At 36.2% G+C, this 72,089-nt stretch overlaps 1 long non-coding RNA gene across 1 annotated transcript; it reads left to right on the top strand.

The window, feature by feature from the left end:
• The first annotated feature begins 17,318 nt into the window (after nucleotides 1-17,318).
• On the top strand, nucleotides 17,319-49,970 carry LOC131420137 (uncharacterized). Its single transcript, XR_009223483.1, has 4 exons — nucleotides 17,319-17,522; nucleotides 19,237-19,453; nucleotides 44,990-45,255; nucleotides 49,895-49,970. It is a non-coding gene; the product is annotated as an uncharacterized LOC131420137 (long non-coding RNA).
• The last annotated feature ends 22,119 nt before the right edge of the window (nucleotides 49,971-72,089 follow it).

Here is a 72,089-nt window from a genome sequence, read left to right as displayed (position 1 = left end):
TATGGTGCACTGAAGCAGAGAGAACCACTGTGTGAGCTGGCTAGGAAAAGTAAATGTGAAAAATCTATTAAGGGCTCAGGACAATCTTTGGAATAATAAAAATGAAAGGAATTAAGCAAAAGGTATATTTGCTATAAAAGCTGAATATAGAGTTTTTGTGGCTCTAACCACATTGTCTTATGAAGTAGGCTAATACAGCTATGTCTTTTCTATGATAGCAAAGTTCTTAATTTAAAATATTGAGATTACCAGAGTTGGACCAAGTATTCCATTCATGCAGCAAATTCCTCCATTGATTAGGAATCAATTCGCAATGCTCTCTCCACTACAGTTTAAGTATGTAAATGTCTGTTTTGAAAAGTCTGATGGAATATGGTAGGAGATGAGAACATCTCAGCCCTTCTCCCATAGTTTATGAAAGAAGAAAAGAAGAAAAGGTCTTCTACACCTTACTTCTGTACTTACTTTATCTTCCATACTATACTTACCTTACAGAAGAAGAAAAACTTGGATTTTACAAAAGCACAAGTCAAGAGACCCAACATTTGGTCTGATTTTATGGGCAACAGGAAGCAAATCCTGGAGGGCTTTGATCAATGATTTTTAAGTTTCTTCTTATAAAGGACCAAATTTCTCATTCAGCAGGCATAATGCAGTACGAAAATGCAAATATTTGGGGCCGACCCCCGGGGCGTAGTGGTTAAGTGTGTTCGCTCCGCTGCTGGCTGCCGGGGTTCGGATCCTGGGCGCGCACCGAGGCACCACTTGTCAGGCCATGCTGTGGCGGCACCCCATATAAAGTGGAGGAAGATAGGCACAGATGTTAGCCCAGGGCCAGTCTTCCTCAGCAAAAAGAGGAGGATTGGCATGGATGTTACCTCAAGGCTGATCTTCCTCACAAAAAAAAAACCAAAAAACAACAACAAAAAATATTCCTCAGAAGAAAACACAAGGACTTGTGTACTGACATTTAATGCATAACCACATAGAGGTTATCTTTAAACTATTTGGGTAGATTCCAACATGATACCTAAAATCTTTCTACAGTTTACCCATTGTGTCCTCATATAGACATTGCCTTAAGTCACTAATGTCAGATTTATTGTGGAAGGCAGGTTTTAGTAAGAATTTGGGGGAAGGAAAAAACCAAAAGGACACAAGAAATCTGATGAAAAGCAAGAAAAACATGCAAAAGGGAAGCTAGGATTTTGTTTCCTGTTTCCCTATTTTGCTCTATTGGCCCCAATTTAAGGAGTTTTAGACTATATTTCAAAAGAAAGGAGCAACACTAACTCTTTTAGTCTGCTAGCATGTCATTCAGTAAATTGAGACCAAAACCACCAAATGGAATGCTATTTCATTATCTTATTAAGGCAAAAGTGTCCATGAAAATATGTGAGTTAAATTGGTGTAAGCTATAGTTTGAACATCATAGTTATATGTTCAAGACATGACTAGAAAAATCCCCCCAACACCATACAGTTATTATATGAAAGAAAGTTTTATATACATAGAATCAAACTTGTTGTAATCACTCATTATAACTTCACATTGCCCTCAAACCATGCTTTGAACTTCTCTTAATTTCTGAAATACCCACTGCCACTTCTAGCCTTCTCCCTTATCCTTCGTGTTTGACGGACATTTACTCTGAGTCTTTTCTTCAGGTATTTTTAGGTGCTATTGGGGAAATCACTGCTTCGTGCATTTCAGTTCCTGTGGGACAGTATTTAATGAGGATAAAATCATGTATGTATTGTATTTCGTAAGTCTTACTAGAATGGCTATTAGTTTTGGGGTCCTTCAATAAGTCTCATGGTGTTCTATCTATGGGAAAAAGTATAATTCAGCTTTAAGATGTGATCATAGCCCCATAAAGCAAATTTACTTTATTTTATTGTTCTTCATTGGATGACTTATCAGCTCAGACACGCCAATTCACCTTCTTGAATATGAACAATAAATGCGTATGTGCGTTTGACTACTCAGAAAAACAGACGATAATTCTCCAAATTATCTTTATAATACCTTGGGGTTTTATATTTCTATTTGAGTATACTTGAAAAGATTGGAAATCATCATGTTTGAATAACTGTTTATTAATTATGTTATCAGTTAATTAAGATATTATCAGATATTTTGAGTTAAACTATTATTTTCTCTGTTAAATGCACACAAAGAACATTCTATTTTCACTCTTGTTAGGATGATAATGTAATCATTGTATTCATTGCATGATAGTCTAGAGTACATACAGGCATGTTTCTGATTAATCAATTGTCAATATTTTCAAATTCCCCTGAAAGCATTTTGACACGATATGATTATGACTGTTATTTGGACATTATTATGCAAAAAAATTCTTTCCTTATTTTTTCTCTGCTCAAGTAATGGCTTTCTTATTCTACAGTGGTCCTAATAATGATCAGAAATTTATTGAACATCCATAATTATTAACTGCTCCAAACATAAAAACCCTAATTAGCCCTAAACACCAGAAGTAAGTTGTTTTAAATGATAAAGCTAACATTAATATTGATCACCATGCTAATTAGTCCTAGTTGTAAAAGTAGACAGTTTGATCAACAGCAATTAGTTTTGGCTTTTTACCCACTGTGATCATCCAGATTCATTTTAGCATAGGGCTAAAATCAATCTGTTTCCTATGATTATCATTTATTTCTTTCATCACCCAAATGAATCTTGGCCTATGCATTTATAGCTAGCTGTCCCAGCACTACTGACTGAATCTTATAGTAAACTACTGTTGGTTTAGGAATTGAGCCGTGTAAGAGCAAAGGTCTCATAACGATGTCACTGAATTAGTTCCAGAGCTTTAGGAGTTCCCCTAGGTCTAAGCCCCCTTCAGCAAATCAGTTGTAACAGTACACAACAACTGTGATCATTAAAATCTTAGTGTAATTCTGGCTCCATCCCAACTAAACCGTAGTCTAATAGTCTAAATCCAGTATACTATGTTCATAAACTGAAAGAGGTTAAAACTCTCCTCTGTCTTTCCTCAGTAGACAGTGAACAAAAATTTATATACAGTGATCATAATATTACTGTTTTGTATTGAAATTTTCATACATGTATATATTATATGCATGCAAAATATATATATATGCAATATGTATTATATTATGTACATGTATATGTTATGCATTTACATCAGTGGAATAAATCAGTTGTCAGTTTTCACCTGCTTGGACTCTGATTAATTCTGCCTGGAAAGTCTTTGCCCACTCTGGAACCCTATCTGGATGAACCTGGAAAATATCCACTTATCCGTTAAGAATCAGCTCACCCAACACGTTTTCTGGGTCATGATCTTGAAGTAACAACTTGGGGCCAGGAAGTGCTCTAGGTAGTACAAGGTGTACAAAGATTGGTAAAACTCTAGTTCTGCTCTCAAGAAGATCACATCACAGGAGTCTGTGTGAGCTTTGGCAAGTCACTTATATTTTCCATGCCTCAGTAGCCTCAATTTAAAGTACGAATAACATAATACCCATTTCAGAGGACTGTTTTGGAGACTAGTTAAGAATATATGTAAATCATTTAAAAGAAAGCCTAATACACAATAAGTGCTCAATAAACGTTAGATATTTACAATAATATAAAATTAATGCATAAATATCTTTAAGGGAAAATATTAAATATACAAAAAGTATAAAAGAATTGCGATGAGGATTTAAGCATGAGAAAAGACTATAGTAATCATAATCAGTAATTAAAGTTTTTATCTCTGTATATGATTGTCTGAGCTACCCATAATTAGCATTAGTTAATATTAAAAGACTAAATTTCCCTCTTGAATAAATGTCTCAAAGTGACTTCTTCAGATCCTTTATCAAAGCATACCGGGGTGAGCCAACTCTGTTTGGCAAGCAACATTTGCTCTTCTTGTTTCTTTAACATGTAAAATAACTTACCACGTTCATCATTGCAATAAAGAACTATGTCTGTTCCAGCAGCATTCTCATTCCTCATGGCAGCTGATTACAATGTATTCCTAGTTTATTATTCATAAATTTTTCTACATGTTACTGGTCAATTATGCATTGACTGTTGCAAGTAACAAATAATTTATCATCAAACTATGTGTATAGATGCAAAGTCAGACATCTTCTTGAAGCTGCTTGGGTTGAATGACTCACCAGGGTTCAAAGTTGACACCCATTTATTCTTAAGGGTTGCTCTGTGAAGAAAAATTCACGCAGTATTTTGCAAATCTACTCTAAGGCATGTTCAATTTTTGAAAGTTAAATTATTTCTTTTCCCATATTTTCTATTATTATTCAGACAGCATTTGAGGATGAGAACTTTTAAATAATGATAAAGCCAACACTAGATCAAACTTGTGAATTCTTTACTGCAGCCCAGAGCAATACATGCTTCAGTCCCTGAGAGTTTTCTCTTCTGTTCCTGATCCTGAGCTATGCATCCATTTAAATCTTTCTCAGACTTTACTGAATTAAGGTATTTAAATGGAACTGATGAAAGTGCTAAATGAGAAAAGGACTACAAAGCTAAGAAGCACAATCAAATGAGTTTGCAAAATAAAGACAGGTGGCAACTGTTAGAAAGTCTTTTGCACTCCCTTGAACTACAATGTTCACTCAAATTTTGTTTTACAACTGGCTCACTTGCAGATGCACATATGATTTAGGAGGTAAATGTAATATACTACAGTTGCTGTGTATACTTGCACTGTGGATTCATATTGTTTCTAGGCCTTTTCAATAATAAAAGCCAGGGCACTTGTACACGTGAGTGCACGCATACACACACACACATAGTTGAGATTAAACTGATACAGATTTGGGACAATAAATTTTACTTCTACGTTAGATCTGTATCTATTTTTTTCCCACACTGAGAATTCTCATTTTCTAGGTTAAAAGTATAGTAGAATTAAAATTTCCCGTGATTATTCATTTGCTTTCTTCCATGTTATGGGTTGAATTGTGTCTCCCAAAAGATGTTGAAGTCCTAACTTCCAGTATCTGTGAATGTGACTTTATTTGGAAATAAGTCTTTGCAGATGATCAAGCTAAGACGAGGTTATTAGGATGGGCCATAATCCAAAATGACTGTGTCCTTTAAAAATGGTGAAATTTAGACACAGAGATAGACACACACAGAGGGAAGATAATGTGAAGCCACAGGGAGAACCCCATCTATAAACCAAGGAGTGCCTGAGGCTACCAGAAGCTAAGACAGAGGCATGGAACAGAATCTCCTTCACAGCCGTCAGAAGAAATCTACCATGCTGACACCTTGATCTCAGACTGCTAGTCTCCAGAAACGTGAGATAAGAAATTTCTGTTGTTTAAGCCACGCAGGTTGTGGTACTTTGTTATGGCAGCTCTGGCAAACTAATACATCCTACAATTGAAAAAAACAGATTTGAAATTTGAATATTATGATTACTGTTACCCTCATGATTTCTGAAATAGTTACATTTTCTTATACACTCTGCCTGTTCTACCTCCATTTCTTAATAGTAAATGATTTCTACATTATAAAAACACATGACCATTACATGCTATACTCTTTCCCCATTAATTTTCATTCAGTCTTAGTTTTATAAGTAACTATGTATTTGATATTCATTACCTGATGAAAGTCTATCATTTTGTTTGTCTGAAGCTTATTATCTAGTAGAATCCTTAGAAAGAGATGATTGAGAAAATATTCCCTGATTTATCTCACTTTGATAATTCTTTGATCCTCTTGTACTTAAAAATAAGTTTTGCTGGATATAAAATCCTTTACTTAAATTTTCTTTCCTTGAATATCTTAAATGTGTTAGTTTCATTTCTTTTGGCATAAAGTGTTGCTATTGACAAGTCTGAATGTTATCTAATTTTTTCCTTATAAGTTACTTTCTATTTTTGCCTAGATGTCCAAAGGGTTTTGTTTCTATGACTTTAAACTCCATGTATTTTACTGGTTATTTACTACAGTATCTCTTGGTGTTGATCACTTGGGGCCAATATTCTCAGGTGTATGATTTGTTTTATCCAATAGGTATGTACATATGTGTGTGTGTATTTATATATATTTTAGGAAAATATTCATAAATAATTGTTAGTTTTTGTTACGGTTTCTTGCTTTAGAGTTCTTCTGATATGCCTATTATGCATACGTTGGATCTTCTTAGCCTGTCTTCGATATTTTCCATTTTCTCGAATCCTTGCCTATTTGTCAAAAATAAAAAGTCAGTTGACCCTATATGTGTGAGTCTATTTCATTTCTAGCTGCTCTTGTATCCTTGAGCCAATACAAACTGTCCAGATTGTTTTACCTTTACAGTAAGTTTTGAAATCAGTTATGGTAAGTTGGCAACTTTGTTCCCCTTACAGAAGTGTTTTGGCTATCCAGGTATCTTATTTTTCCACACAAATTTCAGAAGAAGCTCATCAGTAGCTACAAAATGTCTGCTAGGATATTTATTGATATTGTTGAATCTATAGAACAAGTTGGAGTTGAATGACAGTTTAACAATTTTAAATATTTCAACCTATGAACATGATAACTCTTTCCATTTATTGAGGCCTTCTTTAATTTCTCTCGGCAAAATTTTGTAGTTTTAAGGTCTTCTAAATAATTTTTTAAATTTATTCCTAATTACTTTAGTTTTTATTCTATTAGAACTGATACTTTAAAATTTTAATTTCCAACTATTCATTGTTAGCATAAAGAAATACAGTTGGATTTTTTATATTGACCTGTACCCTGTGATCTTGGTAAATTAATTTTTTAAGTCATATAGCATTTTTGTAGATTTCATAAGATTCACACGTGCTCATATCACTTGAAAATTTTTAAAAATTACTGCTTTTTTCAAAACTCTTTCTTAATAAAATAATAAAAATAATATATAAACAAAATACATAAATATATAATATAATATATAATAAATATATAAATAAAAATAATCTTTTGTTTTTGACTTTTTTCATAGGCTAGGATGTTCAGTACAATGTTCAATAGTAACAGTAATATAATATATGCTTGCATTTCTTATGATCTCAGGAGGAAAGCATTTATTTCCATCTTTAAGGATGATATTAGCTGTAGGTTTTCTACAGATGCTCTTTATCATGTTGAGGAAGTTCTCTAATATTCCTAGTTTGAAGACAGCATTTCTTGTGAATGGATAATAAATTTGCTAAATATTTTTTCTGAATGTATTGAGATATTGATATTGAAATATGTGTTGATCATATGGTTTTTCTCCTTTTTTCAGTTAATATGATAACTTGCATTGATTTATTCTTTAGAGTAAAGCCAACCTTTGATAATGGAGATAAACCCCACTTGATCATGGTGTGCTATTCCTTTTACATATTACTGCATTCATTTCGATGTATTTTTTATTTTTTTTGAGGAAGATCAGCCCTGAGCTAACATTCCTTCCAATCCTCCTCTTTTTGCTCAGGAAGACCAGCCCTCAGCTAACATCTATTGCCAATTCTCCTCCTTTTTTTCCCCCTTTTTCTCCCCAAAGCCCAAGTAGATAGTTGTATGTCATAGTTGCGCATCCTTCTAGTTGCTGTATGTGAGACACTACCTCAGCATGGCCGGACAAGCGGTGTGTGGGTGCGTACCGGATCCGAACTTGGGCCGCCAGTAGTGGAGCGCGCACTTAACCGCTAAGCCACTGGGCCAGCCCCTCAATAATATCTTATTAAGGATTCTTACTACTATTCTCACTATGAGAGATAATAGTCTGTGGTTTTCTGTTGATATTTTTACCTGATTTTAGTATCAGAATAATGATGTCTTCATAAAATAACTTTGAAATTGTTTCTTCCTTTTCTATTTTCTGAAAGAGTTCATGGGGAATTAGCATTATTTCTTATACGTTTGGTAGAAATAATTAGTAAAGCTAGAGGACCTGTACTTAACTTTATGGAAAGGCTTTTAACTGTATATACAATTTCTCCACTAGATAAAGAGCTATTCAAGTTTTCTATTATCTGGACTAAGTGTTGGGAGTTTATATCTTTTAAGGAATTTGTTTATTTCATCTAAATTGTGGAATTTATGACATAGTGTTAATTTCAATAATTCCTCATTGCCTTTTCAATCTACAGGATGGTAATGATGTGCCTGCTTTTATTCCTGATACTTATAATATGTGTCTGCCCTCTGCTTTTCCTCTGTCTGCCTAGAGGTCCATCAAGTTTATCAATCTGTTGCAAAAACCACCGTTTAGTTTTATTGAATCTTTATACTTTCTGTGGTTTTACTTCATTGATTTATGCAATTATCTTTGTTATTTCTTTCATTATGATTAATTTGGTTTCAATTTTATTTTCATTTTCTATTTCTTAAAATAGATGCTTAGGTCACTATTTGATTTGAGACTTTTTTCGTTTCTATTGTAAACATGTAATACTAGAAAATTCCTTGAAAGATCTATTTTAGCAGTATTCCACACATTTTGATATGTTTTTCATTCATTTAAAAATATTTTTAATCCTTATTATTTTTCTGTTACTTACAAGTGTGTAGTTTAATTTCCAGATTGTGTTAATTTTCCAGATATTTTACTAGTTTTTATTTCTATTTTAATTCCTTAGTAGCCAGAGAACATACTCTACATGATTTCAAACTTTTAAAATTTATTGAGAATTATTTTAATGGCCTCTCCCATGGTCTAACTTGATAAATGTTCCACGTGTACTTGAAGAGAATATTATTTCTTTGTTTTTGAGTGGACTACTCTGTAAAGGTCTTTGAGGTCAAGTTTGTTGTGATTTTTCAGATTTTTAAAATACTTATTTCATGTCTACTTTTCTATCAATTACTAAGAAATATCAAAATCTCCAACAGTCTAATTTTGGATCTATTTTTCCATTTGTTTTATTTATTTATTTTTTGGCATCATATATTTTAAAGCTCTCTAGATGCACACACATTTGGGATATTATGTCTTCTTGATGAATTGACCCCTTTATCGTTATACCACATCCCTCTTTATCCCTGGTAATATTCCTTGTCCTGATATCTACTTTGTCTGACATTAACACTGCCACTGCAGCTTTCTTTTGATTGATGTTTGCATAATATATAGTTTGTTTTTCTATGCCTTAACTTATAGTCAATATCTATCTTGATATTATAAAGTTGGTTCTTGTAGAGAGCATATAATCGAACCTTAATGTTCACTCTTGGTGTTGTAAATTCTATAGGTTTAGAAAACTGCATGATGACATGTGTTCACCATTATATATCATACAGAGTATCTTCACTCCCCTAAAGATCCTCTGTGTTCTGCCTATTCATCTTTTTCCCTCGATCCCAGCTCCTGCCAAGCACTGATCTTTTTGCACTCTCCATAGTTTTGCCTTTTCCAGAATGTCATATAATTGGAATTATACAGTATATAGTCGTTTCTGATTGGCTTCTTTCACATAGTTATATGCATTTCAGGTTCCTCCATGCTATTTCATGGCTTGATAGCTCACTTCTTTTTATCACTGAATACTATTCTGTTGTCTGGATGTACCACAGTTTATTTATTCATTCACCTCCTGAAGGACATCTTGGTTGCTTCCAATGCTGGCAATTATGAATAAAGCTCCTATAAACATCTGTGTGCAGGTTTTTTTGTGGACATAAGTTTTCAACTCCTTTGTGTAAATTCTGAAGAGCATGATTGCTAGATCATATGCTAAGAGTATGTTTAGTTTTGTAAGAAACCACCAAATGGTCTTCCAAAGTGGCTGTACCATTTTGCATGCCCATCAGCAATGAATGACAGAGCTTGTTGCTCCACATCCTCATCAGCATTTGCTGTTGTCAGTGTTCTGGATTTTAACCATTCTAATAGACGTGTAGCGGAATCTCATCATTGTTTTAATTTGCATTTACCTGATGACATATGATGTAGAATGTCTTTTCATATGCTTATTTATCACCTGTATATTTTCTTTGGTGAGGTGTCTTTTAAGGTCTTTGGCCCATTTTTTAACTGGATTGTTTTCTTAGTGTTGATTTTTAAGAGTATTTTGTATATTTTGGATAACAGTCCTTTATCAGTTTTATATTTTGCAAATATTCTCCCAGTCTGTGGCTTGTCTTCTCATACTCTCGACATTGATTTTGCATAGCAGAAGTGTTTAACTTTAACAAAATCCAGCTTATTAGTTATTTCTTTCGTGGCTCATACCTTTGGTGTTCTATCTAAAAAGTCATTGCCATACCCAAGGTCATCTTGGTTTTCTCCTATTTATCTTCTAGGAATTTTATAGTTTTGCATTTTACATTTGGTCTGTAATCCATTTTAAGTTAATTTTTGTGAGAGGTGCAAATCTATGTCTAGGTTCATTTTTTTTACTTATCATGTCCAGTTGTTTCAGCACCATTTGTGGAAAAGACTACCTTTGCTCCATTGCATCGCCTTTGCTCCTTTGTCAAATATCAGCTGACTATCTTGATGTGGGTCTATTTCCAGGCTCTCTGTTCTGTTCCATTGATCTATTTGTTGTTTTGCCAATACCATACCATCTTGATTATTGTAGCTTTATAGTACGTCTGGAAGTCAGGTAGAGTCAGTCCTCCAACTTTGTTCTTCTCCTTCGATATTGTGTTAGCTGCTCAGGGTCTCTTTCCTCTCCACATAAACTTTATTATTATTTTTTTTTGTGAGGAAGATCAGCCCTGAGCTAACGTCCATGCTAACCCTCTTCTTTTTTTTTTTTTTTTGCTTAGGAAGACCAGCTCTGAGCTAACATCTATTGCCAATCCTCCTTGTTTTTTTTCTCCCCAAAGCCCCAGTAGATAGTTGTATGTCATAGTTGCACATCCTTCTAGTTGCTGTATGTGGGATGCGGCCTCAGCATAGCCGGACAAGCAGTGCATCAGTGCGCTCCCGGGATTCGAGCCCCGGGCCGCCGTAGCAGAGCATGCTCACTTAACCGCTAAGCCATGGGGCCGGCCCTCCACATAAACTTTAGAATCAGTTTGTCAGTATCCACAAAATAACTTGCTGGGATTTTGGTTGGGAAGCATTGCATCTATAATCAAGTTGGAAAGAACTGCCATCTTTACACTATTGAGTGTCCCTATCCCTCAACCTGTTGTATCTCTCCATTTTTAGTGCTTCTTTGATTTCATTCCTTTCTCTCTTCTTTTATTGTATGGTGGACACGGATGATACATTTTAGGGAATCTTATCTTCCTCTAAATGGAATGAGTTTTTTTTGGCAGGTACATAAATTATTGGCTGATTACCATGAACTTGTGGAGGTTTGTTTTAGCACTTTGTAGGATGGATTAACTTGTTTTGTCCTTAATCTTCAGGCAAATCCTTAGTCCTTTAATAGAGTATTTACATGTAAAACATGACCCTTTTTGAGTACCAGTGGAAACCCTAAAACATTTTCCAAGCCATTCCAAGTTGGTGATATTCCATTTCCGGACATACTTCTCTCTGATGAACAGCAACTGAAATCTCTGTCCAGATTCTGCTCTGGACCTTGGATTTTCTTCCTATACACAATTCAAGAGTCTTTCAAATATTTGAGGGGCGTTCTATGCAGAGTTAGGCTCCCCTCATCCTGTGGCTCCATCATTTCTGGGATTTCACCCCTCAATTTCCAGCTCCTCTTGTGGCCCTGACCTCTGAACTTTGACCTCTCAAGTCAATAAGACTATAGCTTTCTGTTTGAGTTCAAGGAACCCTTGGTTTTGTGGTCTGTTGAATATTTTCAGGAGAAAAGACAAATTAACATCACCTTCACCCTGTGTAATCTACTTCTTGGAAAGCTTGAATTACCTATACTTTCTCCATGCTTTTGTTTGCTCCCCAGTGCCTTTAACAACTTGTTGATGTTTTAATGTTTTTCCTGGAGCTTTTAATTGTTATTTGTTAGTAGATTAGCCCAATACTAGTTATGCTGAATTTAGAACCAGTAACCCAAGACATGGAGTTTTAATTATCTTGGCTAAGTAAAAGCCAAAGTCTGAGCTTCCTGATGTTTGCATTCCTCGCAGCATCTTATATTGCCCTATTGTGCTAAAGGCATCCATGAATGTTGGTTGATTGACAGTTAATTAAATCTGAGCCACTACACAATATCAGAGAAAGTGACACTACAAAGCTGATTGATATCACTATAAATTCATGATCACCAGCTTCAAGTAGGTCCAGAACATTGCCTGACAATTCCACTATATTTTTGTTTTCAACTTATTCTCTCAGTTTATGACTATTTGAAACTTTCTCATACTCCTTAGATTTTGGCAGCCTTTCTCCATCAAGCCTGCTGTTCTCATCACTATTAGCATATGACCTCACTTCTTACTGTAAAGTGAATAATAAAGCCATCAGAAAGAAATTCTTTCCACTTTTTGCTATCAAGTCTACAACCTACCTATATCTGCATCTAATGTATAAAGTGATTGGAATAGTGACTGGCACATAATAAGCACTAAACAATATTGAGTCATCATCACCATCATTATTATTATAATTATCAGTGTGTTTATTATAGTATATATTAGTGTTTTCTATCTTGATATAAAAGAATTTCTCCCCAATCTCTTTACTTGTCCCCCTAACCATATTCTTTCTTGAGTTCTCAGAAATCTTATGTTATCATAAGAACCCCTGTCCTCTTTCTCCTTTTCAATTGGATTGTTAATAAAATTCCATACTTAAGATCGATTGATGGGTCAGTCAATCATCTCTTTAAACAAGATTTATTTTATCAAAAAACACTTTATTCTCTCCATACAGCTCTTCAAATTCTACCCTTTTTCTCTCTTCTCTGCTTGTTAATGAAATTTCCTGAATGAATTATCTATTCTGGAAATCTCTATTTTTCTCAAAGCCTACTCCTTCCATAATCCAATCTACTAAACTGGGTAGATCAAAACAGCTCTCTTTAGGCTGACACATGACCTAAATTAACCATACTCAATAGTTATTTTATAGTCCTCATCTTATTTGATCTCACAGCAAAATTTGACATGTTTGGCCACTCTACCTTCTGAAAACCTAATTTTTCCTAGGCTTCTAAGGCGTCAGACTCTATTCTTTCATGTTTATCTATGAATGCTTCTTATTTATTTTCCTTTCATACTCATTCTCTTCTGGACTATCAGCAAATGTTAAATTCCTCAAGGTTCTCTTCTCTTCTCTCTTTAAACCTGCTGCTTGGGCAGCCTCATCCACAATATATTCTTCAGTCATCATCGACTTCATAATGACTCCCCTACACATACTCCTTTCACAAATGTCTATATCTATATATCTCCAACTCAGGCCTTAGCTATAGTTCCTCCTGATATGGTTACCCAACTACATACTCAACATTTCCATGTAGATGTCTCAAGGGAAACTCAAACTCATCATGTCCAAAGCTGATTTTTTATTTCCCTCAAAATATTTTCCCATCACTCTGACTTCTTTCTCATCCTGATATCCAAAATTAATCTATCATTATCTTCTGTCAAATGTATATCCTAAGTACTTCTCAAGTCTGTATAGAAGTTCTCTCCATTACCACCACTGCCATCATCATAGTTAGTGCTTCTTCATCTCTCACAACAACTATTGCAATAGTCCACTTAACTGAATCTCACATTTCTTACCTCCAACCATCATATATGCTGCAACCAGAGTGAGATGATAAAAATGCACATGCGGTTAAGACACTCACTTTCTAAAAAACATTCAATACTTTCCCACAACTCTTAAGACTATAATAAAAATGCTTAACATGGCTTGCAAGATCCCAGATAGTTTGGTCTCTGCACACCTTTCTTGTCTTCTCAGAGATCCCTCAATTATACTGACTTTCTCTCTCAGTTTCTCACATATACACTTCTCATTACTTTCACTGTCCAAATTGTCTTCTCCCTATTTCAATCTATTATAAAACATTTAAATATATGAAGGCTAGTTTGATTGTAGGGAGCTAAACTTGGAGGACCACTATTCAGTGGCTCAATTTTTATAAACAGAAGTGTTCTTGCAGCATGCATTAAGTTTAATTCACTCAGTTTATCCTTCAATTTTCAACTTGAGAGTCACTTTCTAAGGGAGGCCATAATTAATCACCCTCACAGTAGGATTGGTTCTTTTATTATGCATTCTCCTAAAACAACGCTTCTTTCTTTTCAGCTTGTAATTTTATATGTAATTGTGATTATTTGATTAATATCTGTCTATCTAAGTAGACTAAAGGCTCCATTAGAATATGAACCACATTTGGTTTTGTTCAAAATTTTATCCCTAGCACCTAGCGTAGTCCCTGTTACAAATATGCTCAATAAATATTTTTCAAATGAATGATTCAGTGAATAAAAGAATAAAACTTAATTGAGACATAATCCTGGAATAGGATTAAGGTAGGAATAAGAAAGGGATTTAGTGAGAGAAAAAAAGCTGAGATTGAATAACATACTCTCTTCAATATTGAAATCTGCCCCAGTTGAATGAGAGTTAGAAATTAGGTCTATAATTGGCAATTGCTCTGTAGGTTGAAATTTCTTATCTTTGTCTATTTTTTTTTCTTTTGCTGAGGAAGATTGGCCCTGAGCTAACATCTGTGGCCAGTCTGCCTCTATTTTGTGTGTGATTGACTGCCACATCATGGCTGACAAGTGGTGTAGGTCTGTGCCCGGGAACCAAACCTGGGCCGCCAAAGCGAAGCATGCCGAACTTGACCACTAGGCCACTGGGCTGGCCCCTCCTTGTCTATTTTTTGAACTATAAAAAGTCTATTTCATATGATTCAATCTAATAAAATTTACCTGCTCATTTATTTTATTTTATTTTTGGTGAGGAAGTTTCACCCTGAGCTAACATCTGCACCAGTCTTCCTCTATTTTGTATGTGGATAGCTGCCACAGCATGACTGATGGGTGGTGTTGGACCATGCCCAGGACCCGAACCTGTTAACCTGGCCTGCCGAAGCGGAGCGTGCTGAACTTAACCACTAGGCCACGGGGACGGCCTGCCTGCTCATTTATTTATTAATTACTATTCTCCAGGCATTATACTAAGTACCTGGGGCAAGAGTAAACAAATCATGAGCCCTGGCTTCAAGTTGCTGAGTCTTAGAAGATGATAGACATGGACAGACAGCTGAAGTGTGATGATGGCCATATCGATACAAGAGGAACAGAAAAGAAAGTATTTATAAGAAGACAGTGATGACTTCAGAGTCACATTGACTGGGATTCTTGCACTCCATGTGTCTAAAAGGGACATGAGGGAACAAGAGTGGCACTCATTATTTGCTCAATTTGAGCTGGCAGGAAAAACCGTGACCTCCTGGCAGCTCTAGAAGTAGTAGCTAAATGATTAGTTTGAAACTCTAATTTAGCGTTTAATACCAAAGAAGGATATTAGTCTATGTTTAGAGATATGTATATTTCTGTATACATCTAAAATGCTATCAAATCCGGTGAGTCTGGGACTGTGGAAGATGTGAATGAATGAGAGGAATCCTTGGTAGCTCACTTGGCTGATCAGGGCCTTATTTCCTTACCTTCCTTTTTCTTGGGTTTGGTTAGATATGAGATAATTGTTCAAGTCTTATCGAGCTAGAAAATGGTATGATTCTAAGGCAACTGTAACTCATCAACTGTCTATCTGTCCCTACAAACTATACAATTTCAGACCTGGACATGGTGTTATAAGCCATCCAGTAGCCAATCTAGTTATGCTACATATGAAGAACTGGAAGCTCAATTGGCAAACCCAAGATTATATAATTAGATAATTCTAAAACTGAGACAAGAATGCAACTCTATTTCTTATTTCACTTGTCCTTTTAAAGACAATACTTGATTTGGATGAGTAAAAAAATGAATACAAATAACAAACACTTACTGAATTCCTATTATGTGCCCGTTACTGTGCTAAGTGCTATACATGTGTTATCTTATTTAATCCTCATAATTATGTGAGGTTAGTACTATTATTATGGCCCTTTGGCACCTTAGGTCACCAAGGTTTATGAATATTAACTACCTCGCCGGAGATCAATCAGCTAGTAAGAGCTGAGAAAAACATAAATTTATCATATGTAAAGCTATCACTTTTATTATCTAATCTCCATATCAGCAAACCTGTTATGGTTTTATCTATAATGTTTTAGGCAAATCCACTTACAAGCATGGAATCTTTTCTTTTATCACTTATATAGTGTTCATAATTTCATGGGGTGCAAGCTGTGCATGTGCAATGAATCTGCCTTTGGAAACTGTACCCTGATCAATGTAGTGCAAACGATCTTCCCTTGTCAAAATAAAAATGATAGGTACTGGCAGAGTAAAAGCAACCGGGTTTGATTATAGTCTTTCCTTCTGTGATACATACTTTAGAGTCTCCAAGATTCCTGCAAAATTATAGCTCTCCACATTTCAGTGTTTCAGTCTAATATGTTCTTTATTTTTACATTGGCAGCATGTCCTACAAAAGACCATTTTTGTATTGATGTAGCTTTGCCAGTATGTCCCAGAGAATTTTTCCACCTTCATTATATAGGTAACACACATAAATCAACACATATAAGTCTCAGATCACAAATTAAGGTTGGCAAGAAATGTCACTTTCTTTGTTTCCTCAAAGACATGACAATTTTTTCTTGAGCCTCTCATTTCATCTTGAGGGAAAATATTTAATTTTAATCAATCTGAGGTAAATTCATTCATTCAATTCAATGCTTTTCAGTCAATTCAAAGTTTTTCCCCTTCCAATTTATCTTCAGGGTACATCTAAGATCTACTTTCCAGAAGGCCTCAAGTAACATCAAGGCAACAATGGATGCAGAGTAGAGTCGGACATTGTAATTCTCAGTCTTCTACCCATCCTGAGGTCCTTTTAAGTTTACATCATCCCATCTGATTGTGGGCCTCAATATTTGTATGCTTCTATTGAAATCCATGTGCTCAAATGGTCTCTGGGCACATAAGGCAGTTGCATACACTTTATCCTGGTAATAAGTCCTCTCCAGTTCCAGACCTCTCTCTCACCACTTCCATATCATATCACTCTTTGGGAGTATGAAAATAATTGGTTGGTCTCAAGTTTCCCTCTGAGCTACCAAAAGCTCTCTGTGGTTGTCTAAGAACTTTTGTGTAGATGTTTCAGGCAACAATTTTTATTCTCTGGCCGTCTCTGGGCTGAATTGTGTCCCCACAAAAGACATGTTTATGTCCCCCAACCTGGTACCTGCGAAAGTGATCTTCTTTGGAAATAGGGTCTTTGATTTGTAATCAAATTAAGATGAGGTCAGTAGGGTGGGTCCTAATTTAATATTACCTCTGTCTTTAAAAGAAGATGATGTGAAGACAGAGACACATGGGGAGACGACAGCCAAGTGACTACAGAGGCAGATGTTGGAGTGATACATCTACGAAGCCAGGGAACACCAAGGATTGCTGGCCACCACCAGACACTAGGAAAAGGAAAGGAAGGATTCTACTCAGAGTCTCAGAGAGAGAAAAGCCCTTGATTTTGGATTTCTAGCCTTCAGAACTGTGAGGTAATATATTTCTGTTATTTTAAGTTGCTCAGTTGTGGTACTTCGTTACAGCAGTGCTAGGAACTTATGTCAGTCCTTATGTCATGCTGGCAAAAGGATGTTTATCAAGACTTCACAAGTCCCAGGAATTTGCCCAGGTTGAGTTGAAGAAGTTCCTTGTGTTCTTGGATCATAAAACTCATTTAGGACTCTCATTACATACCTGACCCTGGGAATTAGTCTGAGAAAGAAGTGATTAGAAAGATGTGGCACAGGTCCCTTTCTTGGCATGTGCTAAGTTCTAATTCTCTTCTCTTTGGCTTTATCTTAATTCCAATTCTAGGTCTTCACTTAGTACGAATTCATGGAAAACACATTATCAAACTGATCACTTATATCTAGTGTCTTATGTCTGTGATCACTCTGTCTAGTGTTTTTGTATAGACTTTATTCCTTGACCTGTCAGGATTTGGGTCTTGTTATTCAAAGCCAAGTTTCCTATAGCTTAAAAGTTTTTTCCTTCAAAAATTTGTCTCTGCCATGTTCAAGAGCATATTTTGAAACTGAAAGGCTGATAATTTACCGTTTCATTCTGTGTTCTTCTGCTTAAGCATCCCCCTCCCAAGTGGCATGAACTGAATGGAGGAATACACAGAGTAACAGAAAGTACCAGATAAAGAATCACTTTGATTAATTTTGTAAAACATTATGTCACCATTTGGAAAATCTTTGGAAGTTAGATCATCAGATCTGGTGGTTTGGTGTATTAAAAATGTACACGATTTCACCAGCCTCCTCTCTCTGGTACTATTATAATTGAGAATATCCACCCAGCCAGTAGTACTCCTTGAACAGTGACATTGCACTTGGCTCTGTATGAAGATGTTAAAGGAAATTAAAATGTATCACTTTCTTCCTTATAAAGAGAACTGAGAGAGGGTAAGGGAAGGTGTGGGTTTAGGAGTGAAGTTTTAGGTCGTGCTTTACATTTCACAAGGGGTTTCTATGTATGTTTGTTCTACTTAGGACTTTAAGTTGGTATTAGCCCTAGGATCAAAGACTATCTGATTCTTGATATTGACCCATTTCAACATGGGCCCTGAAGGAGAGATATGCATATAAGAGAGAAATCAACCCAAATGAACATTACTACTCAAAGCTTTTGACCCCAAGCCACAAGCAGAATTGTAATGAGCGAGGCTGAATCATGTGGGGGAGTCTGCGTGTATGACTTACATTCTTTGGCATTTATGCTGTCTTTCTGTTGGCTTCTTGGCACAACTCCACCTCTCTTCCATGCTATTTTCTGTCCTGCAGGGGATGGAGTTGTAGGTACTGTATTTCAGACTTCTTGACAGTTTACCTTTTACCAAGGAGAGATAAGCTGGCTCAGGCAGCCCGTCCTGAGCTTTTATTTTTGGGGTGGCCAAGGGAACTTCAACTCTCTCTTCCTTACCTACACCTGGGAGAAGATTGTCTTTAAACATATCAAGTGATATGTGATAGGGCTCCAATCTTAGAGTCAAGAGAGCGAGGATTCAATCTTAACCTTCGCATTAATTTATTACATTGGGTATATTACATACCCTTTCGGGGCCTCACTATCTTTTTCTGTAAAATGAGAGAGTCAAGACAGTTGACTTAGAATTTACCCAGATTACTCCTTAAACTCTCCCAAAGGTTCTTATATAGCTAGAAGAAGATACTTTGTATAGACATCTTCTCATTTCAATAGGGAGACTCCATACTTCAGAGTGATCAGATCCTGATTAGAAGCTGCAACATTCATGGGCATTAATCTTATCAATCCTTGAGAAGTGCCACCTGCTAAGATTGAGCCCTGAAATGACTTCCTGGTTTGGATCAATCCAGATGAGCATTTCTTATTGAGGAGGAGCTGGCAAGCAAAGGAGGAACCATGAGTCCCCATCACCACTCCATCATGTCAAGATGTATGTATTCTCATTTAATCATTTCCACATGCTATAAAGTGAGTACTGTTATTTCCAATTCATAGATAATGTAGATAATATAAGTAACTTGCCCAAGTTTTTTGGTCTTTATGAGTTGGAAAGCTACACTTAAATCTAAATTTTTTGGTTTCACATCCAACTTTCTGTCTACCATACTCCAGCCAATTTGCCTATTTATTGGCATCTCTACATGCAAAGTAAAGGGCACTGTCTACTCATCACCTTCTGGGTCTGTTCTTAAGTGTCACTGATTTGATTATACACTTAAACTGCCTCACCTCTCAGACACTGTGTTCCTTTATTCACAAAATGGGGATTGTTACTGCTGGCTCCTAGATACTTCACAGGAATAGTTTCAGGTTTAATTAGAAAATGAGCAATAGTTGAGAAACCTCAGTGCATCCTTGGTTATTAATGGACTGAACTATTTTCAGCCAATTAATAAGACAGTCTTTTTCTGTTCTAATTCAAATCTTCAATCATATCTCTAATTGTATATCTCACACCACTCCCTTTTCAGGAACCCTATATAGACTCTCCTCTTTCCCTTATATAAACTTGTTCTTTGCAAGAGAACTAAAGTTAATTATTTCCACCTCTATCCTTTATTTTAGTTTCTCAGTGAGCCAGTTTCACTGAGATCGTCTCTATTTCTTATAAAACTATATGACTATTAAATTTATCCATTAAAAGGAATTAAAATGTTAGTGAGGAAACATTTGGAGAAGTAAAATGGTCTTCTTCGTGCCCTGGAAATTAGGCATGTTTCTAAAAATAGTCATCTATACTTCGTTTTTTTACAATTCACCACATAAAAAAGAGAAAAGTATTCAAGAGCAAACACAAATATTTTACATCCATGCTTCACCCCAATTATAATTTCCAAATTATAATAAGGAGATAGCAGAGTATGATTCTTATAAGTAAATCTATTATTTGATTCAAGTTAAGCTGGGTTTCCCTTAAGTCCATAGCTGGGATTGCAATTAGTCACTCCCAGCATATGCAAGAACACCTGTCAGTTTCGTTTGTCCTAAACATTTTACCCTGCCTGTTTTGGTAACAGACTACCCTACACTTGCTATAGGGGATTTGTACATCAGGTTGAGCCAATTATAAGATCACAGCTCTGACTTCTGTGATTGGTCCAGAGAGTAAACATGTGATCAAAGTAGGCCAATCAGAATATTTCCTTGCATTATTTTTTTAAATACTGAAGCTAGTAGAGAGAAATTCTATTTCTCCTCTCATTGAGTGGTCATAAGAATATAGCTAGATTTGCCAGCAACCATGTCCTCTACCATGCAGAGAGAGCTGCACGTAAGAAGCCACTGTCACAGGGAAGTAAAGGAATGAGAGAGAAAAAGAGGGAAAGAGATTAAAACGATGAGTCCTGGAAATCTAAGTTCCTATAGATTTTCCTTTGTCAGGCCGCTGCAATGTCATTCCAGTAAATATATCCCCTCCCCCTTTTAAGGTAATTTAAGTTGCAGCCATGAATGATAAACTTAACACTGTGGAATAACATTGTAAAATAAACTAATGTTTTAAGTTATAATCAGAAGATAGATAGGGAAATGAGAAAATTCAATTTACAATGGTAAAACCCAAGATCCACTAAAAAAAAAGAATTAAATGTCTAATAAAAATGTATTTATTGTAATGTTGTTTTTATATACATTTTAGATACTTGAAAATACAAGATTATAAGGGACTCATGGCAAAGAGATTTACTATCTCTTAAAAAATTAGTTGTCTCCAAGTACATTTTAATGTCATCTAGTGTAATCTTTAACCCTATGGAAAAGTTATGATTGTCTCCATCTTACAGTGAAAAAATCTGAAACTTAAGGAGAATAAATGTTTTGCCTAAGACCGCACACCTAGGAAGTGCTGTGGCAGAGCAAGAACTAGATTGTAGGTATATTTGACAAAACCAAGTTTTGTCCGATATGCCACACAATTTACAGGGAATTAATGGGGCAGAAGATCAATAATGGCCCTAAATGAAATTATTCTGAATGTAATCTTGTTTAGAGCTGTGTAATCAGAAAATTTGAAAGATGGAAGGGAGATTTACAGCAATTTAGCCTGGTCCTCTCCTGTCGTAGTCGAGAAACACAGACTCAGAAAGGCTGGTGGACTTGCCTCGAGTTCAATAACCCTCTATTTGGAGTGGGTTCATGCATAGACGGCCTCTCAAGGGCTCTGCCAATCTGTTGACTCTCTGTGTTCTGATTTCACAGTGTGAGAATGCCTTATGATTTCCCACATATAGCAGTGCCAGTGAAACTGCAGGAAGGGATACTTTCAAATGAACCTTTTCAATTTCGCCCTTTAGTATTTATATGAGCAGAATGCAAATGGTGTCAATTCCATTATCTTCTGCACAAAATGTTCCCTCTCAGGGCCAAATCAAGGGTAGGAAATATGGAACTATGCCCCAAGTACCTCGGGGGCAGCTGGCCACTTCTATTTCTAGATTCCAAACACCTGCATTTCTCAAAAGCTGGGGCCGTTTCAGAAGAGACATTTTTGGAAGTCATCAATATACTGCTTACTTACTGTGGATTTGAGAACCTTGAAATGTCAAGTTTTAGCTTGAGGCCAAGTTGGATTCGTGAGCCCTCATATTGATGGGTGATGAGATCATTTACATTGGGTTATACCTCTGGTGTGTGAGCAATTCGGTAAATGATGAATACAGTGGGAATTACTGCAGTACATCTGCTGGACACTTTTATAAAATAGCTCTCTCTTCTCACCTCCTAGGTGTGCAATCTTCAATCAGGAAACATATTTGAAGCACAAAATCCGTTCTCAAGCCTAGGGCTGTATCATCTGCTCCTGTCTCTTTTGCAGAGTGTAATTTTGTCCACTGCCACATAGCAAAGTAGACAACCATGCGGCAATGATTCATGGCCAGAAAATAATGCACGCCAAAAAATGCCTCCAAAGTTACAGCAGACCATTTGCTGACTACCATTAGGAAATTATGATTAACACATTGTGAGAGAGAGAGAAACAGATTTTTTTAATACCTAAGAAATCAGGCACTGTGCTAGATTCTGGGAATTCAGTCACTTGTAATATAAACATGTCCTTGGTCCGCACGGAGCCTTCAAACTGGCTGTGATGATAGACAATTTTAATAGGCAATTTTAATGTGATGAATTCTGCAACAAGTTCAATAAGGAGTTAAAGTAATGAGTAGTAAAATAATTTAACTAAGTGAAGATACCTTTGCAACTTGCCCCTGCAGAAGCTATATTTAAGTGGACACTTGAATCAGTCAGGTGAATACTGGGGGTGGTCAGATGGAATATTTCCAAAGAAAAATGCATATGTGTAGGATTAGGATTGAAATAAAACCAGAACGGCAAGGAATATCCAAACAGGACGGTAAAAACAGGAGTGTTCATTCAGGCAACAGTCATACTGAGTCCTATGCTCTTCCCTTCACTTGCTGTGTAATGTGGGCTATTTTGGGTGGCTTCTACTGGTTGTTTATTAATTAATTTATTGCTTCATGCATTCAGCAATCCTGTATTCAGTGCATCACATGTTGCTAGCACTGTTTCTATAAGCTGAAAGCCAGCTTTTATCTACATTTTTGATATTTTAAAGTCAACCATTGTGTCAACTACGAGTTGTTTTTTGGTGTTAGTAACAGAAACGTGATTACAGTGGCTTAAACACATAAGAGTTTATTCTCTCTTGTAGAAGTCTAGATGTAGCCTGTGGTAAAGAAATAAAAGTTTTCTGTGGTTTCCAGTAGTCTCGTAAAAAGCCCTAGCCTCCCCAGTCGCAGACATGCATATAATATAAAGACAGGAAACGTTTGCTGTTACTTTCCCTAGGAACACTTTATTCTTTACTTAACGTGAGAATTAGACTTGTCGTCATTTTTCTACTTAATTGCTCTGATCTGAGAGAACGAAATGGCTACAGCCTGGGCTAGGTCCGTAAGTTAAGACCCAAGGTGTCGGGAAAACTAGTGCAATATCTCCATAGGCATTTCCATTTTAAAAGAGATGAAACTCAGACCTTGGAGACATCTTTATGTCTTTGAAGTCATAAAAGATACCCAGTGGTTCATCTGGCCTCTGGAATTATGTATTTATATTCCAAAAGGTTAGAGTGAGAACTCAGGATGCTTGCCATCCCATCTCAAAGGGATTATCATCCCATCAGCAAAATTTTTTTCCTTTCCTTTTTGGAGGAGTGATGGCTTTCTTTTTCCAGGATATAAAGGAAGAAAATCTATTGTCTGTTCCTCATCTATGGAGTGTATAGCTACTAGCATGGGACACTTGACCTGGCTTTCACCAGGTCACTCCAGAGGTAAGGCTGGGGCAAGAGGAAGTGGAGTGACAGACTTAATTATTCCAAGGTAATTAATAAGAAATCAGTCTCTGATCCAGAGAACCTCATGTTCACATTCAAGGTAAAATTAATAAACATCAATACTAAAAACTCAACATCAGTTCAGGACTGGCGTGATCACATCAGGAAGCTGTTAAGAACCAAGGGTTCTATCATCAATCCTTAGCTGAGATTCCTACCCTCAGGATCATGATATGGCTTCTGGAGCTCCAGCCATTATAATCACATTCCAGGCAAGAAATAAGAGAGAGTGTAGAGTGATAAAGTGAGATTTTCTGGAAGTCCCTTCCCAAAACTACTTAGATTTAATTGACCATCCCAATCTGCAAAAGAGGCTAAAGAAAATAGCAGTATTTTCATTTGAATACAAATAGAGGTTCTACTAATAAAGAGGAAGGTAAACATGGATAACATCAGTCTCTCCTTCAACCATATACTTCAAGAAAGAAGAAAGCTTATGGAAAATTAGAATTCTTTTAGAACAAACACTTTATTTTCCTGGGGAATCTAAGGCCACAGGTAGGTACAGTGACTTGATTGGGGACATAGATAATTCAACAATGAATGACTGCCATCTCAACTGACTCCTTCTACAGTGATCTTCCTGCTTCACCTGCAAACCTCTATATTTTCAAGTATTTGATAATTTAGGAGAAAAGGTAATTTTTCCACAAGACTATCTGTGAGCATACTCTGTGTGCATGTAATTCAATATGCCAATACACATCAGAGTAAATAAAAAAATAGGGGAATTGGTAGGTATGTCTGGTTTTCACTGTTTCCAGAAAAGTTATTATTCCTAACATAGTTTCTTCTGGATCTCTTGTTATTACAATATTGGCAAATGTATTAAGAATGGCATTTTGACATCTTTGAAGTATGTGTTTGGCGAGGTTGCAGATGAATTCAGAAGTCCCACTTATCAGGTCTTTTGGAACTATATTCATTAATTCTTTCATTCAGTGAATATTTTCTTTGGAACCTACTCTGCCAGGCATTGTAGTAGACATCCACTTTATACCAGGTAACTTGTAACTGTTGTCAATGAGGGCAATGACAGATGCTCATGAGCACTTTGTTCTTCAGACAGGTAGGGTTTATTGACTTAAGTTTCAACCATCTCCAAAAGAACTGTCTAAGTTATGGATGAAATCTCAGATAGAGAGTTGTTTGCAGTATGCGTCCACAAGCCAGGTACCCTTAATACTGTACTGCTGTTTCTAGTCCAGCATTTGAATTAGGATTTTGGTAAAGTGTTAATTTGATAACCTTGCTAGATATTTAAAAGTGAAAATAAGATGACCTGGCTTGGTTGTGGGTTACACGGATTATTATTAACAGTCTATTCTTCATTCCTTCTACTAAAATCATGACTATCGATCTAAATACAAGCTCAATACTAAGTGTATAGAAAGAAAAGCATAGTGGGACAAAACTGATTTCAAATTCCCTCTACCACTTTCAAGTATGCAATAATTGGGTGTTACTTGATCTTTCTGATCTTTTGTTCCTCAACAGGGAGAGAGAGACAGAGAGAAGGAGAATCTCTTTCTCATGGAATATTATTGAGAAGTAATATGGAGTTATTTGAGAATTAGAAATAATATGTAGAAAATGCCTCTTAGAATGTGTAGCAAATAGTTGACCCTCAATAAATGGTAGCAATTCTTCCAACACATTCTCTCTGTCCTTCCTCCTCCTTTACTTCCTTCTTTCCTCCCTTCCTCCTTCCTTTCTCCCCTCCTTCTTTTCTTTCTTTCTTTTCTTCCTTCCTCCCTCCATCCCTCCCTCCCTCTCTCTCTCTCTCCTTCTTTCTTTCTTTCTTTTCTTTCTTTCTTTCTTTCTTTCTTTCTTTCTTTCTTTCTTTCTTTCTTTCTTTCTTTCTTTCTTTCTTTCTTTCTTTCTTTCTTTCTTTCTTTCTCTCTCTCTCTCTCTCTCTCTCTCTCTCTCTCTCTCTCTCTCTCTCTCTCTCTCTCTCTCTCTCTCTTTCTTTCTTTCTTTCTTTCTTTCTTTCTTCTTCCTCCTTTAAGAAATACTACAAATGTCGTTTTATCACCTCTTTCATCTCTTAATGGAGTTATGGATGTGTAATGTCAAAATCTAAACCAAAAGGGCGTGTAAAAAGACCGGAGAGATTTGTAAATTACGGAGTCGAACTTCTACAACAATGCCAAAATGTAGAATGAGACTCCTTTCTCTTCCATCTTTGTGCATATGTAGTCAATCGTCTGTAGGTGTTCTCAGTTCTTTCTTTCATTTCTCTGCTCTATCTCTTTTTTCCTGTCTCTCTTCCACTTCATTTTTCTTAGCTGCACCAACTATTTCTTTCAAGGTATGTCATTCATCATTGCCTTATTGGTGGAAAAGATATTAACAAAGGAAGCAGTAAAAGTTGGGTAGTTTGTATGTGTTACATTGAAAATCTTTGTACTTCTGCCAAGGCTGAACAATCCTAACTGATTGTAATCTGGAAATCAAATTGCCTCCCATTCCTACTGCTTGCACAGAAGTGTTGTCTTTGGCATGGTTTGTAGTCTTACTAAAGTCTTTAGGACCAAATAAAAGTCACTTCAGGCAGACAATTATCTATTATCTTTGTCTCTTTCAGACCCTATCTTGTTTCTTTGCTTAAGACTACACAGTCAGAAGATTAGTCAGGTATCTTTATGGCAAATAATGATATGATTTTGAGCTCTCTTGGAAGCAAGACCATAAAACAAATTAGGGACTTGGCTGTATGCTTAGCTTGCCCTGCCCTGCCCTATTTTGCCATGTGACCTCAGCAAAGGCATTTAACTGTTCTGTCTTCACTTTTCCTTATCCGTAGAGAGTGAATAACAAAAGCTCACAGGGTTGTTAAAAGGAATATATCACTTTATTTTTGATAAGTGTTTTAAACTCTTAATGAGAGCAAGTGAGAGAATTGAGTTTACTGACTTTTACAGTTGCACTGGGATAAAAGTTCATTACTCCCAGTGATACATTTGAGCTACTAGGATGCATATTTCAAATGATTCTCCTGAGCTGCCTAAGTCTTTTAAAATAGGCTACTTGTTACATATTCTTTGTGGAAGAGAATTTTTAAATGATTAATAATTCTACCTCCTCTTTCTGAAAAAATTTGAATTTGATAACAAAGATAAACCTTATAACTTGCTGTTTTGTGGGCAGAGATATTCTTAGACTGGAATAATCCCCTCAGATCCAAATTCTGCTTGCTTTGCACAGGGCCCATGTTCAGGTAGAAATACCTTGGAAAAAATGGATAAAATATCTTCCTTTCTTTGTCTGTATGGGCAAAGGGAAGGTGGAAAGTAAAATAAAAATATGGACTATATTGCCTAAGAATGTTTTTATGTTTTTCTTCAAAAAAAAAAAAAAAAAGAAGGTGTTAGTTTGCCTCTCTGTTTTAGATAACTTTTTTATATTGACCAAGTTCAGTTGGTAACTTCTTTATCTTGTATACTATGCAAGAACTTTTTCACTTAACCAGTCTAAAATAATTTAAAGGTCTTTACATTGGTGGTGGAAAAGAGATTGAGGAGGAAATGGTTAAACCTGAATTCAGTTTTTACATATATGATGAATTTAACCTTGGAACCTCTTGTTTCCACTCATAGGTATTTCTTGGCCCTTTAAACTGAACTAAATTTATTGAAATGTTTCGCAAGATAATAATGATATAATTTTGACAAGCCAAGGACTTGCATTTGATGCCTCAGGCTTACTAAATTAATGAGGAAGTGTCCCCTAAAGCCATTAACTTTGTCTCAATTCCCGGGGCCTTTTGTAGATCTTTCTCCGCAACCCTGGAAAGAGGAGACTCATTTGCTTTTTTTTTAAGCCTCTCAGGGTTGACAGTCTATTTAAGGAGGTGTCTCTTAAGTAACAACTCTCCCATCATAATACTCCAATCATGCATTAGAGGGTGATTTCTCTAATGATGTATTACTCAAAATACGATGCCAGCCAGGGTATCAGCAAGGGAGATCATAAAATTTTATTTAACCTTTTGTTAATTTAAAGGTTCCAATACTTCTAATTTATTTATTATGTGTGGGAAGGGGGAAAATGACAGTAACCTCAAAGGCTATGAGACCTGCATGCTATTTTATTCACTGTGTTCAGAAAATATATGTCACCAATGGGGCAAGGAAAAGATTTAAAACCCCCAATTAAAAATGCTTATAAGACTCACAAGAGCAAAACTACTGAATAGAAATCATGTGGAATGTATCTGAGAGGCAAACAAAACCTGCTGGTCTACAGAAAAGAGAAGAAAAATTCAATAATACTATTTTAGTCTTCTTAATGAAAGAATTTTAGAGTAGTATTATGGTTTTTCATCTACATACCAAGGAAAATAATCATTTCTTAATTCCAGAATGATTCCAAGGTGCTATTTTGCCAATCACCCGTGGGCTCTATCATGGGCCCATCATGGAATGATGAGCAACAAACTCCAGGCTGCATTGCATCCAGATATTTCTGAGGCATGGAGAGATCACATTGTGACACCTCCATTATCATGGTTTACGTGTATGCAATAATCCACATGAGGCTTTTAGCACAATTCCTGGCACACAGTAGTCATTCCTCAATAAATGTTAGCTATTATTTGTTGTTAATTGCCATTTAGTGTTAAGTTAAATCATGAATGGCATTTTATAATAATAACACATTTATGAAACTAAACACTACTTTTAAACTTCAACTTTAATTCAAAGCAAGTAAGTCACTTCATATTAGTAAGAGTTCTTTTACATTATCTATCTGTAAAATTTAAATGGAAGCTTGTGACACTCAATTATTCCAAAAATTCGATACTAAAATGTTATTCATGCCTAAATTATCTGGCTTCATCTGACAGGAATGTATTTTATCTGAATTATCAGATCAATTATCTTGATTTCTACATTCAACTTTGGAAGCACATACATACTCTGCGTCCTCTGTAAGGTGCAATTGGATTTCTTCAGGTTGACCCAGTTAGCTTCCTACCAGGCACGTAAGGCCTGTTCAGAGATGATGCCTTTGAAGCCCAATGTGCATTCCTAAAATGGTTCTAGCATTTGCAGAGATGTGACAATTAGTGATTGCAGAGACAGAACTCAATTATTTAAATTTGCTTGGAAAACTTTCCTCTAAACCACAGAAATGTGTACTCACAGTGCTAACATTTGTGAGTTAATTTGCAAACCCTGTTTTGTAACTTTCATAGTTTGAAATTTTAGTTCTTTTTTTAAAATTCTTTTTTTCACCCAAGCAGCAGTATTTATTTACATGTTTTCTAGCTGATAGCTCAAGTAGAAATGAATTAGCCATTCAATCCAATGTGAGCAGTGAGCCAGAGTTTGAAAGTATGGCGCATATTTTAGGGTAGACTCAAGGAGGAAAGAACATAATAAGCACATCTTCTCAGTATAAATTTAAATATTCATGATTTGCTTATTAAAATATTTTAAAAATTGAGTCTCTGAGCACCAGGTTCTTAATATGCAGAACAGAAAGAACAAAGGACTGAAAAACAACAAGCATATTGTCATGGAATTTGCTTAAAATATCCCAAAGCTAAAGCTTAGTGTTTTCACTATGTACATATGATATATTAAAGCTTTCCTCAGAAGCTAGGATATCAAAAAAAAAAATCAATTACCCTTTGAGAGTTAATCTTTAAAGATAACACATAATGGAATAGAGAAGTGGCATGCAAGTTACAATAACAATGGATAAAGGTGCGCAGATGGTAACCTCATGGTGATGGTTAATTTTGTGTGAACGTGACTGGCCACAGGGTGTCCAGATTAAATATTATTTCTGGCTGTGTTTGTGAGGGTGTTTCTGGAAGAAATTAGCATTTGAATTGCTGGACTCAGTAACATAGATTGCCCTCCCCAAAATAGGTGGATATCATCTAATCCACCAACGGCCTAAATAGAATAAAAGGCAGAGGAAGGAGGAATTTGCCCCTCTTTTCCTGCCTCATTGCTTGAGCTGAGGCACATCTCATCTCATTTTCTCTGGCCCTCCAACTGAGATTGCTCCATTGGCTCCCCTGGTTCTCAGATCTTCAGGTTTAGACTGAATTACACCACAGCATTCCTGGGTCTCCAGCTTGCAGATGGCAGATCATGGGACTTCTCAGCCTCCATAATGAGGTGAACCAATTCCTATATATATCTTTATTCATTCCGTTTCTCTGGAAAACTCTGACTAATACACGGTTTACTATATTAACGTATAATTATAGAGTCAATTAGAAGTTTTAGAAGTTTTAGTTATAGAAGTCAACCATGGGAAAGAAGATGGCTAAGAGAATAAAGGCAAACCTTGATAACGTCCATCCAAGCTTGATTCTCAATATTCTAGTTCCATTAGTAAAGCCATTTACAATATAGGGTAGATATATTTAGTTAACTCAGGTTAATACCTGTGATCATGGTGTATTGAATAGACCTCAGCAGAAAGAAGCTAGAAGTAAATAACAGAAGGCTGCCTGAGGATTCAAATGCAACCAGCTGTATTTACCCATGTCAAGGGAAGAGAAGACCCCCAATTCTGGTGGGGCCGGTGGGTGTCTCTGCAGAACCCACGAAGGTGATAAGGGAGGAACAGTCCATTTTAAACACTTGACAGTCTCAGAGATGCCAATGCTTGCTCATCACAGATATCCAGTAAAAATTTCCTGCCCTTCTTCCCATCTCTTTCTCCACCTTGCTTCTACTCTAGAGACACAAAGCAAAGCAAAACTGTGGTTAGGAAGATGGGGAATGAGGGGTTGAAATGGTTGGAATTGGTAGACAACAAAGTCTGTTTTCTTGACTGCAATCTTCCTACCTTTAGCAGTAAGAAGAAGGAATTTGGAGTGTTGATTATTACCTGAGACTGAGCATTTCAGTTACAGAAATGCAGGTAACTTTTGCAACCTAAAAGAGCCATAGAACTTTTTATCATCTTAGAATGACCAAAGACGTCAGGAAGTTAGTTGGATTTTTGTTTTTCAGGGCCACACAAAAAATACTTTATAAATAAACAAATTTAAAGGGCTAGTAGAAGGCAAATTCAAGTTGCTTTCTGTTTGACTGACTTATATACACATCAAGTAATGCAAGTTTATTGGAAGGAAATGATGATGAGGGGAGATAGGAAGCTTATTCATAAGCTACATTGCCAGGCCTCATGGATAACTGAAATGACATTTTAGACTATATTGCAGCTTTGCTGGCCAACTGACATTGTGAGTAGTCTGCTGTTATCATGGTTCAACTTCTCTTGGTCTAGATCTCTGTCTACATTTGGCGCTACTGTTGTTACTATTGACTGCTTCTCTGTGTTTGCCTGTCTGCCTGATGGCTTCTGCTGATTCGTAGTTTTGACTCCCTACCTTCTTCCTGTGTGTCTCTTGATCTTTATTAACCTTTCTGCCTATGTCCCACGTTTTTTTTGTCTGCAAACTCCATAAAAGATACTAGAACGGCCTTATTTATCAGTGCACAGCATTCTTTTTGAGCAAAGTTCTTGTGATAGAGGACTTCATAGACCACTGTCAATATTATAGAGCTGCATTGTTCAATATGGCAGCCACTAGCCACATGCGTCCACTGAGCAGTGGAAATGTTGTGAGTCTGGACTGAGATGTGCCAGAAGTGTAAAACACAGATGATATTGAAGACTTAGAATGGAAAGAATACTTTAAAATATCTGCATAAATAAATTTTATATTGACTACATGAAAGCTTATATTTGATTACATAAAATCGTATTTTGAAATTATATTATTCTGAACCAAAATATATCATTAAAATTAATTTCACTTTTTTTTTTTTCACTTTTTTTAATGTGGCTTCTAGAAATTCTATAATGACATACAAGGCTTGCATTTGTGGCTTCCATTACATTTCTGTGGTATAGTGATGTCCTCCTTCTTAATCCTAGACCAGTCACCAGATTGTGGCATTTGTGGTATAGAACAAGGCACATTTTGATTAAGCAATTGCTTCTGGACACATTTTTTGAAAAGGCCATAGGTATGGCAGGCACTTAGTATTTCATGGATTATTAACAAAAGATGGAGCAAAGTTTTGTTTTTACTATTACTATATATATGTAACATATTTTTATATTAGATATTATTTTACAGCATTTTATAGAGATTTTTAAAGATATAATCATTTTAACTTCATGAGTGATCTGTTGGGTATGAACTCTGATTGTTCTTTTACAGATGAGAGAAGTGGAACTCAGAGAGGAAAAGGGCACTACCCCAATTACAGATCCTATATATAGGATATCAAAAATACATCCCGAGGGCTGGCCCGGTGGTGCAAGCGGTTAAGTGCGTGAGCTCTGCTGCGGCGGTTCGGATCCCGGGCGCGCACCGACGCACCACTTGGCAAGCCATGCTGTGGTGGCGTCCCATATAAAGTGGAGGAAGATGGGCACGGATGTTAGCTCGAGGCCAGTCTTCCTCAGCAAAAAACAAAGAGGAGGATTGGCAGATGTTAGCTCAGGGCCGATCCTCCTCACAAAAAACAAACAAACAAACAAACAACAACAACAATGACAAAAATACATGCTGAATTCTCTCACAATATGGAGCCCGTCTTTGGAGTCTGGCCAACCTGAGGTTGTGTTCTGTTTCTGCTGTTTACTGGCCTGTGACCCTGAGGAGGTTACTTAATTTTTTTACCACATAGGAGTAGTGGAAGGAGTGAAAAATCCTGGCATATAGTTGTGCCCAATACGTTAATTCACATCCAGTTCCAAATCCTGTGCTTCTCGACAGGGATAGCTACCCAAAAATTGTTAGATAACAGGAATAAAAACTTATTAGAGATAAAAGTATTAGATTTTTTTATGTATATATTTCTATATAATGGCTTAACACCTGTTAGAGGAAACTCTCTCCTATTCAACTTTTTAAAACCCTAGTTTCTACTACAAAAACACTTTAAAAAGTAAATCAGCAGTTTTGAAAATGTGTAATAATTTAAAAGTAGATATTCAAAAAGTCTTCTTTCACATTTTTTGTCTATATTAATGATGTGACATTAATGCCTGGGGTAAAGGGAAATATTTTCATGAAAATGTAAACTATCTTCAAAAGAGGCAAAATTCTCTATTACCTAATCTGAACCAGTTTGTCCAACCTGTATGATCATCTGCCTGACCATCACCACTGTTTCCTCTACTGTTAAAATTTCTTAGGACTTGCCTTATTTCGGTGAATGGTACCATAATTGTGCTGGTCACTCAGGTTCAAAATGTCAGTCATCCTCTCCTTTATTTCTTCCATTGGATTTAATTATATGTCAGGTTCTGTAGTCTCTATCTCAACAATGTCCACCAAACTTGTCCTACTGCATTAACTCTTAGACAATGTTTGATCTCCCTTAATTCAGGCTTCCATCATTGCTCATCTGGATTATGGCAATAGTTTCCCCGAATCTACTTTTGGCTTCCATTCACACCCACCTCTGAATCTCCCTTACCCTGAGGCCACTGCAATATTACTCAAACCCAATGCTAATTATGGAAAATATAATTCCCTTCTTCAAATACTTTCTCAAGCATTCATCATGACCTATAAGATTAAGTCCAAATTGCTTAGGATGTCAGAGATCCAGCATGAGTTGATCCTTCCCTGCATTTCCCATCCTCAACCTCCACCATATCCTGACATGCAGCTTCTGCTTTTGCTCTAGTTGTTCCGTTTATTTGGAGTCATTTTCTGACTCTCTGCGTCTCTCACTCCTGCCTTGTGCAACTCTGTTTTAACAATGTTTATTCTCTAATCATTTGATTTTCTTGTCTTCTTAATTCTTTGAGTTTTTAACCCACCAAACCAAGTTTTAACTCATTGAATTATAGATTATTCAAGTACATCTACAGTACCTAGCAAATGCCTGCCGTAGAATAAAAGTTCAATAATTTTTTTAAAGTGGATAAATGAAAGAATGAATAAATGAATGAATACCGAAGTGGCTGGTGCTTAAAACTGACTTCTTTGGCAAGTGACTCCAAAATAGTATGTTCTGTTTAAATACCTATAGGAAATCCATCAAAACAATTATCTTGGTCCCTTAATTAATTTACTCGAGTTTTGTAAAACATGTCTAACTCATAGGAATTTAGAATGTCTTAACTCTTAGACGATATTTTGTTTTTTTTTAATCATTGCAGAGAGTGATTTTAGAGATTTATACTGTGATACTAATGGGAGGCTATATTAGCTATTCTCCTCTCAGCCATGTGATAGGAAAATGCTAGAAAGGAAAAATGTGTGTACTTGGCATCTTATAGATAAGAAAAAATTCTTTTTAATCCTTGCATAATGAATTTGTCACTGCCTAGATGACTCCCAGATGATTAGAGGAATAATATACAAGATCCCTCTGTAATAGGAAACAAGATTTATGAAGGTCTGAGTGGTCTAGAAGATTTTTCTAGATTGTGATAAGCCACATGAGCAATTGGGGATTCTGGTTGCTGCCTTTGCCATGATCTAGTTCAAGTGGAGAACTAAGCCTTACACGCTAATCCTAGCATTCTAGGGGGCTACAAGAATTCACAATGATTCACTGCTCTGTGTTGAGCAGCTCATGACAATGTGCCTTAGCCTCTTCAAGATACCACCCCACAGCTCAAGCGGTCGACTCATGTTTACTCCTCTAGCTTTAAAAGTACCCTATTCTGCCTTTCTTCCTATCCCACCAAACCAAATTTGGCATTCATTAAACCAAAATTCTTAAAGCAGAGGCTCCTGAAAAATATTACCACGAGGCCTGTGGACAAAAAGAAGAACTGGTACTTGTTCTACATCCCTTTTAAGTTCCTTTTCTTGATCAGAGGATGGGATGTGATCATAGGATGTGCATTTTCCATCAGGATGGCTATGGTAGGGATGGAAATATGTTTGGTAAGCCTTGGACCGTAGCATTACTTGAATTGTAGTGTTTCTGCTGTTGAGCACATTTATGCAATACGTCATTCAAGAAACAAACAAACAAAAAAGCCAGTGAGGTTTGTCAGGTCTCAAAGTATCATCTAAAAAAGCAGCAAGAATATTTCAATGCTTCGAATCCAGAAACAACCTTAGCCTGCTTCATTGATATGGGTTCTTCTGAGTGGAAGTGGAATGAAACATACTCAATTCTAAAACTGACTTGTTTGCAGTGGAGGCCTCTTTCTTACTAGCTCAATTGCTTTAACTATTTTAGGAAAATAAAGATTAGCAAAATGAAAATAACAAGATATACTACTGATTATATGAGTTTAGGTAGCTCCTTTATTCAGAAGATGACATTCTAAACATAAATATTCTTCATCCTCTCATAATCTTCACTTTCCCTATGCCTCATGTGAGATTGTCTAAGCAACGTTCTTTAAGAAACTTTATTTTCAATCAAAGTCAAATATCAGCCAGATTCTAGTTTTGGTTATGCCTTTAACTGATTAGAAGAGCCTGGGCCAGTCATTTGCTCTCTTTCTTTCTCTGCCTCTGTTTAAACATTTGTAAAATAAAGGAATCCCCAAAATGTTGAGATCCCCGATGTTGAGAGCAAGGTCCTGCATCACATCCAGCTTAATGCGACAGTTCAGTTTGATGGGGGTGTAGGGTCTGGAGTGTAGCTGAGAGACCTGAGAGGCAGCAAGTTTTGGAAGAATGAGTTTCCCTCCAACACTAAGTAAATCCCAGTGATATGATCAGACTCATCGTCTTCGAAAGGCCCACGGTGTTGTACTGGGTTCTTGAGCAAGGCTTTTCCAGTTTATAAAGAACCTAATCTAAGACCAGTCTTTCCTGGTTAGATCTGAAATTCAGGCAACTGACCTTTGGTGCTGCTAAAGTCCTAGCTTTCCCAATGCAGAGAACTAATTTTGTTTTATATAAACCAAGGCTCTCTGGCTGGAACAACACACGTCATGGTTTGCCCAGCAGTGCCCTAGACACTGACGCTCCTTTGACAGCCATATTAGCAGAAGCTTTTTCTGAAGAAGAGCTCAGTCTGGGAGGTTGGTGTAACCAGCTGGTCCTTTCAATATCACAGCTCAGATTCCCATTCCTATGCAAGTTTTATTTAAACAAATGTATTTCCTCTCCTGTGGACACTGAAGTAAGAGTTAATGTGAAATCAATCTAATATTTGATTAGATTTGCTTTGATTAATCAACTACTTAATCAACTGCTTTGATTAATCATGGCTATTATTTGGAATTTAGAGTTTATTATAATGCAAGAATAAAGCACATTTTAAAAGTGATAATAAAAATAAAGCTTCCACATGGCTGAGATTTAAATGAAAAACTCTTGATTTGTATTTGTGGGAAATATCTCAACCTAACTTAAGATAATTTAACAGAAGCAATGCCTCCCATCGTGGGGAAATTCAAGAGTTAATGCTTAAAAGTTTGAGTAATTAGGCTCCTGATTTTTCTCAATCGTTTCCCCATTCTTTTTGCTGTTTTTGAAACTTTGCAACACTGCGAAAGATTACTTTGCCCACTACCCCCACATTCTTTTTCGCTTCACACAAAAATAAGATCTTTATCTCTATATTAGAAATAGCGAGATACCTATCTCTCTTGGCTTGGCTGTTTCATCTTCCTGGAGGAAAAGCAACCACCCAATTATACACAGCCATAAATTAACTTGACAAGCCTCATGCTGGAACCGCCACCCTAGCCCGAGCTGTTTAAATTGCTCCTGAGTTCAGTCTCTTCTTTGGGAAGGAGCATTACATGCCCCAGCGGAAATTGTTTTCTCTTTGTTTTCAGTCTTACCGAGACGCTCTATGCAGCAGGTTCAGCAGTTACATCCTTTCCTTTCTCGGTGGACTCATTGTGCAAAAGACACCTCCTCTGCTCCTTCTCATAAATGTATCCCCAGCAAGGAGGCTGAGTTCACCGGTGGCCCATTCATCATCCACTGCAGAAGGGTTTGGGCACTCAAGTCTGAGAGCTGACAAACTTCACAGGCTTATAACTTGGAAATATCTCCCTCCTTCTCCCACATCTCTACACTACCCTTGCATTGTGGAAATTATTCTGAACTCGGTTGTGATATCCAGAGAGGTTATTCAGGAAATGTAACATATAAATTAAGTGATAAACCAATATATCTGTGGAAAAACGAAAACCTGATTGCTTTTGAGCATGCCTCTAGCTGTGTTATGCTTATTGGGTTACTTGCTCTCCTAATTAAAGGAAAATGCAGCATGTAATGTATTTACATTTACTTTACAGTGAGAATTTGATTTCACATGTTATATAGATAGTGATATAGATTTTAAAATAAGCTGAAGTGGATTTTTATGCTTATCCTGTGGTTAGTAATGCCAATTCGTTTACCCACCAACTCCTCTTACTTCAACATATTCCTTGATGTTCATTCTAGTGGCTACAAAACCTTGAAACGAGAGAGTCCAGAAGACAAGCCATCATGTGATGCCTTGAAGGACTTAATTCTGTTTCTCCCATTCTCCACCCAGACTCTATAATTATAGATAGCATTTCAGTTCTTCTCCCATTTAGATAGGCTTTAAAGAGGATGGAGGGCGAATTTTCCTTTTTAGCTCCCCTGAGTCTGCTTTAATGGTGAGAATTGCCCTCTGGAACCATTTGCTCTGCTATGAGAGCCCAGCAACCATGTCCAACACGCCTTCCTCTTTTCTTCCTCTTCCTTCTCCTGCTCAATTGCAAATACTTCCTTCTTGCCTGACACACCAATTCTTCAGCATTGCCTCTTACTTTTCATTTTTCTCCTTGCTACCTAATTCTCAATTCCATAACCTTTTTTGGAAACTTATTATACTCCCCTGTTGTCGTGGTACAAATAAAAATGTCAAGGTCGTTAGCAATGTTCTGAGTGGTAAAGCCCCGTACAATAAAGATCCGTGGTCTATGGCAAGCATCCCACTCCACATCGCATGAATATGAAATAACCTAGAAATGACTGTGAGAGAGACTAGTTTGAAACCATATATCAGTATGAATGCATTTTACCTGAAGGGAGCTTTGATAAATTCTCTGGGAACGCTTGGTTCTTGGCTTCCTGATACTGAAAAAATTTAGTAATTCTTAGCGTTCTTCCTTTTCTAAATTAAGATCTTCTGTTGTGTCAAGGTGTCCCAGAATACCTCCTCTGACTCATCTCCGTTTTCACTCCTAGTTTTTTTCTTTCTTAAATATTTGTTGTGTGGAGGAAAAAGTTTGTTTCTTGGTAGGTTGGAACTTCCTGGATTACTAAAGCATAGTTGATATTAAACTCTTGGTTATTCTCCAGCTCTGAGTCCAATAATAAACAGATGTGCGCCTGTCCAAGTTCAAACCACAGCTGTAATTCAATTAATATTTCTTCAGAGAAGTTAATTATACCTTAAAATAAAACCATGAAAGAACCAGCAAGTAGCTTTCTTAGGGTTGGTCTGCCTGCTGTTCCAGACATAGGTCAAAACAGCCCCACGTGTGGCCTCTGCGGGTCCTCACCTAGTTGGAAGCAGACAGATCCAGCTCAGGTGAATGTGGTCCACCCTTTAAAGGGCTCCACCTCACCTTTATTGCCCTAGGTCACCTGCTAGTCTACGATCCTGCTGTTCTCCCCACTCCCCACTCCTCTTTCAAAACAGGAAAATGACTAATACCATTCATTTACACTTGATTGATTACATTCTATTTGAAACTTATTCTCACTACAATTTTTACCTTCGAGACATATGCATAATTTTTTTAGACTCTTCTAATTTTGGACCACAGGCTGCCCCACCCCCTCCTTCCTGTCCAAGGAATTTCAAGCATCAGCAAACAGATTTTTTTTCCTCACTCAGAGACAGTGCAGAGGAGTCCCTGACATTACCTAACAGCTGGCTCTGCAGAAACATCTCATTTTGTCTTTGTAGGGTTTTCTAGGTAGTGCTGGATAGTTAGAGGAGCTGGTCCATGGTCTCTCACATCAGGTATCCTCAGAAACCTTGGGGGAAGGCGTGATGACTCAGCAGGAGTGGTTGTGCTGGGGCAGATAGATAGAAAAACTGACGCTGAACATCACCCAAAAAGTTTCCATCCCTGATCCCCTGCTAGATATTTGTTGTTAATCAGTAATTGTAGGAGTCACAGACCTACATCTTCATTTCTCCTCTCAGCAGATTCAGACCCTCCCTCTCCTCTCTGTTTCTTAATCCTATCCTTTATCATCTTGGTCTTCCTCTCTGAGTAAAAACAATATATATTAACTGCGGTTCTGAAATACATCAGTATCCATTCTCTATAATTTCTACCTGTGGTAAAAATACTTCCAACAAAGATAGGCATTATTATAACATTGACTAACATTTAAAATAATAATAATTATTTTAGTTACTCTTTACTGAAACCTTATTATAGGTCAGATATTCTGATAAGTAGTTAATAGGTACTATTCCTACCTCACAGGTAATTGTATGAAATGAAATATATGTAAAATACTTGAGCCCAATAGGGGGCACGTAGTAGTACTAAAAAAGTTAGTTTATAAATTATCATTACAATCATCATGATAAAGTTATTAATTATAATTATTAGTATTGTTTCCCCATTTGGCCTTTAAACCATCCCTATGCAGTAGGAATTATTATTACCCTCTTTTAGAGATGAGGATATAGCAATGCCCATCAGTGAAGTGAGCTGAAAATAACTCTGCACACTCTGACCTCAGAGCCCATGTTTTCACAAATTTCTTGGTTAAAATCATATGCATGTAATTTCCAGATACCCTGGCTTTTACATAATATTTATTTATTTATTTATTTTTGAACATCATTTACTTAACTTTTTTCTGCTTTATTGGTGTATAATTGGTATACCACAAACTGCACATATTTAGTGTATACAATATGGTGAGTTAAAATACGTAAATGCTTGTGGTACCATTGCCATGACCGAGGTCGTAAACATTCCCATCATGTCCAAATGTGTCCTTGTGTCCCTTTGTTTTTTGTTGTTTTTGTTTTTTGTGGTAAGAACATTTAACTTGAGATCTACCCTCTTAACAAATTTTGAAGTGCACATACTATATTGTTAACTCTGGGCACGCTGTTGTGTAGCAGATCTCCAGAACTTCTGCATCTTGTGTAACTGTAACTTTATACCCATTGAACAACAACTCCCCATCCCCAATCCCCTGGGAACCACCATTCTATTTTCTGCGTCTCTAAGGTTGACTATTTTACAGGCCTCATATAAATGGAATCATGCAGTGTTTGTCCTTCTGTGACTGACTTAGTTCATGTAGCATAATGTCTTCCAGGTCCATCTATGTTATTAAATATCATCCTTATCTATGCTTCTTTATTTCTGCCCCCAAGAAGTAAAGCTTCTGAAAAGGATAAGATGCTATTGGACTGCTATTAAAAAATAATAAAAATGTTCCACTATAATTGTGCTCAGTTCAAGGCAGAGGTCACTTTACACTGACATTGCCAGAAATTTTCCTACTGAACATACCACAGTGTAAAATTTGTAGTCTTGTGTTCCCCTTTCCTCTGCCCAGTTCCCTTTACCTTGTTTTCTCTCCAACAAAGGACGGCCATAGAAGCAACGAAGGCAAATACTCTCCAGAAAGCAATCAGAGTAGAAAAAGCCCAGGGGTGTTTTCATGGCAAAGAGAGTTGACATGTGGGGAGCAGGTTATAAAAGACTAAGTAAACTGGCCCAGAAAAGAAGAGGCCATGGGACCGAGATGGGAGAGGGTACGAGAGGTCCATTACAGCTGAAGAGCTCTTGGGAGTTGGGGGGACAAGTGAATTCTTAAGGACTAACTTTATTTTTGTATTACTTAAATGTTTGAGGGAGTTTTAGGAAGAGCATATAATCCTGTTTGAGCCATATTCCTTTAAGTGTGGCATAGCCTGAAACAGGAATAGGTTTGTAATGAGTATGTAAGTGGGTGAGTTTTAGGAGGTGTCATGGATTTATAAGCATTAAAGATAGAAAAACAAAACACAGCATGTACAGGTAATGTGGATGTAAAATAATTCAGGAGTATTCTAAATCCACTGTCCTGTCTTGAAAAACTGTAGGTAGATCAGTTATATTATCTTGATGCTTATAATATAATGTTAGAGGGGGAGCGGTTGGCTTGGTGTGAGGCTTAAAAATCAATGTCTACAAAGTACCTAACCCAGTGCCTGGCATGTAGTAAGTGCTAAAGAGACGTTAACTTCTGTTGTTTATTGGTATATAAATGCGTAATAGACATGCAATACATATTTGTGGAAATTGAAACTTAAAGATTGTTACGACATTATATTTATTAGTGACATTCAACTAATACCTTATTTCCCACCAGTTATGCAGGGTCCTCTGAGTGTCTGTCCTCTACACATTTAACTCTGGCAGTCCAGACTAATAGCACTATTTACATGTATTTAATATTTTAGAGTTTACAGAATACTTCCCATAGAAATATTTTTTTTAAGGTAGAGTGCCAAAAGTTTCACCCTAGGAATTTTTTTGAGATTGAGAGGACTCTGTGGAAAGAAATAAAAGGCATAGGTTCAGAGATGCTTATCCAGTATCTTGTCTTATTAATCACCTTAAGAAACACCTATGGAAAGTTACTATCTGAGAGACTGAGGCAGGCATGCAGCTCTTCCCCAGCCCCTGACTTTCTCCAGGGGTGGAGGAAACATGGGAAATCAAATATAAGTATTTGATTCTGTAGAGAAAGGACATTCACAATGAATTTAATCTAACGTAAAAGGAAAATTTCTTTATTCATAATATGTTACATCAACAATGTCTCAGCCACATTTATGTAAATTGCAAGTAAGAAAACCACATCAAAGCAGCTTAAGAATGAGAGACCTGGATCGGGAATACAGAAACGCAATTAGGCCTCACAAGGAGTAAAAGCCATCACGACCTCAGATGGTATTCTCTTTCACTCTCTCTAAAACTTTTTTTTTTTTACAAAGTCTTTCTCTCACTCTCCTCTCACTCTCTCATTTTTTCTGTTGATTGGCTTAGATTATATAGGCACTCAGTAGCTTTGCCATTTACATTCCTCTGTTTATGAGAAGAGCCTAGAGGGATCCTATCTTATCCTCACATAAATTTTCAAGAAAGAGTACTAGTTGTTCCAAAGTAGTGAAGTGTCCACTCTGATCCCATCAGCTCTGCAGGGCCCTGCCTTTGCACAGCCCCAAGAACACTGTTCCCAGTGGAGTCACTGTGATCTACGTGAAGGACACCCTCTAGAGCACAGCAAAGCCTGTGGCGGGAATGGCTCCCGGGGGTTCTGCAAAGTGAAGGCCCCACAACTGTGGCCATGGGTACAGGATCATATAGAAGAAATATGGAAACACGGGACCCATTTCTGACTTAGGAAAAAAGTGGTAGCAAGAGACCCTAACCTTTGTGTCCTACAGCAAACAATGAAGGAAAAAGAAAAAGAACCCAAAGATTCTGTTCTAACTTTAGAGAGCATGGGAAGATATAAATAGGTTTGAACAATTTTAAAAGGCAATCTAGCTCATGTCCTGATAACTAAGTTGGACATTTTGCATTTATAAAAAAGACATCATAAATCACAGCCCATTAGAGGTGGATGGAGACTTAAAAATATTCTTGTCTAATTCCCTCATTTGACAAAAGAGGGAAGTAAGACTCAATTAGAGGGAGAACATGCCCAAGTTTACACAGCTCATTAGTTGCAAAACTAGAATTAGAAGGTGGTTCTCCTGAATTCTGAAGAATATGAGTGGACTGCTGCCTTGGAACATTGTCCCAGAAGTCTGGTATCATTTACTTAGTTTGCTTTTTGGAGATAATCCAGACCTAGTTATAAACAAGAATTGCTCTTTAATTGGAATGTTCTGGTTTAAGCCTGTTGCTTTTAAAATTAGTCTGCCTTTCAGGGTTCCCTGGCAATCTCTTGGTGAGAAATACCCTTCTTTTCACATCCTCTGTGTTTGATATCTCCTTATATACTGAGTGGAATAGTGTCCCCCCTAAGTTCATGTCTACCCAGAACCTGCGAATGTGACCTAATTTGGAAATAGAATCTTTGCAAATGTAATCAAGTTTAAGATGAAGTCATACTAGATAAGAGTGGGCTCTAAATCCAATATGACTGTTGTCTTGATAAGAAGAGAGAGATTTGTACAAAGACATAAATATACAGGAAAAACCCCACGTGACCATGGGAGTAGAGATTGAAATGATGCGTCTGTAAAACAAGGAGCAGATGCCAAGGATTACAGGCAACCATCAGAAGCCAGGAGAGAGGCGTGGTACAGGTTCTTTCACAGAGCCCCTGGAAGGAATCAACCCTGCCAACACTGATTTCAGATTTCTAGTCTCCAGAATTGTGAGAGAATGAATTTTTGTTGTTTTAACCACGTTGTTTGTGGTCATTTGTTGTGGCCACCCTAGGAAATTAATGCACTGTGTTATACATGCGTATGTGTAATTTTCTCATAGATTGATATTAGGAATTTGGGCAAAATAAACAACAACTGGATAATTTAATGGTAAATATTGTACAAGGCAGCCCTCTGAGTTTCTTAAGCAGCAGTTTTAAAGAAGATGTGGGCAGATCTTATTTACCCCTTTTCAGCATTTTGTTCAGAATGACAGAAAAAATTGTGAAAAATGACAGGACCAAAAAGATTCCTGAGTGTCTTCACTAGAAAACTAGGCTTTGTCTAGGGCACCTTTCCAAGTTATCATGGCCTTTCATTTTACGACTCTGTGAGTTGTAGAAAATTATGACTGATGAAGATGATTCTTGTGCCTAGAAATGCAAATGAATTGTATTCAGGGGAGTGCAGTTATCTAGTTTTTCATCACCTATTTGTAAAGTCATTTAGCATTCCTGATTGCTTGTATATGTGTGGTTCTTTAATCTTCCTTTGAACTGGTTGTAACATCTTACTGATTCCCTCATTAATTGAGTTAGTTAAATAAAATCTTTGACATATGCTCATTTTATATCTTCGTAAGAGTCATTGTTTTATTCTTTGTAAAAATCCATCCTTTAACAGGAATCTGGTCAGAATTCACCATATAATTCTTAATTTTGATAACCTCCTTCAGAACTTAAGAGAAACAATCATAAGGACAAAATTTCCATTTCTTCCCATCCTATGTTGAAAGCCTATCTAAATTTCTAAAAGCATTTTTACAAGGTTCCAACTTCGTGACTACTTTAACAACTGGTGTCCATTATAGATGACAAAAAGAATAGAGAAAATCTTAAGAGACATTTTGTGGAAAATTAGTCAAAGCAATGCCCTTGGTCTCTTGAGCAGTGCCAATCCACAGAACAAAGTTCAAAGTTATTCTTTGCTTCCCGTCGTACCTCGGCTAAAACCCAGCTTCTACGACCTAACATAACCTCCAGATAAGTTGACAACAGGAACTGAAATCTAATTTTCAAAGCTTCTCCAGTGATGTGAAACAGGTTTGAAAGGATAATTGATACTGCCCTTTAAATTCTTAAAACCTGAGATGAGGATCATACTAGCATGAAAAGTGATGTAGTGATGAAGTTGCATCTGTGTGACAATTTCATGTCCAACGGGGACAAGAGAAATAAGACTATTCAGAGGGCTGAGGGGAGAAAGGCAGCACGCCAGATGTGTCCTGGGCAGAATGGAGTCGATTTTGCAGAACATAAGGAGAAGTAATGACCCATAAAAACTCCTGGTTACAGCTCTAACACAAAAGGGGACTGGGAAAAAGCACATTTCCTTGCAGCCCAGGCTACCCCAGAGTTTTTGGGGTTTTTATATAGGTTCTTTACATGCTGAGCTGCAGCATCAAGAGTCTGGCTTGGAAATTGACTCAATTATTAGGCCCTGAATATGTTTGATACTTAAGTTTCTTTTTCTCGTCCTCATGTAATTTGTGTTCTTTTGACCTGCAGCCTAATGGCTTAGGATGGCTAATGTCCTACCCTGGTATGGTCATTTTTCTAACATGATTGAGTTTATTTTCACTTCTTATGTTTTTCAGTCCCTGCTGACTTTGTTACTCAGTTCAGAGTGCATGGTTTCTTGGCTGACACGAGGGCCTAGGATATTTGCAGCTCCTCTGGAGACTCCTGCCTCCCCCCATCTCCTCGGCTAACACCATCTTTGTCTTTCACAGCTCCTCAGGTGGCTGAAATTTTCACAGCTTGTTAGGTGGCTCTGGCTTTCACAGTTTGTGGCCCTGAATGACTGCTAGGGGAACGGCATTTTCACTCCCTCCCGAAGCCAAGCTTCACAGTGGAAATGTGCGAGTTGTGCCAATAGCCTCCCAGAAATCCTGTGGTTGTGGCAGATGCAAGCTAACTCAGCATGGAGATGAGATTTCTTCCAGATTGGGAATTGATGTCCCAAACAGAAAGTGAATCATACTGACTTCGTTCTCAAGTAAGTTGTGAGAAGTGAGCATGAGAGCAACACCACATCAAATGGCTGGCAAATTAAACAGCAGACAGCATTTTATTTGGAATATTGGTCCCTGTATATCTTTTTTCTTTTAATAGTTGTTAATATAGCCAAGATAAAATGTATTTAAGAGAGGTTTCCCTTGATATAACACTCTTTTCAGGAGCCAGGGAAAAGTAGTGTTTTATCAGGAAGAAGGTAATAAGCAGGAATTGAAATGTTTTCATTTGGATCCTAAGTGGTGCCTGAGGTAAAATTGCACAATGTTAAAGCAACAATAATTGGTTCCTCCTGGCTTTCTCCATCGAAGGAAATTGAAATTCAATTGACTTTCAATGGAATAGTCATGGAGTTCCAATTGTCATTGCTCTGACTTTGTGTTTGCCTATCCCAAGAATGGTATTGGAGCCAAAAAAGCAAAGGTTCTGAAGCAGCGGGGAAAACAGTGCAATTATTTTAGGGCAGATTCAAGGGGAATGGGATATTCCAAATATATGAATAAATCTCAATGTACCTCAGAGCCCATAATTGGTATGTTGCCAATGTTGCTATTAATTTGGAAATGGTAGGAAGTGGGGTACAATTGTTGTAACTATTATTAATGGTAAAGCAAAGTTTAATAAAAAGAGGCTAAATTATGGCAACAGTCTAGGCTTGGAGGCAAAATGAGAGATCTACATTGAGTCTATTTGTTTTCTGGGTTTAGATAATTTTAAGTGGTGTTGCAAGGTGCCACCAGAAAACAGTAACAGTAGCTGATACTTATTTTTTGATACTATGCCAGGTTATCTTGTTTAGTCCTTACAAAAACTTGGTGGGGCTAGTACTGGGCCTTTTTTATGGATGAGGCATTTCAGACCCGGGAAAAGTCAGGTGCCCTTCTCAAGATTCATAAAGCTAGAAAATTGTTGCGTCAGAATTTAGCCTAAGGTGTGACTAATTCTTAACTTCTATAAGGCCCTGGCTCTAAGAAAGGATATTTAGAAGGAAAGAAAAAAAAAGCTATTGAGACTACAGACATACTATTAATAGGGATAGAAATAAGGCACTAGAATTGTTAATGTGATGGTTGAACAAGCTAATTGGAGAAATACAGTGGAAAAGAGCCATTAATTATTTGATAAAAAATCCTACTAAAATGGCTGTGTTTTGTTTAATGTACCGTATTTAACATGCATTGAGACATATTTTTTAACTTTTTATTGTGGAACATTTCAAACAAATTCAAAAGTAAAGAGAATACTATTAGGAAACCTTATACCCATCACTTATCTTAAACAATGATCAAGTCGTGGCAAATCATGTTTCACCTATACCCCCAACTACTTCTCCACTACTAACAATCTTATAAAACAAATCACAAACAACAAATCCCGTTACTTCATTCGCAAGTATGTCAATATGTATTTCTAATATATGACTCTTTATTTTAAAAATAATCACAATATTATCTTATATAACTCTTTAGTATTCAAATATTGTCATTGTTCAATTTCCTAAAAGAGAGAAGAATTTTTAAAAATCAACTTTATTAAGGATTTACATTTAGTTTACAAAAAATAAAATCACCTATTTTACGTGTAAAGAGATTTTTAACAAATATGTACAGTTGTGTAACCACTACCAAAATCAAGATAGAGAATATTTTCTTCACCCTCAGTGTCCCTTCTTGCTGTTCCTCAATTTCCCCTCCACTTAACCCCAGCTCCAGGAAACCAGCAGTCTGCTTTCTGTCATGATAAATTATTGTTTTCTAATTGATGTCTGTTTTTATCTTTAATATTTGTTTTCTTTTACTCATTTTAGCTTTATTTTCTCTTCTATTTCTAGCTTCTTATGGGAAAACGTTGATAACTGAATTGAATCTTTTTTTCCAAATACAGTCATGCGTCACGTAGTGACAGGGATATGTTCTGAGAAATGTATCACATGATTTCATTGCTGTGCTAACATCATGTGTACTTACACAAACCTAGATGGTATAGCCTACTGCACACCTAGGCCATATGGTACTAATCTTATGGGACCACTGTCGTATATGTGTTCCATTGTTAACTGAAATGTCATTATGCTGCACATGACTATATTAATATTTAAAACTATGAATTTCCTTCTAAGCACTACTTTAGTTGCATCCCATAAACTTTGATACATTGGTTTTTTTATTTTTATTTTGTTCAAAATATTTTCTAATTTCCTTTTGATTTTTTTCTTTAATCCATAGGTTATTTAGAAGTTTGTTGTTTGATTTCCAAATATGGAGTTTTCCATAAATCTTTCTGTAACTTATTTCTAATTTAATCCTGTTTTGCTCAGAGGATATACTGTCTGTGATTTCAATCATTTTAGCTTAATTGTGACTCATTTTGTTGCCCAGCAAATAGTGTATCTTGGTGAATGTTCCATGAGCCCTTGAAAAGATGATTGATTCTGCCGTGTTGAGTGGTGTGTTCTAATAAATGTCAATTGGGTTAAGTAGGTTGTAATGTTGTTCTGCATTGTTACAGATTTCCTTTCTATTTGTTCTATCAGTTAATGAGAGAGTAAAATAAAATATCCAGTTATATTTGTGGATTTGTTTCTATTTCTGTCAATCATTGCTTCATGTATTATGAAGCTCTTTTACTGTGTGCATATCTTTTAAAATTGCTGTGTCCTCTTGAGGGATTGATATATTTATCTTTTAGTCTTTTATGATATGCATTTTACCTCATATTTGTACAGTTATTCCAGCTTTTTTACCTTTGTTGTTTGCATGATATATCTTTTTCCATTCTTCAATTTTCAGCAAACTACCTTTGGATTATAGTGGTTGTTTTAAAGAGAATTTACAGTTGGGTCCTGTTTATATTCAATTTGACACTTTCTGCTTCTTAACTGAAGTGTTTAGAACATTTACATTTAATGTAATTACTGATATGGTTGAATTTAAATTTACTACCTTCTTTTGTGTAGTCTATTTTTCACATCTATTTTGTGTCTATTTTCTCTTTTTTAGCCCTGTGCATTATTTTTTAATAGTTTAACTTATATGTTCATTTTATTCTTTCTAGTTGTTGCTCTAGGATTTACAATATGTGACTTTAATTTATTACGGTCTACTTTCAAATAATAGTATACCACTTTACGTATAAGACCTTTATGACTCTATACTTCAATTTCTCCATTTTTCTCTTTTGTACTTCTGTTGTCATACATTTTACTACTACGTATCTTGTAACCCACAAGATGATATATTATTAATATTTTTCTTTAAACTCTCAATTATCTTTGAAGAAAGTTTAAATTAAGGAAAATAGTTATAATTATACATATGTAAGTTTGTCTGTCCCAAAGTAATCATCAGTAATTTTTCTAAGGAACACTTGTTTTAATGAGAAATTAATAATCTGCAATCTGGGTGCTAGGGTGCTCATTGCTACTGTCTGGGTCATGTCACAGTTTTTCACATAATGAATTGTTTTAATTTTCTAATCTTTCATAATGATTATCACAACCTTAGCAGGTTAAAACAATACACATTTCATGTATACAATTTCCATTACTCTTAATTCCTTTGCAAGGATACAATTTGTCAATCTTGTATTTTTTTCTTTCTCTTTGAAGAACTTCCGTTACAATTTATTGTAATGTAGCTTTTATGGTGGTGAATTCTGAAAGCTTCTGTTTGTCCCAGAAAAGTCTTTACTGTTTCCATTTTTGAAGGATATATTCATTGGATAAAGAATTTTATGTTGCATTTTTTTCTTTTAGCACATAAAAAATATCATTGCATTTTTTTTTTAGCTTGCATGATTTCAGAAAAGAAGTCTTCACTAGTCTTACCTTTGCTCCTCTGTGTGCAATGTGTTGTTTCTCCGGCTACTTTTAAGAGTTTCTTTTTTTCACTGGTTTTCAACAATTTGTTTGTTAGTATACAATGTCTTGATGTTGTTTTCTTTGGGTTTATCCTTTTTAATGTTTGATGTGTTTCTCACATTTGTGGGTGTATGATTTCATCAAATTTGGAAAAATCTTGTCAGTCATTTCTTAAAAACTGATTTCTGTTTGTATTTTGGGGATTCCAATTACATGTATATTAGACCATTTGATGTTAGCTCACATGTAACCAAGGCTCTGTTCACATTTTTCAGTCTTCTATTTCCCTCTGCTTCATGTAGCTGGATTCTATTGTATGTCTTAAAGTTCATTGATCTTTTCTTCTGCAGTTCCTAATCTGCTGTTAAGCCCATATATTGGATTTTTTCATTTTAGATATAATATTTTTCATGTCTCTTAATTCTCTTTGGTTCCTTTGATACCTTCCACTTTTCTTCTTATCACATTTACCTTTTCTTTTATGTAGACCTAAGACTAAGGTATGAATATTCTGAAGTGTCTACTGAATGCCTGGCTATAATGATACATTGCCTGTTCCTAATGTATAATCTGCCATTTCTTTAGGAAGCATTAGCTTATTTAGGGAAAAATTAAGAGTCTGCAACTGGATGTTAGGGTGCTCATTACTACTGAGTTAGTCATTGTAAGTTTTTAAAATAGTGAGATGTGTTAGTTTTCTATTTCTGCTTAATAAATTATCACAAACTTAGGAGCTTAAAACAATATATATTTCTTATTTCAGAGTTTCTTCAGCTCAGTTTCTGGACATGGCTTGGCTTCATTTTGCTCAGGGTCTCATAGGCCACAGTGAAAGCACTGACCAGACTATATTGTCATACAGATGCTCCACTGGGGAGGAATATACTTCCAAGCCAACAGCATATTCATATTGTTGGAATTCATTTTTTGCATTTGTATGACTGAAGGCCCAGCTTTTTGCTGGCTGTTTGCTGGAAGCTGCTTTCATGTTCCAGCGAGTGTCATAGTTCCTTGCCATGAGAACTTTTCCATCATGGCCACCATTTCATCAAGCCAGCAAGAAGAATCTCTCTGTTAAGATGGAGTCTGATGTAACATAGCATAAGCATGGGAGTAACCTCAGCATATGTGCCATATAACAGAATCTGATCAAGGCGGTAACATCAAATAAACTTTGTCATATTCTATTAATGAGAAACAACACAGATCCCACTCACACTCAAGGGGAGGGATTACATAAAGGTGTAAACACCAGAAGTGAGAAATCATTGGGGGGTCTGACTACTAAATGAGAGCTAGGATTTTTTTGAAATAAAATAGATCTTGAATTCATACTCATCTTTCTTAATCAAATTCAGGAGTACAAGATTTTTACTTTACTCACATATCTTATATTTTTACCTCCTCTCTCCCATATCCAAAATCCTCGTTCTCAAAAACAACATAATTTTCAGTTACCTTTATATCAAAATCCACATGCAACATTATGAGAATAATAATATCATCAATGTGATGTTTGAAAATAGCTTAAGAAGTTTTTTTCTGCATTGCTTTACTCTTAGGATATGCCACTAAGTATATTTGTCAAATCATTGTCTTTTTTTATTCAGATATAATTGACACATAAAATTACATTAGTTTCAGGTATAATGATTCGATATATGTATATAATGTGAAATGTGTCACCACAATATGTCTAGTTAACATCCATCACAACAGTGGTTACAATTGTTTTTCTTGTGACAAGAACTTTTAAAATCTACTCTCAGCAACTTTCAAAAATACAATACACTATTATTAGTTATAGTCACAAATCATTGTCTTTTAAACACATTAGAGTAGTTCCAACAAATGAGTTTACAATAAAGACTTTTTGTTTCATTTTCACTTTTAGGGTATATTTTTAAATGTTTATTTTATTTTATAAATATATAAAATCTGTGTGACTCCAATGCCAAATCTATAAAACATGATACATTGAATAATCAGTCTAGATTCTATCTCTTGCACCTCGACTCTTAGCCGTTACCCACCATTTCCCTCCAGTCCTCCAGCTCTAGTTAACCACTAGTACACTTTCTGCCTCTATAGATTTGTCTATTTTGGACATTTCATATAAATGGAATTATATTATATGTGGCCTTTTGTGTCTGACTTTTTTCACTTAGCATAACGTTTTCAAGGTGCATCCATGTTGTAACATGGTTTAGTACTTTGCCCATTTTTATGGCTGCATAATATTCACTGTATGGTGATTACACACTCTATTTTTCCACTTTGCAGTTGATGGACTTCAGATTATTTTTAGTTCTTTCACTATTTGAATAATGTTATAAACATTTCTATATAATATTTTTACATAGACATATGTTTTCGTTTCTCTTAGAGATATATGCCTCAGAGTGAAATTGCTGGGTCATATGGTACCTCTAGGTTCAACCTTTTGAGGGCCTGACAGACTATTTTCCAAAGTGATTGTAGCATTTTACATTCCCACCAGCACAGCATTATATGAGTGTTTCGATTTCTCCACATCCTTTCCCATACTTGTAATTATCTGTCTTTTTGATTACAGTCATCCTAGAGGTTGTGAAATGGTATCTCATTGTGGTTTTGGTTTGCATTTCCTTGACGGCTAAGGATGATGAGCGTTTTTTTCATGAGCTGATTGGCCATCTGTACATCTTCTTGAAAGAAATGTTTATTCAGATTCTTTGCCCACTCTTTACTCTATTTCGTTTACCCATTCCATATAACCATTTTTAAAAGTCTCATTATTATCTTCTATTATTATTATTTGTTCTGAGGAAGATTCACCCTGAACTAACAACAGCTGCCACTCTTCCTCTTTTTTGCTTAGGGAAGATTAGCCCTGAGCTAACATCTGTGCCAGTCTTCCTCTATTTTGTATGTGGGTAGCCACCACAGCATGGCTGACAAGTGATGTAGGTCCACGCCTGTGATCCGAACCTGCAAATTAGAGTGCATGGAACTTTAACCACTAGGCCACGGGGTCAGCCCCTATCTTCTATTATTTTTAACATAAGCAAATGCATATACATAAATATGTCTTCTCCCTTTCATAGATAAATGGTGGTTTGTGATGTATAGTGCACTTCACCTTGCTTTCTTTACTTAATACACATTGTGTTGATCGTTCCATAAATACATATAGAGATATTCCTCATTCCTTTTGAAAGCTGTGTACTACTGCCTTGTGAGAGCAAGCCATATTTCATAGGGTGCTCTTGCTATACTTTATTTAGTCCCCTATTTTTTGAACATTTGGGTTTCCAATTTGTTTGTTATTTCAAATAATTCTGCATAAAATAAACTTGTGTATACATCTTCATGTTTTTTTCAATATGTCTCTGTAATAGATTCCTAAAAGTAGTAATTATAGATCAGAATATAAATAAATATATACTTTTTATTGATATTTCTAAATCTTTTTCCATAAGGGTTATGGCATTTTTAATTACCATCAATAAGATATGAGAATTCTTGTGTTTCAACAACTTCATCCAAAATTATGTTGTCAAATTTTGGATTTTTCCACTCTGACAGGAGAGAAATGGCATGTCAGTGCAATTTTAATTTGCATTTTGTTATGGTTAAAAGCCATATGCGATTAATTTTCTATGAAAGGGCTATTCATATTTCTATCTTATTTTTTCTTTTGGTGTGAGACACAGAGACATAGTTTTTTTTTTTTTAACAAAATGCATCACACACAAAGGCATTTTTGTTTACTGTTATGTGTATAAACCCTTCCATACAGAGCTCTTTCATGTCCAGTTACTATTCTAAGGGGAGAGCTTTATGAAAAAATTACTTATGTTTTTTCACATTATAAGTGGTGGCATCAGTACCTGTGAGAAATAATCTCTGGCCTTCTTTTAGGTCCCTGGAAGTAAGTAGGGATGTTTATTGATTAAAATCAGTTTGCTCTTTGAGTCCTACTGTTAAGTCCTTTGAAATTGATATTTGCTTTTTCTAGCTCTATCTTCATGGTTCTTTTTTGGCTGAAAGTTTTTTTAACATGGGAAAGGACAAAATAGTACCACCTGGGAAGTATGTCTTTCTGGAGAATTGGAAGGCTACTCCAAACATACGGAAATTTATAAAAACACAGCCTAGAGTTTTGTTACTGTCAGTAGCACAAAAGTATTGGTTGCTCGTTATTTCTCGTACTTGAATTGGTCTAGATAACATATTCAGACAGGTAGAAAGTAACTATAAATTTCATTAATGCGCAATGTAATTTTTTTCTGAAACTTTATGAGATGATAAGAATGCTCTTTATTAACAAAACTTTATTAATAATCATAAAGGTATTTTAAAAGATGGTTGCAGTTTGAATTCACTGCTGTAGGATAATTTCTCTTAGGGAGCTTCGTTTTTTCACAATGTCGAGTAAATGGACATTTCTGTATGTGAGTATTGGAGTCTTTTCCAAAGGGCTAATCTCAGGACAGAATTGTATTAGTAAGAAAAAGGTCAACTAAAAACTTCAAATCTCAGTAGTTTAATACAATGTTTATTGCTTCCACAACTTCTAGTGCACGTGTGTTGCCTTTCTAAATTTTGTAATCTACATCTGGAATAAGTGTCCTCAAGCTCAGCTTGAGAGGGGGAGATAAAGACAGAGGAGGCACACTGGCTCTTAAATCCTTTGGCCCTAAAGTGAAACTCATCATTTTGGGTCACAACCAATTGGCCAGAAGTAGTCACATGGCCTCAATCTAACTGCAAAAGAGGTTGGGAAATATAGAGGAGTTCAGCGATATTTGATGTGTCCATAGGGAGGAATCAGAAGAAAAGCCTTTTTTGCACTGAAGGACAGGAATCTGAGAATCATCTCATGGCAATTTGACAAGAAATAAGTTTGGAGGCCTGAAGAAGAAAAGAAGAAGGAAGTTCTGGAAAAAAAGAGCAAGTCCTACCAACATGGCAGCAGGCCAGTTCATATTGAAGTCACAAAAAAAATAGGAAATTCCCTATTACGATGATTCAGTGATACATTTCTAGAAACAGTTATGCCTGGCATTCATTTTAAAGTTGTATTTTGCTTTATGCTACAATTACTTTTTATTACCCACAAATATTCAGTGAAGATACTACAGAGAACAACCTTGTGTTGTTGGTAGATGACCATTTGGGGGAGACACATGGAGAAAGATATTCTTTCAAGTGTGGCATAAAATGGGGTGGGGAGAAAAAATTCTCAGAAAAGCTATGAAAGATAATTCAAATCAAGCTTTCAGCAGAATACAGAGTGAGAGATTTCAAGAGATTGTAAACCAGCTCCTCCCCAACTCCATAACCCAAGAAGAAAAGTGGGCACTGGGACTTCACCCCACAACAGACATAATATGGTTCTAACCATTTATAGGAGAGAGTGACCCTGTAAGGTTGGAGGATTCAGGATCTTTGTGGTTAAACTAATAATACTCCATTTATTGACTTGTTAGTATTTAGTAGAAATTATGTTCTATAATTTACATGTTATTTCATTTAAGTATAACAAAATAGATATTAGCTTTACTATTTTATAGATTAGATAATTGGGGCTCTGAGAGTTTAAATAACTTGCCCAGAATATTTATCTAGGAAGAGGAAGAGGCAAGATTGAAATCAGGATGAATGCCTTAGGCTCTATTCTTTTCTTATTTCAAAGTATATACTGATTTGCAGGATTTTTACCATCAATAGAGTCTGCACTTACTGGAACTTGGTATTTGTAAATAACAGATACCAAAGGCACTCACTTATTTGATTAAGAAATGCAAAGGAATACTACTATACTGTCCAAAGTGTTGATCAGATCATTTTTAGATTTATAGAGAACGAGTGGAGGTTTGAGACAGTATTTTCTTTGCTAAATAAGTTGTAACTGCAGCTAAACACATTCCAGGTATGTGATGCATCTAATTAGACCAAGATACATCCAGCTGTTGAATGGGAAGAATTAAATGTTATATTAAAAGATATTTAATGGCTGAAGTTAGGATAACATAGAATGCTTGTTCCAAGGCTTTAGGAGCCATATTGTCCTAATTCTTCACCTAAAGAATTCATGCTTGAAAAAGCTAATCTATGGAGAACTCCTTTTACAAATTGCTTGATTCCTACCAGCTACCACTGGAATAAGCAATCTGTTCCTGCATTAATGGGCTGCTACCTAGAGGAAACACTTAGGCAAGATTGCAAACTGTCTTAAAATTCCGTAAGGCAAAAATATCACAAGGGCCTGATTTTACCAAGCTGGCCTTTGAATCCTAAACTGCTTATTAAGACTTGCATGTTTGGAACATATGTGGAGCAAGCAACCAATTTATTTTGTGTGGGACAATTAGCCAAAACCAAAAGCACTAACTATTTGGTCCTTTGGTTAGGAAGCAGAATTTCGTATGTTGCCTTATCATCTAGTGAACTATGATAAAGATCTATTATGCTTGAACTAGCAATTTTTTGTTTTCTTTTGTTACTTACTTTCCTACGTCAAATGCTAGTCTCCTTTTTAAGGAAGAATGCTTCTAAAATATATATATAGGTTTACATACCAAGATACACTTGCTGAAATCATGGTTGGCTCCATTCTGTCTTACAGCTCATCACTTGGTGCTGTCCCAACCTTGCACTTCTAAACTACATTATATGTTTTAGTACCTATATATTCAGTTCAAAAATATATACTGGGGGGCCAGCCGTGTGGCATACTGGTTAAGTTTGCGCACTCCACTTCTGGCGGCCCGGGGTTTGCAGGTTCAGATCCCGGGCGCGGACCTATGCACCACTTATCAAGCCATGCTGTGGCAGGCGTCCCACATAAAGTAGAGGAAGATGGGCACAGATGTTAGCCCAGGGCCAATCTTCCTCAGCAAAAAAAGAGGTGGATTGGCAACAGGTGTTAGCTCAGGGCTAATCTTCCTCACACACACACAAAATATATATATATGTGTAAATATATATATATTTTGGAATAATTCAATTCCAAAAACATGTATAGTTATCTTACATTTCCAGTGAGGTATGCTCTCTAACACATAAGGAAAAGTGATTACTTTACAGAAACCACACAATGCTCTCCTAAGTTATGTCATTTTCTTGAGGTAAAACGATCTTTTTTCTTCCCTGAGCAGAAATAAAAGCTCTATGTAAGCAATATTAAGTGTGTTGCTAAATGTTAGTAAAAAAAAATTCAATTGAAAAAAAAGATAGGGCTGAACAATCAATTTATATCTGGTTCAGAGCATGTTACAAATATCAAGAGATTTCAGAGTGTTGAAAATGAATCACAGCAGCATTCATGACTGAACAGCAACGGGTAATGATACAAAATAAGTTCCCAGCTTGGGGTTTTCTGTAGGTTTCTCCCTTTGCCGTGCAATCAATCATGTGCAGTATTGCGTTCTTTCCATTTCCGCATTCATCACTGTACTGGCAGTTGCACTGGGGAAATTGAACAGAGCAGAGGAGGAGAGGCATCTGGCTGGACTGCTTAGTGACATAAGTGACAGGTCTTTTCCTTTGAACTTGAGGTTGGGGCTTCCATTTAGCTTAGACGTGCATTTATAGGCACAGGAACTTTATCATGTGCTTTGGAAAATTCAAACATTGTTGGTGAAAAGCAGAGGACAAACATTTAATACGGGGATTCTGGTATGATAAAGCAAATTTTGATCGAAATGGATTTTTAAGAACATTCGTGTTTAGGGTCTAAATGAATCCTAGGATCATCAAAGTACAGACATAGTAGATCCGATTTATTTAACATTTACTGTGTGCAAAGCTCTGTTCTGGATGTTTGGAAGGATATAAAACATCTCTTTTCAGGAGTGGGAAATCTTTAAGACATACATGAAAAGTTATTTTGTGATTCAATTGAGTATATACCAAGGGCTAGATAAAGGCTCCAGGAAAATCGCTGTCATAGGTCTTTGAAAGAAGAATTTAGAATAGAGAAGACTGGGAATGTTTAATGAAAGGCATAAGAAAAGTGGCTGGAAAATGAGCACAGAGCAAAGGAGTAGAGGTGGGAGTAGAAGGTCTGAGCCGACCTATCTAGAATGGTGGCCTTGTCGCAGCCATGCTTTGTGAGTGTCTTATAGGTCACAAGGACCAGAAGAAGACAATTGCATGTAACACAGAGGAGTTTCTTCTGAGAAAGTGTCAAGAAAAATGGTAAAAGTTTTTTTCAAGAAAACTTTGAAAATATGAAACCTAAGAAATAGTCACATATCCAGACTAGTAATGCTGAACATATGATGTGGGGCCAGAGAGAGCCTAGACTTAGGTCTATTATTTACTTGAAAATGAGTTATTTGCTTATGTTTATTTTGCAGGTGAGAAATTGATCCATCAATTAATTTTGATATATTCTAGCCATTCAGCTTGGCAGCAATTTAATGTTCACTCTTGGATGACAGATTGTATTTTATGAAAGTTGTTGGTACAAGGGATTATTTTTCTTTGAAAGACATTTGGAGATTCAGTGGCTCAAGGATATGTCTCTAAAATCTGCTCATTTAGAGTGGGATTATAAACTTCCATTACGGGGCCAGTAGACTCTTACTACTAACTCTGATTCAAGTAAGGTCTGGAGTCTCCACTATGAATTCTGTTCCCAGATTTTAATCTGATCTCTGTTGGAAGTACCTGGATATGTGGTTCTTGATACAGTTGAAAGGAGCCCACTTAGATTCTGGTTTCTGAGAGAAGAAATTTATACTCCTCCAAATAACTCAAAACCATGAAGTCCTAGAAATATTTTCTGTCATCTTGTTTTTAGGATTAGGACAACTTGAACAGAAGTAGGGAACAAAGATGTCATGTCTGGGTTTTGGAGTTCCTGAGTTTCTCATTAAGTACATCGTAAGGGACTCACTTACTTTAGACAGACTTTCTAGATCAATCTGATATCAAGGAACTTTCCTTCATGTCCCATTAGTCAAGAAAAGAAGGTACAGCCCAGAGAAGTAGTCAATTGGCTTTATGCATGCTATTGCCTGGTAGACGTATGATCCCTAATTGTTATTCAGCTTTTCTAATGAATATTATACAAGCAAATTTTTCTTTACATTACAAAACATCTTGGGGCTGGCCTCGTGGTCTATGGTTAAGTTCGGCACACTCCACTTTGGCAGACCAGGTTCGGTTGGAGGGCACAGACCTACAGCACTCATCGGTCGCCATGCTGTGGTGGGTGACCCACATACAAAATAGAGGAAGATGAGCACAGATGTTAGCTCAGCAACAATATTCCTGAAGCAAAATAGGAAGATTGGCAATAGATGTTAGCTCAGGGCCAATCTTCCTCAGCAAAAAAAAAAAAAAATCTAATTTATTTGGTTCCTCTATGACTAAAAGACCCATTTCATATTTGAAAAATAAACTAACACTTAATGTTAAATACATTACTTTCATAATCTCAGATAAATAGGAAGAAGGCTATGTTCAGTTCTATGTTATTTTTGAATGTATCTAAAATGACATTACAATTTCATTGATATGACATAACTGTGATACAGACATACATCTTCAAGAAAAGTGATAAAAATGCCATCCAAGTTGAGATTTTGGGTAGCACAGGAAACTTGAACTTCTACATGAAATTACCAATTTGTGGTATTCATATATTATTCCTTTCAGTTAATTTCAATTCTGATAATTCCTGTAGCAAGAGAGCTTATTCTGGCTTTCAGAGAGACTCAGGAGTAATGGGAGAGATAGAGTATTGTGACATAATAATACTCCACGAAATAAATGTTCTTTGGAATTTGTGTAAGTGTTCTATATGTGAACTGATGTCGAGGCATTTAGATTATTAATGTTCTATAGATTTTTGTCTGTGGTTTAAGATGAGATATTTAACAAGAAATAAAAAGTATATAAGTAATCTTTAAAGTCTTAAGTGTTTTGATTTCCTCATGATATAATTAATCTTGAGGAAGATTCCTAGGACAAATATATATAAAGGTTAGAAGTGAAATATATTATTAAGGAAATCAACTATTTGAGCAACATTTTGACTGAGTGAAATTTTTGTTCCCAGTGTCATTGGTTTAAGTGAAATCTATGCCTGTAGAGTGAAGTGGAGAATTGGGCAGTTTTGCAGGCAGTTTGGATCAAACTGTTACTTTTTTCTAGATTATATAGACAATGGTTTATATTCACAACATCATTCTAGAGCAGAAGTTCCCAAATAATGTCTCTGGGTTACCCATTTCATGGGATATTCATAACAATTTAGGAAATACCTAAAAAAAATCCCATGTTTAAATAACTTTCAGAACACAGCTTTACATAGTTAAGAGCTTTATTTTCTTTAAAACTTCTCCGATATTTTAATATATACAAGTACTTTGGGATTCTGAATAGGACACAGTATATATTAGAAGTAATAGTGGGTTTTGATACCATTAGGAAAGTTTATGGCCAAGAGCATCCTAACTTGCCTTGTACTAATCGCATTTTCTCTCTGTGAAGTCCCCAGAGGAAGCTGTGTACAGAATAAGCAATAACAATAATAAATAGGAACTCAAAGTGCCACCTTAATATTTATATATGAGCACATGATACTCCAATGAAATCTCTTGAGTATACTGGTAAGATACACAAGAATAAATGATTTCTATTCATTTGTCCAAACTTACCAATGTGATTCTATTCATTCTAAGACCAATATGGCCAGCTGAGCCAGGCTGGAAGTCAGTTTACCATTCACTTAAATGAAAATAGGAAGTGGATGAGAGAACGTGGTGGACCTGCTCGGAATGAACGCTAACCTATTTCCTAACACATTCTGTGAAGGGAATATATAAAAGAAAGAAAAGGAGGAAAGCAAGAGAGTAGGTTGCAGTTCCGAGACAACCTACTCACCAAACTGCATAGTAGGAAGTGCTGGAAGAAAAAGAGGCACAGAAAGAGAAAGAAAAGCAGGGAGGCTGGGTCCAGAGAAGAGGCCCAAGTCAGCAAACCCGCTCAGCTCAGCGGCACCAGAACAGGTGTTAATGAGGGCGGTACCACAGGTCCATGCTGGAAAGCATCCTTACCTCAGCCGGTAATACAATAGGTTCCAAGAGTGCTCTGAAATCTGTCCAGACAGAACAATAAATCCTCATCTTTGGAGGAACAGTGAGGGATAAGAGAAATTAAGAAAGAGGAGCATCCCTCAGCCCTACAGAGGCCTAGTTGGCCAAATTTATAGACCACAGAGTCTTTTTTTTTTTTTTTTTTTTTTTTTGTGAGGAGATCAGCCCTGTGCTAACATCCGCCAATCCTCCTCTTTTTTTGCTGAGGAAGACTGGCCCTGGGCTAACATCTGTGCCCATCTTCCTCCACTTTATATGGGATGCCACCACAGCATGGCCTGACAAGCAGTGCGTCGGTGCGCGCCCGGGATCCGACCCAGCGAACCCCGGGCCACCGCAGCGGAGCGCGCACTTAACCGCTTGCGCCACTGGGCCGGCCCCGAGTCTTTTATTTTTTTAAGGAGAATCTCATAAGGATCAGCTTTTAGAGAAAATACTTTAGAAAATGATGCATTACTCTATGCACATATCCTTAAAGACATTGCCTAGGATGAGTAAGTCTGAGTGGTAAAATACAGAAAAATCTGCCTTCCTTTCTCTTAGTAGTATAACAATAATATATTTTGATTAACTGTGGGACTTTTGAGACCTGAAATTTGAAATCTTTTAGATCAGGAAAAGCTCACATCTTTCTAGGAAAGGGTACTGGTAGAGCCTTTCCTGAATCAGTTCCTTTGATGCTGGTTATATGGAGGATATATGGAGCTGGACTTAGGGAGGAGCACTTAAATCCAGAAGAGCATCTAAGCACTTATACTGCTTGTTGAAGTTAACTTTGAATAGGAGAGGTTGTGCGTGTTGCATGGTTTGGTCCGATGACTTTGTACATGACCTTCAGTCTGGGAGTCGGTTTTTTTGAGGACAGTTGCTTGTAATGTGACAGCCTACAACTGCTTTTGTAATTGATTTAGGATCCTGTTTTGGGTGTTACTATTAGGGTAAAGAAAAATCTTCAGCCTCTTCAAGCCATCGTCACTTCCTTTGTTATTTATTTACTGTTTTTACTATTTATAGTAAAGAATATCAAATCAATTTTCTAATAATTCTTAACTTTCTTAAAGAATTGAAAAATAGCTACAATGGACACACTACTTTTTTTAGACACCCAAAAGCAAGTTCACCTTGTGAGTACTTTGCATAGTTTTCCATTTCTTTGCACTTCTGGATAACCTTCCATCAGCACATTCCTTGAAATGAGCTTGAAGTATTTGTTCTATATTTTATATTGAACTTAGGCTCCTGTCTTTTGCAGACAAATGACTTGTTAACATATTGTTTTTGAAGCACAATTTGCATTTCTGTGAACCAGGGATTAGGCATTGTGTGTAGATTAGGAATAATTTATGTCTAATTAATAATTGATGTTTTTCCCTATTCTGACTGAGATTTTGTTCTGCATAATGTGAGAAGAGCAGAGGACTCCCTAGTGATGACAAGAGAAAGCATTTTTCAAGTGTAAATAACACTAAAATGTTGAAATCAGCTGCAGTGGGGTTTTTAACCACTTCACTGCTAAATAATTGAAACTCTTGGATCCCAGAATTTTGCTTTTGCTTTTCTTTTCTTCTGAAATTAGAAAATATGTGCATACAATAATGCCCTATGTATCCAAAACTGAAAGGCTTGGTAATCTCACATATCTAGAGGACACTGATAAACTCTAAAGGACACTGAGAAGACCTCCAGGTAATCAGAAAAAAAGCCACAAAGCTCCTACGGTTTCACTCACTAATTTTTGTCAGGAGAAAGTCCTTCAGGTGCTCACTTATAGCAGTTAATCTACATGTAATTTTTAATAGGCTTTTTAAATTTAAAAGGAATTATAGATTTATTGTAATAATTCTAATAATACAGAAGTATTTACAGTAAAAAGTAACTCTACTGCCTTCCCCACTCTGATTCAACTTCCCAGCAGCGATAAGTATCAGTTATTTCTAGTCTCTTTAAAATTCAACAAACCTGACCATTTTACTTCTTAGATTAAAACAGCCGATTAGAAGAGTGAGAAAGGCACCTGGAAGGAGTTAGAAGCCATAACTGTCTGTCTGTGAAAATAGAAACAAAAAAAAGAAGCAAAAAACAAACACACCAAAAAAACATTAACACAGTCACAAACACTCCAAAATTGTGAAGATCCAGAACATTGAATTTACACCACGTTTCAAGCAGTACTTTTTTTTTTTAATTGAGGTAACATTGCTTTATAACGTTATATAAATTTCAGGTGTACATCATTATATTTCAACTTCTGTATAGCCTACATTGTGTTTACCATCAGAAGTCTAGTTACCATCCGTCACCATACAAATGTGCCCCTTTACTCTTTTTGCCCTCACCCACCCCCCTTTCCCTCTGGCAACCACCAATCTGTTTTCTGTATCTATATGGTTTTTTTTGGTTTTGGTTTTGGTATTTTTTGCTGAGGAAGATTCACCCTGAGCTAACATCTGCTGCAAATCTTCATCTTTTTGTATGTGAGCCACCGCCACAGCATGGCCACTGACAGAAGAGTGGTGTAGGTCTGGGCCCAGGAACTGAACCCAGGTTGCTGAAGCGGAGAGTGCCGAACTTAACCACTAGGCCGCTGGGGCTGGCCCTTGTTGTTGTTTCTTTTTTTTAATCTTCCACACATGAGTGAAATCATACAGTATTTGGCTTTCTCCGTTGACTTATTTCACTGAGCTATTATAATACCCTCAAAGTCCATCCATGTTGTCGCAAATGGCAAGATTTTATCTTTTTTATGGCTGAGTAGTATTCCACTATGTGTATATGTATATACATATATACATATACACACCAATATATATATACTAATCTTCTTTATCCGTTCATCTGTCAGTGGAAGTTTAGGTTGTTTCCAAGTCTTGGCCATTGTGTATAACACTGCAATGAACATAAGGGTGCATATATCTTTTTGAATTAGTGTTTTCATCTTTTTTGGATAAGTACTCAGAAATGGAATAGCTGATTCCAAAGTATACTATAAGGCTATAGTAATCAAAACAGCATGATACTGGCAGAAAAACAGACACACAGATCAGTGGAACAGAATTGAGAGCCCAGAAATAAACCCACACATTTATGGACAGATAATTTTTGAGAAAGGAGCCAAGAACATACAATGGATAAGGGAAAATCTCTTCAATAAATAGCGTTGGGAAAACTGGACAGCCACATGCAAAAGAATGAAAGTAGACCACTAACTTAACCATACACAAAAATTAACTTAAAATGGATCAAGCAGTACTTTTCAATGAAGCATTGCAAGAGTGTGTTCAAATGAGAGAAAAGACATTTTGTGGCATTTTCCAAAATGTAAGGATTAGAGCTGGTTGCATGCAATATATTTAGTATAAAGAATACTCCAAAAATTTCCTATTACTGTTATAATAGATCAACCTAGCCTCTGTTTTTCTTCTTTGGTTTTAATACTTTCACCCACCCATCATATCAGGAACTCATATTCTTGGCGATGTGGAAAGAGTCTTATCCCAAAATGTTAAATTGCAATATAGAAATATATCTATACTTACTGCCATCTCCTGTACATTCACTCCCTATACTTTGTTCTTAGACCTCATAAAAACACCCAATTTCTTGATGATTTCATTACCTCACAATCCCCACCTGTCAGATGGTTTCCCGTTTCCACCATTTAGGTTTGACTCCATGTGTAACATTTTAGTCAGTCTCTTCCCATTGACCAAGAGGACCTTAACATTCCTCCCATCTTGTTAGACAGGCTTCTTCTGACTTTAGGTCACTGACCTTCTTTTTCTTAGAGCACTTACATAAGAAAACTTGTATTCTTTCTGTGCCCCTTTGAGATATAAATCTTTTTAAATGCCTCTTGCCTGTTTTACTACCCAGGAATGTCTTTCTCTGTGACTTGGGAGCCATCCCTTCGATATGTAATCTTCAAGGAAGATAGTGCACCTATCACCCAGTCTGTGGGAGGGAAGATCCTAACTTCAGTGGGTTGTAAATCTATCTCCTGTGATGAAAATATGCAAAAGTATGGTCTTTCTCTGGCTACAGCTAATTAGCATACCGTATGGCCTAGGATCCCCCTTGCCTCAGAGGAGTTGAGTTCACACTAAGCTCTGTTCTCTCTCTCTTATTGCAGTAGCCTTGAATAAAGTCTTCCTTGCCTGTTTCACTTTGTCTAGTGCAATTTTTGCTTTGACACCGTCAATGTGTTGATCCACCTTATCTTCTGCTTTTCCAATTCTAACCCTCATATCAAGTTAACATTTCACCTTCTCTACTGTTACGTCAAGGCTGCGTGGTATGACTATTGGGAGTTAGGCAATATTTTTCCCTTTTGTCTGGATGTTTTCCAGGAGTTTCACCACTCTCCTCAATCAATTAGTTGTCAACTGTGCTAATACTAGATATTTCCACTCGTATAACTTTATCAATTTGATAGCTTAAATGGTATTTCAAGTCAATTTCATTTGTTTCTTCCTTATACATTGCTGCCATTGTGACCTCAAAAAAATATAACTATAATACCCTTTTGTTAAGACTTTTAAATTATTCCCATTGCCTTCAGAGTTAATTCTAATCTAGAAGAGGTGTTCTACTGTTCGACCCTGCCTATATCACAATCTTTACCTTTCACCGTGTCCCACAGTATAATCTGTGCTCCAGCAGCCATGCTGAATTGGTTGAAGACTTATTAATGTTTCAGAGTATTTTATATGTCCCTGACTTTAGTGACACAACTCCATTCCCTCATGCATACACTCATGCATTCAAAAGTTTCTTTGAAACTTTGTTAAGCATGCATTATAGACACACCAGTAAATTTTCCTTCTTGTATGTACTTGTGCCTGATGACACTGTCTCCTTTTTCAAGATTCAGCTTAGTGCCTATTCCATAAAGCATTTTAACCCTCGCTATCATGTAGAATTAACCTCTCTTTCACTTTTCCCCACCTCTACTCTGTTGCATTCTTCTATCGCAGAATATCTAATAGTTCTGGCAAGTGTTTACATATTTAAGGACTAAAGGACCAGAAACCATTTTGATTCTGGCAAACAATATTTTAGTGGGTGGAGGAACAACAGTGTTCATTTTGACTGAATTTGAGTGATTTTTGTCCTCTTTTGATTTAAATCCATTAGTTTGAATGTCTCTACCTATTGGTTTAGTGCTGCATACACAGCATCTCTGACACGTAATGCTCTCATATACTTGGCTTTGGTCCTTGGTTAGTGACCTTATTGAATGAATGATCTGTTCCTTATAAAAAGACATGACACATGCACTTCATAAGATAGTCCGTTGAAAAAATGCCCTTGAACCTGTTTACTGTTTGAAACAATCATACTTTACAAAAATAATTACAGAAACATCTTATCTAGCAAAAGCCCTCCATGCATGAATCACTCTGGATAAATAAGTTTTCCTAATAGTTTAACACTTTAAATACCCAAAGTTTAGAATGTTCTAGTGAAAGAAAATCTTTTTAGTATTTATTATATATGCCATTGATTTTTAATTAGACTATATGAGATAGAATTTAATATCTTTTAATATTTTCATTACCATATAAGGTCATCACTTTGAACAGCCCATGATGTAAAGTTCTAGTGCTCTCAGGAGTAGCTCAGTGTTTTAGAAGTGGGGGACCTCTGGCTGCTGTGTGCATATCCTACCTTTCATAGATCTTTGTTTACATAGTACCCTGCTTTTTGGAAGCTTGAAAACCACACACTCTAATTTGTAATAGTTTTATGTAAAACCATAGCAAGGGCACACAGAGTGTGGGTCTGAGGGGCTTGTTTTTACACTTGATCTTAGCCAAAAGGCTGAGCAGCGATGAAGGGCTTATTTTTAAAAGACATAGTTAACACTTGGGGCCGACCTGGTGACGTAGTGGTTAAGTTCACGCACTCCACTTTGGCGGCCTGGGGTTCATGGATTCAGACCCCAGGTGGAAACCTGTACACTGTTCATCAAGCCATGCTGTGGTGGCATCCCACATACAAAATAGAGGAAGATTGGCACAGATGTTAGCTCGGCAACAATCTTCCTGAAGCAAAAAGAGGAAGATTGGCAACAGATGTTAGCTCAGCGCCAATCTCCTTCACCAAAAAAAATAAAAATAAAATAAAATAAAAGGCATAATTAGCACTTTATCTAGTAGAATTTCTGATAGTGATGTTGCCTATTCAGAAGCCAGAAAGGAAAAAAAGAGCTTATGATTCTAGGTAGGCAAATTTCATTTTACTGGGTTCCGATATTAACAACAAAAACAATTCCTTACTACATAGTAGTGTTTCATGATAGCCAATTAAGATTAGACACCCCTTTTAGGGCATTTTGAATCAAACCAGGAATACTATGTATTTAGATTAGGGATTAGGTATTAGGTATGCAATTGGGATGATCAGAAAGAGATATTTAAAAAGGGTCCCCGTGCTTAACCTCCCCTATGCTTGTTAATAATCTGCAATTGAAGGCTGAACCTCAGTTTCCTTATTGCACATGGGTCTTGTCAAACTTGACAGTATCCCTAATTTGATATTTTAAAAAATATTTACAATTTTTGTCTCAATAAAACTGCATTGGTTTGGAAAGTTGGAAACTTTACACTGTCACAATCTCTTATCAACTGTCACGTATTCAACATATCTGAGTTGGTGAGGAAGGTGGTACAGTGGGTAGTATGGTCAATTTTATCAATCCCCAAATCTAAAATAAGCATAAAAAAGAATTGCTTGTTTCCTGCCTCTTCATGAACGAATTATGTATGATGCTAAGAAGGACATCCAACAAGCCAGCATTTCCTTAGGGATGCAGTTACCCAGTGAGATGGTGTCTTGAGAGGATGTATCTGGGGAAGGGGAGAGTGGTATGGGTGCTGGAGGCTTGGGGACCTTCTGCAGAAGCTCCTATAGACAGATGCTGTGCTTGTCATGAACACCTTCTAAAATTGGAGGAGCGCACTTGAGAGGAGGCATCTTGCTGTGTGAGGTAGTTAACTGACAGGGGTCCCTAGGGACAAACAGCCTTCTGACTTGCTATTATTGCAAAGAAAAGAATATTTGAATTTAAAAATCAGGTGTGAATCAGTGGAGGGATTGGATCAAAAAGGCAGGTAAGATCACTCATCTTTATCCCCTGCCCAACTCAAACGCTATAAATGACAAATGATATTGATATAATTATAGATATAAAAATATACATATAAGCATAAAGATGTAGATATAGAAATAAATGTCTGCATTGGAAAACAAGTATACTATCAATGGAAACCCCCTAAAAGAAACCCCATACTCATCTGATACTCCCTATTCTCCCCCGTATCCTGCCTGCCTCTAGACCTAAGCTACCACTAATCTACTTTCTGTCTGGTTTGATTTACCTATTCTGAACATTTCATATAATCTCTGAACTATTTTTCTAACTCTTTTGGGAGTTATAAAAGTTTTTCGAAATGAAAAAACAATATTCACTTTTCTATCATCTGTTTGAATATATATTTTGTGACAGTTTGTTCTTATATATAACAGAACATTAGATATGTTGAGTAACTAATATGAAAATAGAAGATGCAGAGATATAGACCAATATCTAATTTGCCTCTGGATATAAAAAGCCCAAAATTTCAGACTCAGGAGCCAGCATTTTAAGCACTATGCTGCACTGCCATATAATGCACAAACCTTGTCTTATTCATCTCTACATCTGCTCTCGTGTGTAGCAGAGTTTCTGGCATACATTAGGTAATTAATGAATCCTTGTTGAATGAATACCAGCATATATGCATACATAAATAAACGAATAAGTAAATCAATCATTTCACATTATATAAGTGTAACATTGGTTTAATTGAATGGGCTTTCAAAATCAGTTCATTTTATGGTCTTTTTAGAATCATTTCAAAATCATTCATCCTTTATATTGTTCGTAATCAGAGCATTTTACATTTTAATCCTGGCTCTGCCCTTTACTGTCTTGATCAAATGATCCAATCTTATAGATAAGCCTCAGTTAGTTTCTCTAAAAAGGACAGAGATAATATATTCCCATACCACCTCACCTCATTGTTGTGCAGGTCTTTTGTAATGATGCATGTTTTAAAGAATCATACAAGGAATCATTATAATATATGAAGAGCTATAAATTGGGAGATATGTTTTCATATGATGATATGAAATGTTTTTAAACATGTTAATGCATGCCTATATGAATCTGCTCAGAATACCTAGCAGTAATAAACAGTTGCATTTTCTTGAGTAATATAAAGCCATTCTCAGACTTATCTGGCTGACCCAGATGGGACCTAAAGAATTCTTTCCATAGAAGAGTTTTCATTTACACATGTGAGTCCCATTGATGTCAAAGCAAATATCAACCAAGAAAAGAAGCTCTTAAACTGTCTAACTGCTCAGATGTCTGACGCAGGGATTCACAGGGAAGAAGGATATAATAAAATATAAAAATATAAAATGGCATAACAGTAAAAAGCCCTAAAATTATTATGGGCCTAACATAGTCTTGGTGTATCCTGAATGAGAACCTGGATGAGGCAACAAGAGGGAATAAAAAAAGGAAGTGATTTTCTTTTTTTTTTTAGTATTGTATAAGGTTATTATATAACATTGTTAAACCATATACTGAAGCTTGAAAACCTCTTGGGTACTTCGGACCTGTTTTTCTCATTGAGAAAGTTGATGTTGATCATAAATCATGTATTTACAAATGCACATTGATTTGCTTGAAAAGCACGAAAGGGAATTATAGGTTTTTATTTAATTGAATATTTCAGGTAATTCTGAGCTCCTATGAAGATAAAACTCTTTGGCTGTTTAGCATCACGAGGCGCAGAGCAAGAGAAATCAATTTCCGCTAGTGGTGACTTCAAAATATCTATATAGAAGTGGCTTGGAGGAGGCAGCCTTCTGGTTGGAAATATTTGTTTAGGGAAGAGGTTAGGGACTTTGTCTTGAAACCACGTTTGCATAGTAATCACAATGTTTTTATTTAGATTGAATGTTTATTCTGAGTGACTCTGGCTACCTGATTTAGACATAGGGGCTGCAGACTCTCACCACTGCCAAGACAATCGTTGTTTGCAGTACAAAAAATTGGGAAGAAATAGTCACAGAAAATAATAAGCTAACTGTATAAGACTGTATGAAGGTGTGATGGATCATTGAAAATGAACTTTCTTTGCTAAAAAGGAATTGAGAGATACGAGATACCTATGTGGATTAGAGAAATCTAGGGGCATAACAAAGGAGGTAAGAAAGGCTTCAATTAGGCATTGAAACTTGGGTTGAATTGCAAAAAGACAGAAGAGGAGGACTTTTTGGGTGTCAAAATTTGGAGAAATACTATTTTGAGAGAAGGTCTCCATAAACTCTGCCGAGTGGTAGGGAATGTACCACCTATCCAGATACGGGGCTCTGTTCAAGTCTTTGATTTCCAAAGATATGCATCCATGGTGTTTGAATATTGCTCTGATGTTCTGCCAGATGGAGGACCTTTCAGACCTCTTTTAAAGTTTAAAAACACAAATGTCTGTGTATGTGCATTATTATCTAGCGTGTATAGTTTAGTGCAGAAATGACAGATTTTATCTTACTTATTAGATCCAGTCGAGGAGATTGTTGGTGACTTACTAGAGTATTCTCTGGGCCATGGCTTAGTCCAGCAAGAGAAACATGCCTAGATGTTATTAATTTCCACCCTGAGGATAGACAGAGACAGGGGACAATAACAATATATACCCCAAAACCCAGTTGTAATGCAGAGAGCATGGCATTTTAAATCGAGGTACTTAATTGTAAATGCTAACTCCAGCACTTTTACCTATGTGGCCTGGGTAAGTTATTCATTTTCAACCAAAGATTCTGCATCAGTGAAATGAGATTACTGTTTCCATTATAGAATTTTGGTAAAAATTAAATGAGTTCGCAAGTACTGAGCCTCAAGTAGCACCTGAAATACAGTAGCATTCAAATGTATTAGCTTTCTTTCTAATATTTACCAAATACTTTACAGAGGCTGTTAAAGAGAACATGAAACTCTGTATTACAGCATGTGATGTATACAAACAGTATAAACATCAGGGTAAATTCTAATCTTTTTATATAAGCATAGTGGGAAATAGCTACTATTGTCTCCTACAAAATTTCGTTTTGTATTTATCAGAAATAAATCACTAGGCTGGTATATCATTCATCTGACCAACTATGATATTTTTTATGATCTATAGAAGACTTACAGATCAATTTCAGGGCTGGTCAATTTACCGTAAGTCTTTTGCAATATTGTAAAAATGTCACAGCATGTTTTTATTTGGACGTATTCAATATTTCCTGCTTTTTCTTCACCTTGTTGAAGTTCTAAGATTCATCAAATATGATCAGTTTTCTCAGTCTCCTGAAGAACGGTTTAGTTTTTATTTAAGTTAAGGGGTCAGTCTTAAGTTGAAGCTCTGCTCTTCATGATTTAAGGGTTGACTTCGGGCAACACGTTTAAGACCCATATGCTTGATTTCCCTGTCTGTAACATAGTGTCCGTGTTTGCCCACCATCACATCAGACTTGTAAAAGATTAATAGCCTAAAATATCTTCAGAATATCATGGGCTGCTCCTTCGTCATTGACATAATCCTCTTTGGATGACTTCACATTTTCATTTTGGTAGCTAGATCTCAGTGCCGATTATTAACAAAGATCCAGTCAGTTAAAAATGTAAAAATAAATAAGCAAACATCTGAAATAAAATCTTGAAATGTCTGGAATACTGTTGTATGTATATAGTGATTAAAACAGAGAAAACCAATTTGTTTTTGTTTCTAGTTTGTCTTTTTTTTTTTTCAAGTGAACTGCAAATGTATGATTGCTTTTGTTCCTTTGGAACTTGGAATTGTAACAATACGACTATAAGCCTTCTAATCTTGGGTAGGGAGTATTTTGAATGTTCCTCAGTTTTACCCATATTCTCTGGAGGAGCTAAGTGAATGCTCAGCAATTATGACTAAATAGTTAAAAGCCTAAAGTCAGTGGAAAAGCCAGGATATTATGTGGAGAGCCAGAGGAAGGGAGAGAGCTATAGATTGATTTAACCATAAAAACATCATAATTCTGTTGTAAAATGGGAGATAGACCATACTCCCCTAGCTTGTATTACCTCTTATATCTAAAAAGAGGGAGAAAATTTTCTCTGGTGGCTGAAGTGACTGTTTCTGGAAGAAAAACAATGGTTAAGAGGTATTTTGGTAGAGGAAAAAAGTTGCTATGTAGTAGAAATTGGAAGCGAGTTTCCTCTTTGGTAAAATGAAAGTGCTGCTGTTTACCATCTGGGAATCACAGTAAAGTATGCGAGTTTTTGAGAAGTCAGCCTTTTCTGAGAGACCTGCAGATAATAGAAGAGCTGATAGTAGAAGATACAAACACCTTGAAGGGTTGAAGCCAAAGCATCTAGAAATCTTATGACTTGCGGATAAACTCACATGGAAAGCTCCTGAACGTCAGCTATTTTGAGAAGAAGATATAGGATATTCAGTGAAGAAATTACCAATTTAATTTACCAACCATTGAATTTACATCCTATTAATTATGTTTCCTAATATAACTTGGTGCCCAAAACCAAGTGTAACTCAAACCACACAAAGTGGAATGTTAGTAATATACTTTATTTATTTATTTATTTATTTAGTGACTTCAAGAGTCATTAAAGATGTTACATTTTAATAGGATTCTCTGGTATTTTTAGAGGTAATTTTTTTTCTGGGTGCTAGAGCATTGATTTTTAGAAGATATGAACCATGATTCACATGCTTCTACGTTCTCTGTGATGCCTTAACTGCTGGGTATGTCATGGTTGATGGTTAA

Source organism: Diceros bicornis, chromosome 22 (genome assembly GCF_020826845.1).
Source record: "Diceros bicornis minor isolate mBicDic1 chromosome 22, mDicBic1.mat.cur, whole genome shotgun sequence".
Lineage (NCBI taxonomy): Eukaryota > Metazoa > Chordata > Mammalia > Perissodactyla > Rhinocerotidae > Diceros > Diceros bicornis.
Note: the sequence above shows the minus strand (reverse complement) of the source record. Positions and strands in the feature narration are given on the sequence as shown.